At 44.9% G+C, this 71,411-nt stretch overlaps 1 protein-coding gene and 1 pseudogene across 1 annotated transcript; both read right to left on the reverse strand.

Moving 5' to 3' along the window:
* Window positions 1-301: 301 nt before the first annotated feature.
* On the reverse strand, window positions 302-46,637 carry TTC9 (tetratricopeptide repeat domain 9). The gene is made up of 3 exons (XM_060175543.1): window positions 45,804-46,637; window positions 5,088-5,270; window positions 302-1,791 (listed from the first exon to the last, which is right to left on the reverse strand). Exons 1-3 carry the CDS (start codon window positions 46,240-46,242, stop codon window positions 1,709-1,711), a joined length of 705 nt encoding a protein of 234 aa, XP_060031526.1. The 5' UTR covers window positions 46,243-46,637; the 3' UTR covers window positions 302-1,708.
* Window positions 46,638-67,604: 20,967 nt separating this feature from the next.
* LOC132533607 (U6 spliceosomal RNA) lies at window positions 67,605-67,704 on the reverse strand (annotated as a pseudogene).
* Between the last annotated feature and the right edge of the window lie 3,707 nt (window positions 67,705-71,411).

Here is a 71,411-nt window from a genome sequence, read left to right on the forward strand (position 1 = left end):
TGTTTATGGGGGAGAGGAACAGAACTCCGGTGTGTGCAATGTGGAACTATATTCCAGTGGTCTTATAATCTTGTAAACCATTAGTAAATCACCAAGCAAATTTAAAAACCCATTTCCCCCCTAAAGCAACAACTAACCATAGCATAGCTAATAGTTAGGACTCTGAAGTCAGACAGAACTGCTTCAGATGCCAGCAATGCCCCTTCTAGTCATGCATCCTTGGAGAGTTCATTTTTCTCCATTTGTAGCTTTAGTTTTCCTAGGGAACTTTGAGAAAGAAATGAGATCATACATGTGAAGCTCGGAGGATAGTGCATTTAATAAATGCTAACTATTCACATTATTGCATTGGTATATATTTTAATTTGTACAGTAGTATCACTCACTAATCACACAAAACATACATGAAAGTGCTTTGAAAATTGTAAAGCATCTTATAAATAAAAGGTGTCCTTGGTGATAATCTCCTATAGGCATTTCTCAGCTCTTCCATCTCTTGAAGACCTAGACTCTATCTCCGTCCACAGCATATAGCACAATGGCAGGTGGACAATAAGCCCTCAGTGAGTGTTTCTTAGTTGACTTAAGCAACACGGCGTAGCGTAAAGAGCATAGCTATCAGGAGGCTAGGCTGGGATGAAATTATGTTAAGGCAGGAAAGCCAGTCTGCAGTCATAATTTATTCACCCAACAAGTATCTGTTGAACACACTCTTATGTGCTAGATATTGAGTCCAGATAATTTCATCCAAAAAGAGACTTTACCATTTCCCACAAAGCTGAGTCCCTGGGCAGCCTCCACAGCCCCAGCTTCCTCTGAATGCACAAAGGCCGCAGTCAGCATTGTCCACCACTGGACAAATGGCCCGTTCCTTTGGGGGAAGCCCCATCCTCCCAGCTAGTTCGTAGCTGAGTGAGTGAAAGTGAGGGCAGTGAGCGTGGGCTGCTTCCAACAGCAACAATAGGATATGTTGTCTGTGTGTCGGTTTTTATTTACACTTAGTGAATCCACAGTCCCACCCCTCAGCCTACACTGCGCTCTGGTCCCTACGCGCCATAACCTTCCTCCCTGCCCCCGTGGTCTATGTGGCCACCCTCTGCCTTTCTACTGCCACAGCTGTCTGCCGGGTGGGAGTAAGAATGAATATGAGTGCGGTCACCCAGAGGGCACTGAGAGTGGGCTTCCATAGCATGTGAATCCTGGCAGAGACTCAGATTCCTGTGTGGGGCTGTGTGGGGAGGGCGTGGGTGAGAAGAGAAGAAAGCGTGAGCCAACATGACGAGGGAGGGAAGGAGAGAAGGATGGAGGGAATCCAGTGTGCAAATTCACGCTAAACCAACCCGTCTGGTATTCGTCTTGTCGCTGGACTTGTCACAGTTGCCTTGAGTTGCCCTGGAGGAGCCCGGCTGAGGCCACCTCAGTGGTGGCACGTTGCTGGGCACTTGCTCTGCTTGAAGGCCTGACCAGTCAGAGCTGTGTTGGCTCTCCAGGCCAGTGAGAGTTCCTTCCAGCTGACCCTGCAGAAATCAAGTCCCCCTTGATGGTTGACTCTTTGGTGAGGGCCACCCACCCACTGTGCCTCTCTCCATCTTTTCACGCTGGGAGCAAAGAGTTGGGGTGGAGGGAGGGGAACAGGAGAAGAAGGGAGGAAGAGTGGGCTTCTCCACCGGGGTGGGGGGTGGGGGGGTGCAGTGCCGGAGTGACGGTCTCATTGTACGGCTTCCTTCTCTCTCTGTGAGCATCTGCTGAGCTTCATCTCTGTCAGCTGGATGTAGCGAATCACATTGGTGTCTGTGAGGAGAGAAACATACCTTAGGCAGCAGCCCGCCAGGGGAACTACTGGATCTACAGTCAGAACCACAGGCAGGCTAGACTCCCTCAGCCCAGGGTCCTCCCGCCGACTCCCAGAGCTTGAGAAGCAGCCAGGACACCAGCCCTCTGCTGTCCTTCCTCCCCCAGGCAAATGGCGCCAGGCCTCTGTGATGCAGGGGACAGAGGAGAAGGAAAGGGAAGTTCTTCCTTGACTTTATATTCCAAGACCTGCCTCCCTCCCTTCCCCCCCCCCCCCAAGTCAGCACACGGAGTTGAGCCTCAGGGAAGTTACCCAGGGCCTCATATCTTACTTGACTCTCATGTCAGCCCTGCAGTGTGCAATCATCTTCCTCACTGTGACAAAGGGGGGGGGGGATGGAGCCTTGGGGAGATTAAGATGCCCCAGGAGACACTCTGGTGTGTCTGGCTCCAAAGCCTGCCTCTCCTGGAGATAATATGTAAAAATGTCTTTGAGAGCTAAGTCAGAAATCAACAAGAGCTTAATCTATTGGTCAATAAATATTGGTTGAATGTCATATTTTAAAACTGAGTTTAAGGGCTGGGTGGTGGTGCACTTGGTTGAGCCTGGGCACATGTTACCAAGCCCAAGCACCTTGGTTCAAGCCCCTGGTCCCCTACCGAATGGGGGAAGCTTCATGAGCTACAGGTATCACTCTTTTTTTCTCTCCCTCTCTGCCTCTCCCTTCCACCTCAGTCTCTCTTTGTCTCTATCCAATAAACTAATAAACAGGTAATTTTAAAAACTGAGTTTAAAATGAATTTGCTTCACTGTCTTGCTTTTTGTTTTGTAGGTAGACTCAGGTGCACTTTACCACTAACTGGGGAGTTCCCACCCAGTTCCAGCCCTTGATCAAGTGAGTAAGGCACGGCATGGGAACAAATGCTTGGCTTTGCACAGGCCAGCATCTAAGAGTTACAGGGATGCCTGGGATGTTAACTTCCAGAAGGAGAAAGGAGTGCCATAAAATATTACGAATGCCGGACATAGCATTCAGAGCAGTGCTGGCATATGACTGGCACGCCGGCAATTTCTGTGGGTGAGTCCCAGTTCTTAGTCATCAAACTGCACACAGTATGTTTGGAGGAACATGATTCATATACCAAACACACACATCAATATTACACAAAAATGAAGATATTTGTGTTCTTAAAAGAAAAAGGCTGCATCCAGTAAAAGTGTACATATCACTATGCACAAGGACCCCGATACAAACCCCACTCCTCCCTCACCTGCAGAGGGGAAGCTTCACAAGCGGTAAAGCAGTGCGGCAGGTGTCTCTTACTCTCCCCCTCTCTATCTTCCCCTTCTTTCTTAACTTTTGTCTCTATCCAAAATAAATGAATGAATAAAATAAAAAGAGAGAGAGAGGAGGAAAGTGCCAGAGAGAAAGTACACAGTAGCACCCACCATGTGGGAGGAATTGTAGCACAGATTAAGGTTGGTGCTGTGGTGTCTCTCCCCCTTTATTTCTCTCCCTCTCACCTCCAGGGTTATTGCTGGGGCTCAGTTCTTGCACTAGGAATCCACAGCTCCAACCATGACAGCGGTCATTTTTCCTATTTATGTTGTTGGATAGGACAGAGAGAAGCTGAGATGGGAGGGAAAGATAGAGAGGGGGAGAGACAGACTAAGACACCAGCAGACCTGCTCTACCACTTGTGAAGTGACCCTCCCTCAGGTGGGGAATCCTTGAGCCCCGTCCCTGGTCCCTGAGCTTTATACTATGTGTGCTTAACCCCGTCCACCACCGCCCAGCTCCCTCCCCCTCTCTCTATCTCTCTTTACGTAACTAAATGAAAACCCAGCCCAGAAATGGTGAAACTTCACGTGTGTGAAGTCTTGTTCTGGAAAGAAAAAAAAATGGAGTGGTATGTGGTGGGGAGAGAATATATTTGGATATTTGCAAATTGACCTTAAAGTTCTTAAAGATTTTTTAGAAAGAGAAATTCATTAAAAAAATTATCCACATATGGAGCTTGAAGGAATCATGTGAAGTGAGAGATCAGCCAGTCAGAGAAGGAGGAATATGGGATGGTGTCACTCATAGACAGAAGTTGAAAAATAAGATCAGAAGGGAAAATACAAAGCAGAACTTGAACTGGATTTGGTGTATTGCATCAAAGTAAAGGACTCTGGGGTGGAGGGGTCCTGGAGCAAGATAACGGAGAAGGACCTGGGGGGGGGGAGGGTTATACTGTTATGTGGAAAACTGAGACACATGATACATGTACCAATCATTATAGTTTACCGTCGACTCTAAACCATTAATCCCCCCAATAAAAAAAAAACAGCATCCATGTGAAAATGGCAACATGAAGTCAAAGTCATTAAGTATCTCCTCAGAGAGCTTATTCCTGACGCTCTGGCCTCAAACTGTGGCCCCTGCAGCCTGGGCCAATGACTTCGGACACAGCACAGGACTTGCAAGCTGGAGGTCCCACGGTTGATCCTGATACCACCACATATGTCAGGGTAGTGCCCTGGCCTCTCTCTGATGAAGTAAGTAAAAAAAAAAAATTTTTTTTCCTTCTAACTCTACCCTAAGCCCTATAACACCTACCTCACCCTAGCAAATAAAAATACTTTCAAAAGTAAATATACCCCTTTACTCTTCTTCATCTCTTTTAAAAAATTTTTAAAAATATTTATTTATTCCCTTTTGTTACCCTTGCTGTTTTACTGTTGTAGTTATTATTGTTGTTATTGATGTCATCGTTGTTGGATAGGACAGAGAGAAATGGAGAGAGGAGGGGAAGACAGAGAGATGGGGGAGAGAAAGATAGACACCTGCAGACCTGCTTGGTGGCCAAAATCAAAATTCAGTCATAAGTCCCAGCCTGAAAGGGTTTTAGAGATATGAGTTTCTCCTCTTTTCAGAGAGTTAACATCTGAAAATAAACTTGTCCTCTCACCAAAATTTCTCTCTTAAAGACAGGATTTCAAGCAATGAGCACTGACCCACAGTATTTGCCAACTTTGGCTTATAGAAAGAACACTAATTATTAATAGGTAGAGTGCTGGGTTGAAAAAGAGGTAGAATTTTCCATATTCTAGCTCCCCAGAACCCAGGCCTCAGACAAGTACTCTCCTCAGCCTCGGTTTTAGCACATCCCTGGTGACTTCTTCCCCATTTCTCCCTCCACCTGGTCTGGTCAGCTGTGAAGCCTGCCCACTGCAATGAGAAAGTCCCAGGCAGCTGCTGGGGGCTGGGGAGGGGGAGGTCATGACAGGGAAACAGAAATTTCTGCATTACCTGTTGGCTGTCGGGCCCTTGCTTCTTTCAGGTAGTAGAGTGCTTTGTCATAGTCTCCAAGGTGGTAGAAGGCCACCCCAGACCTGTAGAGGGCCTTGAAGTTCTCCCGTTCCTTCTTCAGGACTTTGAGGCAATATTCCTTGACTCGTTCATAGTTGACCAGCTCTGCTTGGAGCAGGCAGGCTTTGGAAGAAGAGAGAAAAAAGAGAAAACACCATCAACACTATAGTATCGGGCTGCGAAGGGCTCTCGTTGGTTCTTCCTGTCCAGAGACAGCGTAGTGGTTTGTGCTGATTCCACTGAGATTAAGTCTCAGTTTCATCCCTGCAGATTATGTGGCTGAGAGCAGATCCTTTCTTGTTTGCTAGACTGAGTTACAACCCTGCCCACCAAAGCTGTGCTGGAGTTTTAACTAGCAAGGCTTCAGGATCGACTTGGAAACACGTTCTTTACAAGAGTAATCAAGTTATAAGTGAAAGACTTATGTGATCTGAAGTGAAACCAGAGTATGTGGTAAATCAAAAGGGATCACCAGAGTGGATTCTTTTTTTTTTGAAAGGTTTTAAAAATATATTTATTTATTCCCTTTTGTTGTCCTTGTTTTATTGTTGTAGTTACTATTGTTGTTGTTATTGATGGCATCGTTGTTGGATAGGACAGAGAGAAATGGAGAGAGGAGGGGAAGACAGAGAGGGAGAGAAAGACAGACACCTACAGACCTGCTTCACCACCTGTGAAGTGACTCTCAACAGGTGGGGAGCCAGGGGCTCAAACCAGAATCCTTCAGCCGGTCCTCACGCTTTGTGCCACCTGCGCTTAACCCGCTGCACTACTGCCCAACTCCCCACCAGAGTGGATTCTAATCCAATAGCGCTATTGTTCTTCCCAAAGAAAAAAGGTATTACAGATTGAATGTTTGGGTCTCTCTTCCTGAATTCACAAGTTGAAACTTAATCCTCAAGATCATAGTGTTTGGAGAGGGAACACGCTTTTGAGGTTAGAGCCCCATGACTAGAACTAGTAGTGCTATTTATTATTATTGGAGAAAGACACAGAGAAATTGAGAGCACATGGAGGAGGTAGAAAGAGAAAGAAACAGAGAGAGACACCTGCAGCCCTGAGGGCTTAAACTTGGGTCCTTGCACACGGTAATGTGTGCACTTATCCAGGTGCACCACTGCCTGGCCCCCAGAATTAGTGCAAACAACAACAAACACCTCTAGGCAGAGTGGCGGCCCACCTGGTTGAGTCCACAAATTACCATGTGTGAGGACTGGGATTCAAGCCCGAATCCCACCTGCAGGTGTCACTCTTTCTCCCTCTTTGTCTCCCCACCCCCCTTTCAGTTTCTCTCTGCACTATCAAAACGGAAGGCAGGCAGGCAGGCAGGCAGGCAGGCAGGCACTTGGCCACCAGGAGTGGTGAATTCATCGTGGAGGCACTGAGCCCTAGCCATATCCCTGATGGTAAATAAATAAATAAATAAATTTAAAAAATAGACAAACCAGGGAGTCGGGTGGTAGCGCAGTGGGTTAAGTGCACATGGTGCACAGCAGGAGAACCAGCGGAAGGATCCTGGTTCGTGCCCCCAGCTCCCCACCTGCAGGGAGGTCGCTTCACAAGCAGTGAAGCAGGTCTGCAGGTGTCTATCTTTCTCTCCCCATCTCTGTCTTTCCCTCTTCTCTCCATTTCTCTCTGTCCTACCCAACAACAATGACATCAATAACAACAATAATAACTACAACAACAGTAACAACAAGGGCAACAAAAGGGAAAAATAAATAAATATATTTTAAAAAAATAAGACAAACAAACAAACAAGAAATTCCTCTCCAGATTCCTCCTTAATCCTATACATCAAGAACATGGACCAAACAGCTGTTTATGAACCAGGAAAATGGCTCACAGCAGACATTAGATCTGCTGATGCTGTTAGACCTCCTATCTCCCAGAACTGTGGAAACCAGGTGTCACTGTTCGCTCTACATCATCTATGACTTTTGTTATCACAGATTAAACAGACTAAGACAAAGGACGAAGTGTGAACATAGAAGAGACATAAAGAAATATATACAAAAGAAAGATGATGTGAGGTCCAGGAAGAAGATGGCCATCTCTAGGCCAAGCAGCCAGAAGCTACATGAGAATCAGGAAACACTCCCCCTTGTACCTCTCAGAAGGAACCAACCCTTCCAACAGTTACTTGACCTTGGAGTCCTACCTTCCAGAACTGTGAGGCAATGTGTATTTCATTGTTTAGGTCACCAGTTCACGCAATTTTGGAATCATGGCCCCAAAATAAACTCCAAAGAGATGATTAGAATATGAGCCTCGGCGAACAGTCAACAAAAGCTCACCTTGTGCCAAAGTGCTTGTCTTATGAAAAAAATTTTTTAAAAATATTTATTTATTCCCTTTTATTGTTGTAGTTATTGTAGTTTTATTTATTTTATTGTTGTAGTTATTGTTGTAGTTATTGTTGTTGTTTTATTGTTATTTTGTTGTTAGATAGGACAGAGAGAAATGGAGACAGGAGGGAGGATCGAGAGGGGTAGAGAAAGACAGACACCTGCAGACTTGCTTCACTGCCTGTGAAGCGACTCCCCTGCAGGTGGGGAGCCAGGGGCTCGAACTGGGAACCTTACACAGGTCCTTGGACTTTACACCACATGCGCTTAACCCGCTGCACTACCGCCTGACTCCCTTTATTGTAGTTATTGATGTCACTGTTGGATAGGACAGAGAGAAATGGAGAGAGGAGGGAAAGACAGAGAGGGGGGAGAGAAAGATAGACACCTGCAGACCTGCTTCACCACCAGTGAAGCGACTCCCCTGCAGGTGGGGAGCCAGGGGCTCGAACTGGGAACCTTATGCCGGTCCTTGGACTTTGCGCCATGTATGCTTAACCCGCTGTGCTACCGCCTGACTCCCCCTTTGTCTTACTGTTTTACATGCATTACGGCTACCATCCTTGGGGTGCTATGGTACAGGTTCTATTACTGCCATCTCACAGACGAGGACACCCAAACCCAGAGACTGAATAGTGACCCAAAGTCACACAGTGTGGGTAAGTCAAGGATGAGACTTAAATCAAAGTTGCTTGGCTCCAGAGACTAGGTTTCTTTCCTTCCTTTCTCTTTTAACTTTATTAGGATTTAATCTTGATTTACAAAATTACAAGATAACAGAGGGACAACTCCGCAGCATTCCCACCACCAGAGTTCTGAATCCCCAACCCCTCCATTGGAAGCTACCACCGTTCTCCCAAGGTTGCAGATGTGTGTTGACTATTATTTCTACAACTATTTGCCTATATTTTTATAGATGTGTCCATTTATTTATTTCCCCTGCTATGGTCCCACCTTCTTTTCCTCTCTAAGAGAGAGAGAGTCTCTCTCTCTCTCTCTCTCTCTCTCTCTCACACACACACACACACACACACACACACCTATTACATCCAAATGTCCCTCCCTTTTTCCTCTTCTTTCTTCTTGTCCTGATGGAGTTGGTGTTCAGAGCCCACTGGTCATCTTCCCTCTGTCATTTCTCCCCCACTGGGAGGATGGACCAAAATTCTTTTTGGGGGGCAGAAGGTGGGAGTTCTGGCTTCTGTAACTGCATCTCCACTGGACATGGGCGTTGGCAGGTGGAGGCACACCCCCAGCCTGTCTCTAGACTTTCACTAGTGGGGCAGGGGCAGGGGTCTGGAGAGGTGAGGTTCCAGGACACATTGTGGAGGCTGTCTGCCCAGAAAAAGACTAGGTTTTCTTTATTGAGCTGTGGGCAGGATTATATAAAATCAAGACCACAAAGTGTATAACACAGGCTTATAGTTAAGTGCCTGATGTGTTATTTCATATTCTTCTGGTTCTTTTAAGCACCTGTTTCCTGTGCCTCTTTATGATCTCTCTCATATATATTGATCTCTGCGTTCCAAGTAGTAGAATCTTTCCAATGGGCTAGTGACCAGCTTCAGAGAGGTCACAACTCTAGACATGAGAGACCTGAGTGTTCCCAGCAAGAAGAAGCTAAGACCAGTCAATGACAGCGACAGGAACCTCTTTTTTAATATTTATTTATTTATTCCCTTCTGTTGCCCTTGTTTTTTATTATTATTGCTGTTATTGCTGTCGTTGTTGGATAGAACAGAGATAAATGGTGAGAGGAAGGGAAGACAGAGAAGAGAGAAAGATAGACATCTGCAGACCTGCTTCACCACCTGTGAAGCGACTCCCCTGCAGGTGGGGAGCCGGGGGCTCAAACCGGGATCCTTACACCGGTCCTTGAACTTTGCGCCATGTGAGCTTAACCCGCTGCGCTATCGCCCGACTCCCAGGAACCTCTTTCTATTCCAGTCAGAGTAAATGGTCTCCCCTGGAAGTTTCTCTCATTTCTCAGCCTGAGGGCTAGAATCAGAGTAAAGAAGGAAATTCAGGGGCCAGGGGTGGTGTACCTGGTTAAGTACACATAGCACAAGGACCTGCACAAAGATCCGGGTTCGAGCCCTCAGCTCCCCACCTGCCAGGGGGAAGCTTCATAAGCAGCAAAGCAAGTCTGCAGGTGTCTTATTTCTCTCCCTCTCTTTCTCTCCCTCCCCTCTCAATTTCTCTTTGTCCTATCCATAAAATGGATAAAAAATGGCCACCAGGAGCCATGGATTCACAGTGCAGGCACTGAGCCCCAGTGATAACCCTGGGGTGGGGGGTAGAAGTATGTGCAACCCTGGAGAGTGAGTGTTTCTTGCAGTAACATACCACAGAGGCCTCAAGTATTACCCTCAGCCACCTCCACCTCCATTCTACCCCTCAAAAACTAAGTGGGCACAGACTAAGATGTGTTATACACAGTGGAAGGATGAAAGGGGGAAAGGATATAAGCACTTGTCTGTTTCATCAAAGTGAATGAAAACAGACTTAGGAGGCAAACTTCCTACCAAGACCTGGCTGGGGGGTAGAAATTGCTAATAGACTGCCCTGTCAAGGTCAGAGTTTTCCCACATGGGAAGTAGAAGCAAGTCACTGATTTTAATCACTAAGCTGCTTTGATCTCTTAAAAAAGAAGAAAAAATTCCCAGGTATCAGAATCATTGGATTTCTTCTTCTTTTAATGTTTAAAATACATTTCTTGTTTTTCAAAAAGCAAAGAAGGGCTCTACTGGCAAGAAGACAACTCGCAAGCCAGGAAGCCAGTCTAAGCAGCGTAAGTGGTCTGATTACATTTTTATTGAAGTCACACTGGTCTTTTATAAAATCATATAGGTTTCAGGTACAGAGCATTTATATTTGGCCTCTAGTTCCCTTCTAGACAATCTAATCAACCCCTCTGCTTGTTTCCTTATTCTAGGCTCTCCCACCTCTGATAACCAGCCATCCGTTCTTTGCATCTAAGAGGTTGTTCTGTATTGTTTGCTCATGTGCTTGTTTCTTTACATTCCACAGGACTGAAGTCAGATACTTGCTTTTCTCCTTCTGGCCTCTTTCTATATACTCAACATCCACCATTCACATTGTCACCAATGGCTGAGATTTCATATTATGAGTAGCCAGACAGTATTCTACTGTGGTGTGTGTGTTTGTGTGAGAGAGAGAGACAGAGACAGAGACAGACAGAGAGAGAGAGAGGCAGAGAGAGAGACAGAGAGAGAGAGACAGAGAGAGAGAGGCAGAGAGAGAGAGAGAGAGATAGGGAGGCAGAGAGAGATAGGGAGGCAGAGAGAGAGAGGCAGAGAAAGAGAGAGAGAGAGGGAGGCAGAGAAAGAGAGAGAGAGAGAGAGGGAACCAACATCCTTTTGCAGACTGAAGGGAAGGTGAGCTATTCAGCTTCTCAAGCTGAAATTCAAGTTGGAGCCTCTCAAGTTCTCTAGCGAGATCCAGGAAATGGAAGAGAATTGGCCCAGATCTAGAAACTGGCCTTTCAGGTTTCGGAGGGGGCAGGGCAGAAAGCAAAAAGAATCAACAGAAGCAGCAGCCTGCAAACCCCATGGGTGTGGGCATCTGGGGCTCACGGAGTGCCTTGCTCTGCTGGCACACCAGAGGTCCATCCTGCTGAGCTATGAAGTCTTCTCCCCCCACCCGCTCCCCACCTCTCACTGGAGTGGGCGGGCCCTGGTGTGATGGCTGCAGAAGAGCTTCTGGTGTGTCACCCTCTCTTGACGGCACCTGGTGTGGGACTTGGCTCCAGCTTCTGTTCACAGAGCTGAAGGATTTTCTGCTTGTGATTTCCATGTGCCCTTCTGAATATGTGTCCTGCCCAGGCTGAGTGGCTCCCTTCCCATGCGCGCTCTCCTTCATCTTCAAACACACACTTGCCTTTGCTGACCTGAGCAGTCTAGGATGGGAATGAACAAATGAACAAAAAGCTTCTGATTGTTGTGTGTATGTGCGTGTGTATCTATGGGGGTGGTAGAACACTAAATCCTAGATACCCCTTGTCCCAGGACAAAAGGACCCACAGCCATCCGTCTCAGTGATGCATTTGGCAAGAAGTCTTTCAGTTCCCTTGCAGATCTTGGGGGAGCTAGGATGCCTAGCTATGGACCAGGACTCTGACCTGGTGACCTGGTGGGAGATGGGAGTCAGACAAGTTACTTATTGGGTGTGGAGCCTGAAGGTGTTCAGAACAGGCCTCCCCAGGATGTGTCACTTTGGCAGAAAGACCATTTCAAGCTGAAATCAACCGAGGCCTTGGAGGTTCAAGAGCAACTTGGACTACTCCCGAAATGACTCAGCAGAATGGAAGTCAAAGGTCTTATCCAGAACTAGTCACTACCGGAAATAATCTTTTAATCCTAATAACCTACCTTGTGGCAGGGCAAACCTCTAGTTTTGGGCATCTGCTCTTGGTTCTATTCGTCATCCACTCTACTTCCTGGGGCCTACCTTGAAGCCCCAGAGTCCCTCCCCCACTGCTTAATTAAGTATATGTGTAACTTCACGCCACCTTTCCTCCGTTGGCCCCTTTGGTCTGTGTGGGCTCTCTGTATGTATGAAATCACATTTGTTTGGGCTTGGGAGACAGCATAATGGTTAAGCAAAAGATTTTCATGTCTGAAGCTCTGAGGTTCCAGGTTCAATCCCCAGCATCACCGTATGTCACAGCTGAGCAGTGCTCTGGTCTCTTTCATTATAATAAACCATATATATATTTACATAGACTCTCTCCTCTACTGTTAGTTTGGTTATGTGACTAATCTGAAAAGAACACAGAAGGGTAGGGAGAAATCTCCCTCTCCTCTCACAAGCTTCTCCTGGTATCTGAGGCAGAGCTAAAAGACATGGAGAAACCTAGAGTTTGTTCAGGTGCAAGTGGGCTGTCATCCCAAAAGGCCAGGCCAGGCCAAGGGTGGGGTCAGATAAGCAGGTGGAGCTGCCGGGCCAAAGCTCTTCTGAGGGTGGAAGTAGGAAGGTGGTTAAGAGACAGGAAAGAGAATGGTGATGGCGATGGAGAAGTGACTCAACAGCAAAGCCTGAGACTTTCACATCTGAGGTTCTGGTTCAAGCCCTGGCACCACATACACCAGAGTGGGCTTCTGGCTCCTCTCTCTCTCTCTCTCTCTCTCTCCTCTGTCTCATGTGAATCCTTCTCTCATACGTAAGAAATAAACCAAATCCAGGGTGCCAGGCAGGGGCGCACCCGGCTAAGCTCACCTATCACCATGTGCAAGGACTAGGTTCCAGCCCCTGCTCCCCACCTGCGGGGGGGGGGGGGGGGAAGCTTCGTGAGTGGTGAAGCAGGTTTGCAGGTATTTCTCTTTCCTTCTCTATCTCTTCCCCTTCTCAATTTCTCTCTCCTGTCAAATGAAAAGAAAACAAGCAAACAAGCAAGACAAATCCTGGTAACCATGTCTAGAATCTGGTTTGAGAGCAACGTGACTGAGTTTGGGAAACGGCTCATCTGACACAGCACAGGCCCTGCTGTGGAGAATGCAGACCAGGTGCGACTCCAGCTTAGGAAGACCCACTAGAAGAGAAACAGCCTCTCCTCAGCGGAATCCAGAGACAGCTGTGGGGACCAGTGCAACCCACAAGGGGAAGGTAAAACTGGGAGACAAAAACTGGAACAAGAGTTCCTTAACCACCCATATCATATAGAGACTTCCTGCAGCCATCTTGTGTGGCTGGGGCATGGTTTTATGAAAAGAGCTTCTCGGGCCGGGCGGTAGCACAGCGGGTTAAGCTCACATGGCCCGAAGCACAAGGATTTGAGCCCCCGGCTCCCCACCTGCAGGGGAGTCGCTTCCCAGGCGGTGCAGCAGGTCTGCGGGTGTCTGTCTTTCTCTCTCCCTCTCTGTCTTCCCCATCTCTCTCCATTTCTCTCTGTCCTATCCAACAATGACATAAATAACAACAATGATAACTACAACAATAAAAAAAAAAGGGCAACAAAAAGGAAAAAAAAATGGCCTCTAGGAGCAGTGGATTCGTAGTGCAGACACTGAGCCCCAGCAATAACCCTGGAGGAAAATAAATAAAATAAAATAAGAAAAAAAGAAAAGATCTTCTCTTTCTTAGTTCCATGAAGGGAGTCGCTGTAGCAATGAATCAAAGAGGATCAATTCCTGGCTGTTGCAGAGGACACCGTAGGTCTGGTGTGCCCTCAGCACACAAGGCAAGCCTGCCAGTCTTGCGATTTCCCCAAAGCATCCACACTAAGGCTTCAGGCTAAAACATGCCCGGTTCTCCTGGCTCTGGCACCTGTCGTGTTTTTCCTGGTGCACACAGGGCATAGCGACTGTGTGGGCAAAATGCCACTCGCTGGCCTGAGATGCAGGACAACTGGCTGAGAGGAAGAACAAGTCAAAATAGCCACCGGTTTTCTTCTTAGGGCAGGTTTACTGTAGTTTGCCCTGACCTGATGGACAGAGGGGGAAGCAAAGGCTGAGAGGGCGGAAGAGGAGACCTGCCTGGGGCTGCGTGTTAAGTCTGCGTGACTGTTATGGGTTGTACAACCCCCGCTCCCCAACAAACAAACAGAACCCGTGTGTCAGAGTCCTAATTTTCAGCGCATCTGAATAGGGTTCTGTTTGGAGGTAAGGGTCTTCACTCTGGTGATTGTGTCACATAAAGCCATTAGGATGTACTCTTGATTCAAAATTCATGACCAGTTTCTCTCTTTTATTTGTCATCACAAAGTCTTCCCCACTCTGGGCTGACATTTTTAGACATAAAGAGATTTAGACCAGAGATGCCAAGCTTGTGATGCCAACCTGCCAACTCCTTTTGCCCAGTAAGATCTTTCCTCACAGAGGAGACCACCCAATCCCATTTCAGCTTGTGTGTTTTCTGACAAAATTATAGGTCCTAGCTACTGGCCATATGGTACTGTGTCCATGTGTCCAAGTCTCCATAAATTAAGGGCAATTCGATCACTACTAAATAATAATAATAATAATAATAATAATAATAATAATAATAATAAAATTAGAGGCAATTCTATAATTTACAGTGCTTAATAGTCCTGTGTGGTTAGACTTAGACCTAATAAGCCTGACAGTCAAGGAAAATGGCCTAAAGAAGGCACCACAAATTCTCGAGTCAAATATTTATTACTTGGGCCTAGCTGTCTTTCTCTCCTACCCCCCCCTACTTGATTTCCCTCATTCACTCTAACTATACAAAAGGAAGTGAGATTTACACCTCCAGCTTTTAATCTCTTCTGTCAGGGCATCGGCATTACTGTCACTCCTTGCTAATCTTTATTTGAATCCTCAAACAAGTAAATGAAAAAAAAAAAGAAAGAAAGAAAGAAAGAAGCCTCGAGGTTAACTTAAATCCCACTCAAATCCCAGGTTTATTTCCTTCCTAACCCAAGGCCAGACTTGGTGAACATACCAGCTTGGATACAACAAATGGCATTCAAGGCCTTATCAACTGGAAGAGTCCGCAGCAACCTTAGGAAACCACTCTGTGGGCAGTTCTCTCGGCATGTGGATCCAGCAAGTTCCTGAGGAACATTTTTCTCAAAGTTCATCCATATATATGATGGGTCTTCAAACTGATGTCAGGGAACAAGGGCAGAGTAGTTGAGAAAGGAGTTTGGATCTGGACACTTAGCATAATTTAGTGACTGGTATAGGTCTTAACCAAACCGAATCGACACTTCGTACCGTGCCAGTTCTGGGGTGTCCTAGATAAGCATCGATGCTTAGTCTCGAGATAAAATGCTGGGCTGGAATCCAAGCTCTGTCACTTGCTAGCCAGGCCCTTGAGCATGTTATTTAATCTTCCTGGGTCTCCTCATGTGAAGATAATACCTACTTTGTGAAAGTCCTTGTGGCAGTACAATGGGAGAATTAATGCAGGGTGTAAGCTTCCTCTAGGAAGCCATCTGTGAACTGCGATTTGCCCATAAACATGTACCTTAGGGGAGGTTGGGCAGTAGCGCAGCAGGTTCAGCGCACATGGCGCGAAACTCAAGGACCGGCATAAGGATCCTGGTTCGAGCCCCCGGCTCCCCACCTACAGGGGAGTCGCTTAACAAGCGGTGAAGCAGGTCTGCAGGTGTCTAGCTTTCTCTCTCCCTCTCTGCCTTTCCCTCCTCTCTCCATTTCTCTCTGTCCTATCCAACAACATTAATAACAACAACAATAATAACCACAACAATGATAAGAACAAGGTCAACAAAAAAGGAAAATAAAATATTTTTTAAAAAGCTTAAAAAAAAAAAAAAGAACATATACCTTATCCAGAAAAGATGCATGTTGTGAGTGATGTACAGTGTCTGATCTGCTCAGGAAGGTAAAGCATTTTTTAAAATATCTACTTATTTATCTATTGGGTAGAGACAGCAATTGAGAGTGAAGGGGATAGAGAGGGAGAGAGACCCCTGCAGCTCATCTTCACTGTTTGTAAAGCTTTTTCCCTTGCTGGTTGGGACTGGGGTCTTGAACCTGGGTTGTTGCACACTGTAACATGTGCACTTAACTGGACGTGCTGCTGTCTGGTAACCCTGGAGGGTCTGTTTGTTTGTTTTTAAAGTTTTTAAAAATATTTATTTTCCCTTTTGTTGCCCTTGTTGTTTCTTCTTATTGTTGTTGTTATTAATGTCGTCGTTGTTGGATAGGACAGAGAGAAATGGAGAGAGGAGGGGAAGACAGAGAGGGGGAGAGAAAGACAGACACCTGCAGACCTGCTTCACCGCCTATGAGGCGACTCCCCGGTAGGTGGGGGAGCCGGGGGCTCGAACTGGGATCCTTCAGCCAGTCCTTGAGTTTGTTTTTGTTTTACCAGAGCACAAATCAGCTCTGACTTCTGGTGGTGATGGTGGGGGGGGGTGTGTGAACCTGGGGCTTTGGAGCCTCAGGCTTGAGAATCTCTTTGCATAACCATTATGCTATCTACCCCAGCCTGAGGGTCTCTCTTTAGTGGAGCAGTGGGAATGTATGGTGTATGTAGTGAAATGATAGGACCCACCCAATTTCCATGAGCGCTGCTTTTCTCTTATGATTACACAAACACCTGCATTCAGAATTCTGGAAACAACCATTCTGATTTCTCACTTTTGTTTCATATTACTTTTTGATAAATATTTTATTTTATTTATTGCAGTGAGAGAGAGCTGGCTTATGATGGTGCTGGGGATTGAACGCAGGGCCTTGGAGCCTCCCCAAAATGGTTGTTTGCATAACCATTATACTATTTCCCCTGGCTTTCCACCCCCCACTTTTGCTTCATAATCTAGGTGCCAGTAAACTTATTCTTGCTCCCCAAACCTAGGCTTGACACTTGGTTTTACACACCTTCAACGGAATGTGACAAAAGCAGCCAGAAAAGGAGTCTTAAGGGGAAAAACGGGGTGGAGTTCTGGGCCTGTTTTCTTTTTTTCTTTTATTTTTTACTAGTGATTTAATCTTGATTTACAAAATTACAACTCCTCACCATCCTCACCACCCCAGTCCCTTCATTAGAAGCTACAGCAGTTCTCCCAAGATATGAGTTGACTATTATTTCTGCAACCATCTGCTTATATTTATTTGGCCATTTTTTTTGGGGGGGGGGAGGTCCCATCTTCTCTTCTATTCCAATTCACTATTACTACATCCAAATGTTCCTCCCTTTTTCCTCTTCTCTCTCCTGGTCCTGATGGAGTTGGAGTTCAGAGCCCTCTGGTCATCTCCCCCACTGGAAGGATGGACCAAAATTGTTTTTGGGGTGCAGAAGGTGGGAGTTCTGGCTTCTGTCATAGTTTCTCTGCTGGACATGGGCGTTGGCAGGTGGATCCACACCCCCAGCCTGTGTCTGTCTTTCCCTGTGGGGCAGGGCTCTGGGGAGGGGAGGCTCCAGGACACAAGGTGAGGCCCTCTTGGCTGGGTCTGTTTTCTGCTCACACATTAGGCGATAGTCAAGCCAGGGCTGAGCTCTTCTTCACACACACACACACACACACACACACACACACACACACACACACACACACACCCCGAGCTGCAAGCATAGCTTTGGATGCCGCCAGCTCCCAGTCCCTCTCTGTACCACAAATGGATGCACAAACTCCTAAGTTAGCATCGGTCAGATGGCGAGGGATGAGCCAAAGATTCCTGAGCTCCACTGGAGTCCTACGACTCAGAAGTGCCAGGTGCTCCAGTGGTTGTGGTGGAAAAATCAATGTGTGGGGTAGCTGGTGCTCTAGGATATGAGAGAGCCAAAGATAATAAAAAAGGGGGGATTACTTTTAGCAGAAAAGTTGCTGGTCATTTTCAGTGCCTCTGCGATACCTGACTCGAGAACGTCTCTCCTGCCTTTGTCGCCAGTACTCATGTATCTTTGAGTTTAAAGACTTCATCTCTTATTTTTTAATTAAAAAAAAACATTAAAAAAATTTTTTTTATTATTGAATAGACAGAGAGAAATTGAGAGAGATGGGGAAGAAAGAGAAAGAGACACACCTGCTGCCCTGTTTCACCACTTGTGAAGCTTTTCCCCTGCAGGTGGGGACCAAGGGCTTGAACCTGGGTCCCTATGGACTGTAGTGCATGTGCTTAACCAGGTTCGCCACTGCCTGGCCCCCAAAACCTCATCTTTTTATTTTATTTTATTTTATTTTATTTTATTTGTCTCCAGGGTTATTGCTGGGGCTCGGTGCCTGCACTACAAATCCAGTGCTCCTAGAGGCCATTTTTTTCCCTTTTGTTGCCTTTTTGGTTTATTGTTGTTATTGTTATTATTGCTGTCATTATTGTTGGATAGGATGGAGAGAAATAGAAAGAGGAAGGGAAGACAGAGAGGGGGAGAGAAAGATAGACACCTGCTGACCTGCTTCACTGCCTGTGAAGCGACTCCCCTGCAGGTGGGGAGCCGGGGGCTCGAACCGGGATCCTTGCGCCTGTCGTTGCGCTTTGTGCCATATGCACTTAACCTGCTGAGCTACCACCTGACTCACAAAACCTCATCTCTTAAGGTCTCAGTGGTAAAGGGGGTAAGGTCAAAGGTAATTATGGTTGCTAGCTGCCTTTTCCTTGAAGAATTGAGGGCAGGATGAAAAAAGTCATCTCCCAATAATTAGAAGGGACATATCCACCCCTCTGTTCATAGCTGCAGTGTTCACAATAGCCAAAGGCTAGAAACAGCCTAAATGCCCGTCAACAGATGACTGGCTATAGAAACTATGGATATATATTCCATGGAATACTACTCCGTAATAAAAAAAAAAAAAAAAAGATAACGTTGTGTCCTTTGGGACAAAATGGATGGACTTGGAGGAGATTATGCTTAGTGAAATAAGTTGGGATGAAAGACACTACCAGATGGTTTCACTCAGATGTGGAATTTAGAGATCTAATACACATGAACTTACAACAAAACAAAACAAAAAACCAGAAGCAAGCAAACTTTTCTGATCACTTTGTGAGAACTATGGTGGTTATCCTTAGGAGGCGGGACACAGAATTCTGTGGTGGTGGGGAGTGGTGGTTTAGAACTATATTCTGTAATCTTATAATTTTGTACCCCATGATTCATCCTGAATACACGATGAAAACTAAGTCAGTTTCCTAAGTGTCAGAACCTGACAAGAACCCCATGGGCAAGTGTTAATCAGAAAAGTCACCAGTGAAACTAAGGGGAGCTTTCTGACGGGGTGCAGCAGTGTGGTAATGAGTTCCTCTCTGCCTCTCTGTCCTTTTTTATTTGAAATTGAAAGAAGGAGAAAACATAAGTCCAGCAGGAGCAGTAGAGTTGAGGCATCGGTGACAATAGAAAAGTACCATCAGAGTCGGGCAGTACCACAGTAGGTTAAGCGCAGCTGGTGCAAAGTGCAAGGACCGGCCTAAGGATCCCGGTTTGAGCCCCTGGCTCCCCACCTGCAGGGGAAGGTGGGTTCATTATACTTAATAGCTGCATAGTATTCCATTGTGTATATAGACCACAGCTTTCTCAGCCACTCATCTGTTGTTGGGCACCTGGGTTGCTTCCAGGTTTTAGCTATTACGAATTGTACTGCTATGAACATAGGAGTACACAAATCTTTTTGGTTGGGTGTTATGGAGTCCTTAGAGTATATCCCCAGGAGAGGAATTACTGGGTCATATGCAAGGTCCATGTCTAGCCTTGTGAAAGTTCTCCAGACTGCTCTCCAGAAAGGTGGGACCAATTTACATTCCCACCAGCAGTGCAGAAGGCTTCCTCTGTCCCCTCAGCCTCTCCAGCATTTGTTGCTGCTATCCTTTTTGATGTATGCCATTCTCACAGGGGTGAGGTGGTATCTCAATGTTGTCTTTATTTGCATTTCTCTGACAATCAGCGACATGGAGCAATTTTTCATCTGTTTGTTTGCCTTTTGGATCTCTTCAGTAGTGAATGTTCTGTTCATATTCTCTGCCCATTTTTGGATGGGGTCATTTGCTTTTTTGGTGCTAAGCTTTTTTTTTTTTTTTTTTTTGCTGAGCTCTTTGAATATTTTGGTGATTAGCCTCTTGTCTGCTGTCTGGCATGTGAAGATCTTCTCCCATTCTGGGAGGGGTCTCCTTGTTTGTGTGATAGTTTCTTTGGCTGTGCAGAAGCTTTTCAATTTGATGTAGTTCCTTTGATTTGTTTCTGCTTTAGTCTTCCTTGCAATTGGGTTTGTATCATCAAAGATGTCCTTGAGGTTTAGGTGGGAAAGTGTTCCACCAATGTTTTCCTCTAAGTATTTGATAGTTTATGGTCTAGCATCCAGGTCCTTGGTCCATTTGGAGTTGATTTTTGTTTCTGGTGAGATAAAGTGGTTCAATTTCATTCTTCTGCATGTTTCAACCAGTTTTCTCAGCACCATTTATTGAAGAGAGCTTCTTTTCTCCATTTAATACTTTGGGCCCCCTTATCAAAGATTAGATGTCCAAAGGCGTGGGGGTTTAGTTCTGGGCTTTCGATTCTGTTCCACTGGTCTGTGTGCCTGTTTTTGTTCCAGGCTGTTTTAATGATGATGGCCTTACAATATAGTTTGAGATCTGGGAATGTGATGCCTCCATTTCTGTTTCTTTTCCTCAAGATTGTTTTGTCAATTCTAGGTGTTTTCTGGTTCCAGATAAATGATTGTAGTTTTTGTTCTATTCTCTTACAGAAACTTGGCCCCATTTGCAGGGGAGTCACTTCACAGGTGGTGAAGCAGGTCTGCAGGTGTCTGTCTTTCTCTCCTCATCTCTGTCTTCTCCTCCTCTCTCTATTTCTCTCTGTCCTATCTAACAACGACGACATCAATTACAACAACAATAATGACAACAATTGTAAAAAAAATAAAAGGGCAACAAAAAATAAATGAAAATAAATAAAAATAAAAACTAAGTAAAAAAAAATACCATCAGTGAGTACTTACTTAATATGGAAAACCCAGACCCTACACAGAGAGCATATGTGTACATTTTCTAAAGGGTGAGCGTGGACTCAGTAATAATTTTTTTTTCCCTACCAGAGCACTGCTCAGCTGTGGTTCGTGGTGGTGCGGGGGATTGAACCTGGAACTTCAGAGCCTTAGGCATGAGAGTCTCTTTGAATAACCTTTGAATTTTGCTATCCACCCCTGCCCTGCAACATACATAATTTATTAAATTTTTAGAGGGGTACCAGTCGGCAGGCCTCCTCACTTCCTGAGTGGTACTTCACATTCTGGCATTTCTAAGATTCACTTATTAATGTATTTATTGTCACCAGGGGTATTGCTGAGGCTCGATCTGGTGCCTGCAAGACACATCCACTGCTCTTGGTGGTGGCCATTTGCCCTTTTTAACATTTATTTGTTTATTTACTTGATAGGGCAGAGAAAGACATTGAGAAGAGGAGACACCTGCAGACCTGCTTCACCAGTCAAGAAACTTCCCCTCTGCAGGTGGGAAGCTGGGGTTTGAACCTGGGTCCTTGCACATGGTAAAATGTGTGCTCAACCTGGTATGCCATGGCCCAGTCCGATTCATTTTTATGAGAGAAAAAGAGAGACCGGAGCACAGTACTGGCATACACAGACCCCGAGTTCAAGCAAGGGCTTGATGTGCATAAATCCTGTGTTCTAATCACCAAGCACCTCCCTGGTAACATTAGGGTAGGTTTCTCTCTTTCTTTCTCTTCCTTCCTTCCTTCCTTCCTTCCTTCCTTCCTTCCTTCCTTCCTCTCTCTCTCTCTCCCTCTCCCTCTCTCTCTCTCTTTCTCTCTTTCTGTCTGTCTGTCTCTCTCTCTCTAAGGTTCTTTTTTTACGATCTTATTTATTTTATTTTGGATAGAAATTTAGAGGGAAGAGAGTGATAGAGAAGGAGAGGGAAAGAAAGACATTTGTAGCACTGCTTCACCATCCATGAAGTTACCCACCTGCAGGTGGGGATGGGGGCTTGAACCTGGGTCCTTGCACATTGTAACATGTGTACTCAAGCGGGTGCTTCACCACCCAACTCCTCCTGGACTATCCAGGACTATCCAGCTGATTACAACTTGAGAGCCCAGGACTGCCACGGGGAGCTCCAGTATGGCCAACATGGCGTAATGGGTGCCAGATGGGTAAATCCTCAAACTAGCAAGTCTGCACATATGGGCAAACCGTTGTTCATAGAAAGTTGTTCATCATCCAGGAACTTGTGATGTCCGGGGCTGTTCTCTTCTTAGTGACTGGAGACTTCTCGCTCAAGAGGAAGGGGCAAACCAGGGAAACAGGAAGACACACAGGACAAGGCTGAGATACTCCATGAGGAAGCTCAGGAGAATCCAAACCCAGCCCTGCATCCATGCATCCTCCCAGAAGGGGAGTAAGAACAAGAGCAGGTCACTTGTATTCAGCTTGAGTAGGGCAGGTGCTGTTCTAAGCATGAAGCCATCCCATTCTTGACAGCATCTTATGAGGCAGCTTCTAGTGTTTTGTTCCTTTTTCCAGATAGTGACACTGAGATTCAAGGAGATCAGTCACTCACCCAAGGTCACAAAGGTAATAAATTTCAGGGTAGGGGTGTGGATCTAAGTCACCTGGCTCCTGAGATGACACTCTTAACCACAACACACCCCAGACTCCCAGGACGTTAAGGCATGAGTTCTGCTTCGTGTGAGGCTTTATGTGTAAGACTTGCAATGGCGCCAGACTGGGCTGACTCCACATGAATACTGTGTATGTGTACGTTTGACCTGGAAGCTTCCTATATTAACTCTCCAGGACCTTCTCCACTAATTGTTTCTCTGCAAACAAAAAAAGAAAACCCAACTAAACCAAGAGCAAAGTTTCCGTCACGATTACTCTTCCACCAGCATCTCCAGTTTTCTTGAGAGTCTACTGTTATCCTACTGCAGCTGATAGGACACATCTCTGGTTTCTTTGTGAAACAACCCCTACCTTAGCTGGTGTCTGCAAAACTATCTCCCACAGTGGTAGTTTTTTACACTGAGACCTTTAGAAACTATTTATTCATTATGCGGGGGGGGGGGGCAGGGAGAGAGAGAACAGAAGCTCACTGAGTATTACTCTGATACATGAACCGTGGGGGGTTGAGCCTCATGCTTGAGAATTCAGTGCTTTCTCCACTGAGCCACCCCCCGGGCTGCCACATTGGAGTGTTTCCTGAGATAATTGTAGATTCACATACAGTTGTAAGAAATAATGCAAAACTGTGGTCTAAAGGTGGTCGAGTGGATAAAAGTGCTGGGTTCTCAAGCATAAGATGCCAAGTTCAGGGAATCCGGCAGTAGTGCAGCAGGTTAAGCGCACATGGCGTGAAGCGCAAGCACCAGCTTAAGGGTCCTGGTTTGAACCCCTGGCTCCCCACCTGCAGGGAGGTCGCTTCACAAGCAGTGAAGATAGACATCTTTCTCTCCCCCTCTCTGTCTTCCTCTCTTTTCTCCATTTCTCTATGTCCTATCTAACAATAATAATAACTACACCAATAGTAGTTATTGGTGTATAACAAGGGCATCAAAAGGGAATAAATAAATAAATAAATATTTTTAAAAAAAGATCCCAAATTCAATCCCTGGAGGAACATGTATCAGAGTGTTGTCTAGTTCTCTCCCCCTCTCTCTCTCTTAGTTATTTAATATTGATTTACAAAATTACATCTCAACAGGGGTATAAATACACTCCATCACCACCACCAGGTTCTGAATCTTCAGTTGCCCCACTGCAAGCCACCACATGGGCCAGCCATCATCTCTACAACTGCCCACATTTATACATAATTGCCCCCTTTTCCTTCCTGATTCAATCCTCTCTTCCCTTCCAAGCCACTCATGACAACATCACTGCCTCCATATGTCCCTCTCCTTTCCCTCCTCTCTCTCTGGGTGCTGATGGAGTTGGAGTGCAGAGTCCTCTTATCTTCATCCTATCACTTCTCCCCCACCGGGAGTATGGAGCAAGGTTGTTTTTGCGGTGCAGAAGGTGGGAGTTCCGGCTTCTGTAATTGCTTCTCACTGGATGTAAATGTTGGCAGGTCAATCCATACCTCTAGCCTGTTTCTACCCTTCCCCAGTGGGCCAGAGCTCTGGAGAGGCGAGGTTCCAGGTCTCTCTCTCTCTCTCTCTCTCTCTCTCTCTCTCTCCTTGCCTCTCATTAGTAAATAAAATAAAATAATACAGAATGACACTTTGTAACTTCTACCCAGTTTCCCACACCCCACCTCCACGGTAACGTTTTGTAAAACTATAGTGCAATATATTGAGTAGAATATTGGCAATGAGTAGGCTGGGAGAGACCTGGATTCAAGTCCTGGTTCCACATGGGAGCACCATGCATGAAAGGAAGAGCCGTGGATGGTGGAGTGGTTTCTCTGCTTTTTCCTATTGAGTTTAGTAAGGAGTTTAATCTATGTCTTTAAACCTTTCAAAGAACCAGCCCTTGGCTCTTTGATTGATCTTGTGTATGGTGTTCTTTTTTTCTATTTCATTTATTTCTACTCTGATTTTTATTACTTTTCTCTCTCAGATGGCTTTTGGGTCTGCTTGGTGTTATTTTTCTAATTTCCTCAGATAGAATGTTAGATTTCTTATTTGAACTTTTTTTTCATGAGTGTGGGCACACACTTCTTCTCTCTTTTTTTAAATCTTTTTTTTCCCTTTTGTTGCCCTTGTTGTTTTATTGTTGTAGTTATTATTGATGTCGTCATTGTTAGGACAGAGAGAAATGGAGAGAGGAGGGGAAGACAGAGAGGGGGAGAGAAAGATAGACACCTGCAGACCTGCTTCACCGCCTGTGAAGTGACTCCCCTGCAGGTGGGGAGCCGGGGGCTCGAACTGGGATCCTTACGCCGGTCCTCGCACTTTGTGCCACGTGTACTTAACCCACTGCGCTACCACCAGACTCCCTCTTTTTTAAAATTTTTTTTAAAAGTTATTATGTTATTTATTGGATAGAAATAGCCAGAAGTTAAGAGGAATGGGGAGACAGAGAGAGACAGAAAGAGACCTGCAGCCCTGCTTCAGGTGAAGCTCCCTCCTTGCAGGTGGGGACCAGGGGCTTGAACCCAGGTCCTTGTGCACTGTAATGTGTGTGCTTAACCAGGTGTGCTTAACCAGGTGCCTGGCCCCTGGGCATACACTTCTATGAAATTTCCCTCCTCAGACAGTTTTATTTATTTTTTTGCATTCCCTGGATCTGATATTCATTCCTTTATTCACTGGATCTGATATTATTCTCTTCATTTTTGTTATACTCCACTTCTTTCTCTTCTTCTGATCTTCTTCTTCTTTTTGTTCTTCTGATCGTGTTATTCAGAAGCATGTTGTTTAGTCTCCATGTGTTTGAGATTTTCTTTTTATGATTTCTCGCTCTAGTGTGACTATGGAAGTTGCTTTCTATGATCTCAATATTTACATATGTATTAAGACTGTTTTTGTATCTCAATATATTGTCGATCTTTGTGAATGTTCTGTGTGCAGAAGAATGTTTTTTTGTTTCTTTTGGGATGGCTGTCTGTTTCATCTATTGTGTGATTTATTGTCATAGTTTATTTATTTTTTTTGGAAGGCCACTGTTTATGATTTTTTGGCAAGGACATACTCTCTCTTGCAGTGCAAGCCTTGTTAAAATCATTTACTATAATTGTGTTGCTATTAATGTTAGTACTTGTATACTCAGGCGCACCCAAATTGGAGCATATATATCGATGATAGTTACATCTTGTTGCATTGATACACTGACGCTGTATAGTGTCCATCTTTTCCCCTTACGACATTTTTGACTGAAAGTCTATTAATCTGATATGAGAATAGTAGTTACTGTACTTTGCCCCCAAATTATTAGACTAGAAACACCTGGAGCCAGAGGTTTTTTTTTTACACTTGCCTCAAGGTTTGTCCCTGGGGTTTGCTACCAACACTATGAATCCACTGCTCCCGGCTGCCATTTCTTCCTTCTTCTCCTTCTCTTTCTCCTTTTTCTATTTTTTTCCCCTTCCTCTTTTTATTAGATAGGATAGAGAAAATTTGAGAGGGGAAGGGGAAGTCAGATAGACACCCGCAGACCTGCTTCGCTGCTCGTGAAGAGTACCCCCTGCAGGTGGGGAGAGACCCCCTTTGTAGTGCAGGTCTGCGCTTGTGTCTACACTAGGTGTGAGTTTCTTGTATGCATAGTATAAATAATCCCCTTTGCTTTTTTATCCCTCTAACCACACTGTGTCTTTTAACCGGTGAGCTCATTCCATTCACATTTAGGGCATTTATTGATATGTGTGGGCTTCCTACTGTTATTCTACTCTTTGGCTTCTGGTTGTTTTGCATTTTTGTTTTTTCTCTGGAGATCTCATCTTTTCATAATTACCTACTTACTCTGTTTATCCACCCTCTGAATTCATCCAGCATCCAGGGCCACTCTATTCTTCTCACCAAATAATCTTGAACAGGTACTCTTAGCAAGCTTATTCGGTAAAGATGCACTCAGTGCATCTTGTGCCTTGGGCTTATAAGGAAATGAAGTCTTCAAAAATTTTTGCTGTCTTCAGTTTGGTAGGATAGCTCACTTGGATAGTGAGCTGTTTTGCAATGCGCATGACCTAGGTTTGAGCCTTCACTGAAGGAAGCTTTGGTCCTGTGATTTATTTCCTTCTCCACCCTTGCTTCTCTGTTTCTGTCTCTATCTGAAAAAAAAAAAAAGTCAACCTGGACTGGTGAAGCCCCATGATGATAAAAAAAAAAAAAAAAAGCAATCTTTACGGATTTTATATTTGAACTCGCCCTTTATTGGCAAGCACTTTGCAGCAAAATGAGAAAGCTAATGTGTTAAATCAGTCTACAAATCTTATAAACCGGAAGCTGTGTTGATAGTCTTTTAAGAGGTATTAGAATCTGTTCAATGGAGTTGCTATGCCAAAGTTTATGGTCAGCTAAGGCAATAGTGCCTGAAATGTCCCATTGTTGGGATAGAAAGCACAGAACTGGGAGTCGGGCGGGGGCGCAGCGGGTCAAGTGCATGTGGCATAAAGCACAAGGACCGGCATCAGGATCCGGGTTCGAGCCCCCGGCTCCCCACCTGCAGGGGAGTCACTTCACAGGCGTTGAAGCAGGTCTGCAGGTGTCTGTCTTTCTCTCCCCTCTCTGTCTTCCCCTCCTCTCTCCATTTCTCTCTGTCCTATGCAACAAGGACAACAACAATAAAAAAAAGAGCAACCAAAGGGAATAAATAAATAAAGAAGAAGAAGAAGAAGGAGAAGGAGAAGAAGAAGGAGAAGAGGAAGAAAGCACAGAACTGGGTACAGTGGTATCATACTCACAAAACAGCTGACTCACGGCCCCAGCTCCGCCTCCCTGTGGTTTACATACAGAGAGAAGGGAGTAGAGGAAAAAGCCAGGACAGGATTGTTATTTGAATAGTGTGCTGCTTTGCATGTATGACACCCACATTGCAGGAAGCTTCAGTGCTCTGGCCATTCAGGTTCTCTGTCTCTATCTAAAAGAGAGAGAGAGAGAGAGGGAGAGAGAGAGGGGGAGAAAAGAAGGAAGGAAGGAAGGAAGGAAGGAAGGAAGGAAGGAAGGAAGGAAGGATGGAAGGAAGGATGGAAGGAAGGAAGGAAGGAAGGATGGAAGGCTGGAAGGAAGGATGGAAGGAAGGATGGAAGGAAGGAAGGAAGGAAGGATGGAAGGAAGGAAGGAAGGATGGAAGGAAGGAAGGAAGGATGGAAGGATGGAAGGAAGGAAGGAAGGATGGAAGGATGGAAGGAAGGAAGGAAGGATGGAAGGATGGAAGGAAGGATGGAAGGAAGGAAGGAAGGATGGAAGGAAGGAAGGAAGGATGGAAGGATGGAAGGAAGGAAGGATGGAAGGATGGAAGGAAGGATGGAAGGAAGGAAGGATGGAAGGAAGGAAGGAAGGATGGAAGGAAGGAAGGAAGGATGGAAGGATGGAAGGAAGGAAGGAAGGAAGGAAGGATGGAAGGAAGGAAGGAAGGATGGAAGGAAGGAAGGAAGGATGGAAGGATGGAAGGAAGGAAGGAAGGAAGGATGGAAGAATGGAAGGAAGGATGGAAGGAAGGAAGGAAGGAAGGATGGAAGGATGGAAGGAAGGATGGAAGGATGGAAGGAAGGAAGGAAGGATGGAAGGATGGAAGGAAGGATGGAAGGAAGGAAGGAAGGATGGAAGGAAGGAAGGAAGGATGGAAGGATGGAAGGAAGGAAGGAAGGAAGGATGGAAGAATGGAAGGAAGGATGGAAGGAAGGAAGGAAGGATGGAAGGATGGAAGGAAGGATGGAAGGATGGAAGGAAGGAAGGAAGGATGGAAGGATGGAAGGAAGGATGGAAGGAAGGAAGGAAGGATGGAAGGAAGGAAGGAAGGATGGAAGGAAGGAAGGAAGGATGGAAGGAAGGAAGGAAGGATGGAAGGAAGGAAGGAAGGAAGGATGGAAGGATGGAAGGAAGGATGGAAGGAAGGAAGGAAGGAAGGATGGAAGGAAGGAAGGAAGGATGGAAGGAAGGAAGGAAGGATGGAAGGCTGGAAGGAAGGATGGAAGGAAGGAAGGAAGGAAGGATGGAAGGAAGGAAGGAAGGATGGAAGGAAGGAAGGAAGGATGGAAGGATGGAAGGAAGGAAGGAAGGATGGAAGGATGGAAGGAAGGATGGAAGGAAGGATGGAAGGAAGGAAGGAAGGATGGAAGGAAGGAAAGAAGGAAGGAAGGATGGAAGGAAGGAAGGAAGGATGGAAGGATGGAAGGAAGGAAGGAAGGATGGAAGGATGGAAGGAAGGATGGAAGGAAGGATGGAAGGAAGGAAGGAAGGATGGAAGGAAGGAAAGAAGGATGGAAGGATGGAAGGAAGGAAGGAAGGATGGAAGGAAGGAAGGAAGGAAGGAAGGATGGAAGGATGGAAGGAAGGATGGAAGGAAGGATGGAAGGAAGGAAGGAAGGATGGAAGGAAGGAAAGAAGGATGGAAGGATGGAAGGAAGGAAGGAAGGATGGAAGGAAGGAAGGAAGGATGGAAGGATGGAAGGAAGGAAGGAAGGATGGAAGGAAGGATGGAAGGAAGGAAGGAAGGAAGGATGGAAGGAAGGAAGGAAGGATGGAAGGAAGGAAGGAAGGATGGAAGGAAGGAAGGAAGGATGGAAGGATGGAAGGAAGGAAGGAAGGATGGAAGGATGGAAGGAAGGATGGAAGGAAGGAAGGAAGGAAGGATGGAAGGAAGGAAGGAAGGATGGAAGGAAGGAAGGAAGGATGGAAGGATGGAAGGAAGGAAGGAAGGATGGAAGGATGGAAGGAAGGAAGGAAGGAAGGAAGGAAGGTCAGCAGCATAATCATTATGTAAAGACTCTCATGCCTGAGGCTCCAAAGTCCTAGGTTCAATACTCCCACACCACCATAAACCAGAGCTGAGCAGTGCTATGATAATAAAAATTAATAATAAAAAAGTAATAATAATAATAAAGAAGAAAGGGATAGGGAGAAGGAAAGAGGGAAAAAATATTGGTAAAGAAAATGAAGGCTATACAAGTTTGTGCATTAAAATCTGAATCTTGAGAAAAAAAAAAAAGCCCTGTTTTACCCTTTATTACATACTGGAGAGGAGTCAGCCTGCTATGCAGCTGCTGTTTAAAGCGCCTGTTATGTGCTAGGTGTTGTCTGCGGCATGTGCACGTGTGTCACTGAATTTTCATCACATTATTAACTCCCATTCTGTATTTCCCATAATGGAAACAGAAGCTCATAAAGGTTGGAGACAGTTTGCTGCTTAGGCCTTCTGGGGTCTGGGTCTGGCCAAGACTCTATTCCTCTGTTGTTTCTCTCTTCCTACCCATCCTCACAGACACTCACAGGATATACCCTTCTTCCAGTGCAGGTAGTAGGGAAGAGTTCACACACATTCTCAAAGGCCATAGAGCCTGGGGTGGGGGTGGGGGTGTAGGTCTTTTTGAAAAGGGAGCTCAATTTTGACTCCATGTGGGCACTAGGCCCAGAGTTGAGTCCAAAAAAAAAAAAGGTTTAGACCTGGCCCAGACTCCTCAAGGCACTCAGCTTGGGGCAAGGGTGGCAACTCTGTTTTACTTCTCTAGTTCTTTCAGGAAATTCCTGGTGCATTAAGATGCCATAACTAAGCCAGAAAATGTTCCCTGAAACTCTAAGCTCTGCCAGCAAGTTTCTTAAGAGCTTTCTTCTTTCCCTATCTCCCTCCTTTTCTCCTTTCCTGCCTTCTTCTCTTCCACCAGGACTTAACTGCTTAATGTAGCCAAGATATTGCACCAATAGATAATATCTGGTATCACTGACTTAGATTGTCAGATAGCGTTTTCTATAGGTTCCCAGTCTTGACCTTAATTTCTCTTACAGGTCCTCTGATTTGACCCTCCTGGGAGGTTGCAAAGTTCCCCCTTATTTTGATTTTCTCCTCAAAAGTTGGCAGAGTTGCCTTGGAAATTCTAGTTGAGATACTTTAATGATGACTTGCCAGTTTACATACCAGTAAACTGAAATGAAAGAGAGGCTGTTTCCAGTCTCTATCCCCAGATGGAGCTGCCCCCAGGGACAGAGGCCAAAAACCCTAGACAGCTCAGCACCTCTAAAGGGAGACTTGGGGGCTTTGCTAAGCCACCCTGGGTGCCCCCCTGTTTAGCATGGGGAAGCTGAAGCTTGAATGATAGGACTTGTCCAAAGTCACAAAGCAAGTCAGGCAGAATCTGGCCTAGAACCGCCCCTTTGAACGGTTTGAAAACGGACAGGGTTTAGATGTTGTGCTGTGAAGAGTCTCAGCAAGCATCTAGCACAAGATGATGCATGAACAGGTCTCCTTTCAGTCTTCTCTGGTGTGGGCGGGATTTCCAAGACTTGGACATTGACACCTGTGCCATTTTTTTCTCGACACTCGAGGCCATCTCGGCCAGTTTATATCTGGCCCAGCTCTCTTTCCTTCCTCCTGGGCAGATTCAGACTGTCACTGCTGTGCTACTGAGCTCATAAGAGAGTCGTCTCCCCCCCCCCCCCACACACACACACACTATAGGGGATCACCCTGCCAGGATCAAGGTCTTTGTTTGAACTAGAGTGGTGGGCAGTACAGTGGGGGTGGGTGGGTGGAGGGAGTGGTGAATTCTATTGTTCAGGTTTAAAGACCAAGTTCAGGGGTTGGAATCATTCTGCTGGACATAGTCAGTGATACCATCTGACAAAGACAGACAAGATACAGACAATATCTAGGATGGCGTTAAAGTTTTGTTTAAGGGACCAGGCAGTGGCGTACCCAGTTGAGTGCATATGTTAACATAAACAAGGACTGGGGTTCAAGCCCCCACTCCCTACCTGCAGGAGGGAAGCTCCATGAGCAGTGAAGTAGCACTGTAGACAGCTCTTCCCTCCCTCTTTCCCTCTCCCTCCCCTTTGAATTTCTGTCCTATCAAATAAAAAGGAAGAAAGAAAGAGCAAAGTTATATTTATAGGGTGGATTTTTCTCAGGAAAATAAAATCACCCACATTTTCTTTGCGCAGATAAACTATCATCAATTTTCCTAAAGAATAATAATAATAATAATAATAATGCTTATAGTTAGACAAATCAAACACTACAGATTAAAAATAAGCTAGTGAGCTGGTCGGTAGTGCAGTGGGTTAAGTGCACATGGTGCAAAGTGTGAGGACTGGTATAAGGATCTGGGTTCGAGCCCCTTACTCCCCTTCTGCAGGAGGGGGGGTCACTTCACAGGCAATGACGCAGGTCTGTAGGTGTCTTATCTTTCTCTTCCCCTCTCTGTCTTCCCTTCCTCTCTCCATTTCTCTCTGTCCTATACAACAACAGCAATAACAACAACAATAAAACAACAAGGGCAACAAAAGGGAAAAAATGGCCTCCAGGAGCAGTGGATTCGTAGTGCAGGCACTGAGCCCAGCAATAATAACCCTGGAAGCAAACAAACAAACAAATATAAGCTAAAGTTACATGGATTAAATGTAAATCACTTGACTAATGAAAGACACTAATCTGAAAAGCTACATAGTGTATGACCCCAAATAGAAGACATTCTGGAGAAGACTAACTGTAGAGAAAATAGATCAGGGTCTGGGGGTGGAGAGTAAGAGAGAAACAGGCAGAGTATTGAGAAATTTTAGGAACGTGAGCACACTCTGTATGGCTCCCTGGTGATGAAGACATGCACTGTGATATTACCCACGCCTACAGAACGCACAATGTAAGAGGGAGCCCCAGGGTGACTATGAGATTCAGTGTAGGTTCATCAGGTGTAGGGGAGATAGCATAATGGTTATGCAGGAAGGCCTTCATGCCTGTGTTCCAGGTTCAAACCCAGGTACCATCAGAAGCCAGAGGGAAGCAGAGCTCTTGTGAAAGCAAGCAAACAAAACCCCTTTAGATCGGGTCTAAGAAGTTTGCTACTCTGGTGGGGAACACTGAAGAGGAGGGAGTTGAAGGGTGTGTCAGAGTCAAGGGACATGAAAATTTCCTTTTCCAATTTTTCTACAAAATGTATCTAACAATAAGAAAATCTTCATAGTATTGTTAAAATTCAAAGTCTCTTTCCCCAACTGATCTACCCTGTTCCTTTCTTCAAGTGACGTTAACCAGCTTCATAGTATGACTTCAGATAATCTTAAATGTTAACACTGCAATAGTAGATATGTTTTTGTAATCCAGAGGGAAACATAAAGTGGTCTTCCTTCCTTTCTTAAGGCCCTGGTCCCCACCTGTAGGGGAAAAGCTTCATGGGTGGTGATGCAGGTCTGCAGGGGTCTCTCTCCCTCTCCACTCCCTCTTCCCTCTAAATTCCTCTCTGTCCTATCAAATAAATAAATAAAGAGAGAGAGAGGTTAAAAAAGCATACAAAATTAAAAGGGGGAGGGACAGCTAGAAAGAGCAAACAGCCCATTTGGGGATCACTTAAAACCTGCAGCTTTGAGCACACTCTTGTCTGCTCCACATCCTGGTCTTCCTTTCACACTGGAGAGCCGTCCTTTAGCCTTGAGTGGCACACTGTCATGATTGATACTTTGGCTATTGAAAGTCTGGCTTCAACATGTTTTAAAGCATTTCTGCTTAAGAGCCACTCAACTTGTTTTCCTGGAAGATACAACATGAAACATCATCTTCTATTTTGGGAAACTCAGTCCATGGGGCCAGGAGGTGGCTGAGCGGGTAGGATGCCTACCTAGCATTCTTGAGACCTTGAGTTAAACCCAAGAATGTTGCACGCTGCACTCTCTCTGTCTCTTTCTAACTCACTCTCATGAAAGAAATTTAAAAATTGGGAGTCAAGTGGTAATGCAGCGGGTTAAGCGCAGGTGGTACAAAGCGCAAGGACCAGCACAAGGATCCTGGTTCCAGTCCCCGGCTCCCCACCTGCAGGGGAGTCACTTCACAGGTGATGATGCAGGTCTGTAGGTGTCTATCTTTCTCTCCCCCTCTGTCTTCCCCTCCTCTCTCCATTTCTCGTTGTCCTATCCAACAATAACGGCATCAATAACAACAATAACTATAATAATAACAAAAAAACAAGGGCAACAAAAGGGAATAAATAAATATTTTAAAAATAAATTTAAAAATTGAGCCAAGGAAGTGGCTCAGTAGTAGAGTTTGTGCATGGAATCCTGCTTGGGTCTCTGACATCATCTAAGAAGCAAAAGAAACTGACCCCAATGTCTTCCAGAATGTTCTTTCCTTGGAAGCATTCCATAAATTTCAATTCTCACATTCTTTCTCAGAAGACTGTCTTCAAAGCCATATTTATAGCTTAAGATCTGATCTAGTTCCAGATTTATCAACCAAGGTTTTGCCCAAGGAGTAGCTTCACATGAGCAATGGCGTAAAAATCTTCTGGCAAGGTATCTTCTGGTTGACTGAGCATCCTTTTTAAAATTAAAGTTTCATTGACCTAGATTATTATGTAAGTTGTAAGTATACAACATTAAAACTCCACATCTATCTACACAACATCATATCTTTACATTTTTACTTTCCTCACATATATTTTATTTGATGTTTCACTTGACAAATTATTGTCATTTTAATTTTTATTACTTTTGTCTTTTGATCTTCATGATTGCTTTATAAATGATTCATCCAGTAACTTTAACATACACAGACGTACATCCACACACACAGTCTTTTCCAAATGAGTCTTTAATATGCTTTCTTGTTCTAATTCTTTTAAGGAAGTCTCCTTAACATTTCTAATTCCCTCTAGGCCAGCTGATTTAGTGGAGATGAACTCCTCTAAGCTTTTGTTTATCTGAGAAACTGAATCTCTCTTTCAATTCTGAATGATAACCTTGCAGGAATAAAATTATTGGTTAGAAGTCTTTTTTTTTTTTTTTCCTTTCAGCACTTTGAGTATGTCATGCCATACAGGAGCTCTTGTGGAAGACAGTGCTGGTTGCCATCTGAGTGTCCCTCACAGATAATCAGTTGTTTTCTCTTGGTGCTTCAGTGATCTTGCTCTGATTTCATTTATTCTGTCTCTTACTGGGGCTCTCTTTGGCTTCCTGTACACCTAGATGGCTGCTTCCTTCTGCAGACTTGGGATGTCTTCACCCTTATCTCAAATAATTTTCTCTTCTCCTTCTGGGAATTTGATAAAGCAAATATTGTTTCTTTGGTGTACTTCCAGGGATCTCTTAATGGATCACTACTTTCTTTTTTTAAAATTTTTTATTATCTTTATTTATTTATTAGATAGAGACAGCCAGAAATCAAGAGGGAAGACAGAGAGGGAGAAAAAGAGAGACACCTACAACACTGCTTCACAACTCGCAAAGCTTTCCCCCATAGGTGGGAACCCAGGGCTCAAACCTGGGTTGGATCACTTCTTTCCTCCTTCCTTCCTTCCTTCCTTCCTTCCTTCCTTCCTTCCTTCCTTCCTTCCTCCCTCCCTCCCTCCCTCCCTCCCTCCCTCCCTTCCTTCCTTTCTTTATTATTGGACAGAGAGAGAAATTGAGAGGGAAGGGGAAGATAGAGAGGGAGAGAGACAGAGAGACACCTAAAGCCCTGCTTCACCACTAGTGAAGTGATCCCCCTGCAGATGGGGGTGAGGGGCTTGAACCTGGGTCCTTGTGCACTAATATGAGTAGTGCTTAACCAGGTGTGCCACTGCCTGGCCCCCTGAGCCACTACTTTCTAAAATTCTCTTTTTCAAGGCAGGACAGTGTGGTGCATCTGGCTGAGCACACACACCACTACCGTGTGCAAGGACACAAGTTCTTTCTTTTTTTTTTTTAAGGCTTTCTTTTTTAAATCTTTTTTTTTTTACTATTTATTTATTTATTCCCTTTTGTTGCCCTTGTTGTTTTATTGTTTTATTGTTGTTGTTGGATAGGACAGAGAGAAATGGAGAGAGGAGGGGAAGACAGAGAGGGGGAGAGAAAGATAGACACCTGCAGACCTGCTTCACTGCCTGTGAAGAGACTCCCCTGCAGGTGGGGAACCAGGGGCTCAAACCGGGATCCTTCCGCCGGTCCTTGCACTTTACACCGCCTGCGCTTAACCCGCTGTGCTACTGCCCGACTCCCAAGGACACAAGTTCTAGCCCTCAGCCCCCCATGGGCAGGGGAGAAGCTTCATGGGCTATAATGCAGTGTTTCAAGTGTCTCTCTTTCTCTTTCGCTCTCTGTCTCTTCTTTCCCTCTCAATTTCTTTCTGTCCTATCAAATAAGAAGGAAAGAAAGGAAGAAAAGGAAGGAAGGGAGGGAGGAAGGAAGGGAGGGAGGGAGGGAGGGAGGAGGAAGGAAACAGTGTTCAGTGAGACCTGTGGATTCATTGTGCAGGCACCAAGCCTCAGCAACAACTATGGTGATAATTACAAATAAATAAATAAGTAAATCCTTTTTCCATGTTGCTTCTTTGTCTGGGTTCGATGACTTTATTTCCAGCTTGCTTATTCACTCCTCTGCTTCTGTCAGTACTGCTGCTGAATGCCTCTGTTGTCCATTTTCAGTTTTACTATTATATCCCTCATCCTTGCAAGTTTGGTTTGAATCTTTAAATTTTTCTATTTCTTTGTTAACATTCTCATTGTATTCATCCATTCTTTGGAGTTCAGAGGGTATTTTTAAAAATTTATTTATAGGGAGTCGGGCGGTAGCACAGTGGGTAACGCACACGTGGCGCAAAGCGCAGGGACCGGCATAAGGATCCCGGTTTGAGCCTCCAGCTCCCCACCTGCAGGGGAGTCGCTTCACAGGTGGTGAAGCAGGTCTGCAGGTGTCTGTCTTTCTCTCCCCCTTTCTGTCTTCCCCTCCTCTCGCCATTTCTCTCTGTTCCTATCTAACAACCATGACATCAATAACAACAACATAAAATAAAAATAAATAAAAATAAAATTAAAAATAGAACATAGGATAAGAGGGGTACAATTCCAAACATTTCCCACCACCAGAGTTCCATATCCCAATCCCTTCCACTGGAAGCTTTCCTAGTCTTTATCCCTCCGGGAGCATAGACCCAGGATCATTATGGGGAGCAGAAGGTGGAAGGTCTGGTTTCTGTAATTGCATCTCTGCTAGACATGGGTGTTGGCAGGTGGATCCACACCCCCAGCCTGTTTCTATCTTTCCCTAGTGGGGCAGGGCTCTGGGGAGGCAGGTTCCAGGACACATTGGTGAGGCTGTCTGCCTGGGAAAGTCCGGTTGGAGTCATGGTAGCATCTGCAACTTGGTGTCAGTCCTGGAACTCAAGGGCTGACATCACAGGCCTGTCGTCTGTGGACGCAGTCCAAAGTGAAGCATGTAGAGGTGGCACTGTCTGCATTGATCAGGCTGAGATCAGCAGATGCTGTATCAACTGGTGTGGGTCAAGAGAAGCCCGCTTAAAAATGAACCGTGTCCCAGAGGTCCCAGGACCGGGAGAAATAGGATTTTGTAGAGAATGTGGAGAATTCCTGCTGTCTTAGGGTTTAAGAAGGCAATAAATAGTTATTATTATAACAAAGTTATTTGGAAATTTGGCTGACTTTGAAAATCCTATTGTGAGGATTTTCTGTATCATACAAGACCTCACCATGATTTATGTCGTTTAATGCTATTCACATAGAGCCCTCCCTAATGTAGTGACACAGCTAGTTGCTTCTGGTCCAGACAGCATGTTTATAATGATTATTTTGACCTTATCATCAGGTGTTTTTGCTTGGCCCTGATTCTTCAGGGTCTTTTCTTATCTTACACTTTCACCTGAACCATGTTTTTCTGCTTCCCTGCTTTTGCCTGACTCTTTATACTCATTCTGTGTGCTAGGCAATATTTATCCCAGTCTTAAAAAACTGCCTTGTCCCACTGGACATATTCTACCTGGGGACAGTCACACTTTGCCACTGTGTCACAGTTGTGAGCACAACCTGAGGGATGAGGCTGTCAGTCTGGCCAGTCTGTAGTCCATGAGTGCCAAACAAGTGTGTGGGCATGTGGGTGCAGGAGTGGGATTGTCAACCTAGTCTGACAGCTCCCTGGTGTGTGGGTGGGGCTGTCAGCCCAGTCCTGCTGATGGATACATGAATGGAGCTGCTGGTTCACTCTGCTGTGAGGCTGAGCTATGTTGCTGGAGTTAGTGGGTATCGGAGGGATTTGCCCACTGGCTGAAGGAAGCTTCCAAAATAGTGTCCACTGTGCCTGTAATAGCAAGGTTGTGGGAGGTTTTCTAAAGAGTGTTCACTAGTGTCTCCAACCCTCAAATTGTCCTCCAAAATCCCATGTCTCCCAGGTAAGTGGCATCCTTTCACCTACTAAGCATTTTTTTTTTTTTTTTGCCTCCAGAGTTATTATTGCTGTGGCTCGGTGCCTGCACTATGAACCCACTGCTCCTGGAGGCCATTTTTCCCATTTTGTTGCCCTTGTTGTTGTTGTTGCAATTATTGTTGTTGCATAGGACAGAGAGAAATTGAGAAAGGGGGGGGAAGACAGAGAGGGGGAGAGAAAGATAAACACCTGCAAACTTGCTTCACCGCTTGTGAAGCAACCCCCCTGCAGCTGGGGAGCTGGGGGCTTGAACCTGGATCCTTGCAGGTCCTTGAGCTTTGTGTCCTGTGCGCTTAACTGGCTGAGCTACCACTCCCATCCACCCAAGCATTTTTCACACTAGTGTTTCTGTGTTTGCTCTTGGGGTGAAAGAGTTTGCATGTGGACCATTGAAGAGTAGATTTCCATTCCCTACAGTTGTTTAGTTTTCCTGGACGGATTTCCCATTGGCCGTCAATGCAAGACATTCCAAGGGCTTGTTTCCACTGTATAGGTTCTAAGGGCACAATACCCAGCCCCACAAAGCTCTGCACCTTGAAGCTCTCTTCCAACTGTGCATTGCTGCAATCAAGTGTCCATGAATTGTTTCATGGCCAAGAGTGCACCTGTCTTTCCTACCCATCTTGGGACTTCCTTTGTGTCCTTTTTTTTGGTGGGAGTTCTATTCACCCAGTTTTCAAGTCTTCTGAAGAAATTATTCCATACGTAGCTGTAGATTTGTTGTGTCCATGGGAGGCGATGAGAGTTCAGAGTTCAGGTTCTTTTCTGTGTCACAGGTTCAGCTGGAATCTCATGACTGAGCATCTTCAGGTCCTCTCCCCCCGCACCTCTCTCTGTCTCTCTCTCTCTCTCCCTCCAGGGTTATCACTGGGGCTCAGTGCCTGCACCACAAACCCACTGCTCCTAGAGGCCATTTTTCTACATTTTATTACATAAGACAGAAATTGAGAGAGGATGAAGAGATGGAGGAGAGTGAACGATAGACACCTGCATACCTGCTTCACTGCTTATGAAGCTAACCCCTGCAGGTGGGGAGCCGGGGACTGGAACTGGGGTCCCTGCGAAGGTCCTTGAGCTTTGTACAGTGTGCACTTAACCCAGTGTGCCACCACCTGGCCTCCAGGTCCTCTTCTTTCTCCTTCCTTTAATCAATTACATCCCCCTGCCCCCATCACCCAGAGTACTACTTAGCTCTGGCTAATGGTGGTGCAGAGGGCTGAACCAGGGACTTTGGAGCCCAGGCATGAGAGTGTCTTTGCTTAACCGCTCGCTATGCTGTCTACCCCCCACCTGAACCCACCCCCTTTAATCACTTCTTACCCCAACTATTCATCTTCTGGTTAGCAAGTCACTGCTTGTCTCTAGCTTTTGACATCCTTTCATTCCCTACTTCTCACATGTCAAATGTACCCACCTACAGCTTTATTCTCTGGCTCCACACCAACTTATGCTGAGCGCCCTCTGTTGTAGACTCTACCTCAGAATCTCTGCCTAATTTTGTCCACATTAACTGTATTCTCTTAGTGACCTTCTGCTGTCCCATGCAGGGCTGGCTTGACGTGTGGGTGATCTGTACAAGTGTGCTGCAGTCTGTGGGCAAAGGCTCTGCTGCTGCCATGAGATTTGTATCTTTTTTATAGATAGAGGCAGAGAGAGTGTGTGAAAGAGACCACAGCATCGAAGCTTCCTCCACTGTGGTGGAGATCAGACTTGAACCTGGGTCATGGTAAACCAGCACGTTATTAAGTGAGCTATTTCTCCTGGAATTTGTAGTAGTTGTTTTTTGTTTGTTTGTTTGTTTTGTTTTTGCCTCCAGGGTTATTGCTGGGGCTTGGTGCCTACATGACAAATTCACTGCTCCTGGATGCCATTTTTTTCCCATTTTGTTGCCCTTGTTGTTGTTATTGTTATTGTTGCTATTGATGCTGCTGTTGTTGGATAGGACAAAGAGAAATGGAGAGGAGGAGAAGACAGAGAGGGGGAGAGAAAGACAGACACCTGCACACCTGCTTCACTGCCTGTGAAGTGACCCTCCTCACAGGTGGGGAGCCAGGGCCTTGAACCGGGATCCTTACACTGGTCCTTGCACTTCGGGCCATGTGCGCTTAACCCACTGCGCTACCACCTGACCCCCTTTTAGTAGTTTTATCTGTGGCTTTTTTTTGGCAAGCGAAGCCCTATAGGGCAACAGAGCATGAACACTAGCAGAGGCTACAGCACACTGACTCTTTGAAGCCCTGCTTGCATATGGTATTCACAGCGTCCTGTAAACAAAGAATTCCAGTGTCTCTACAATGCACGAGAGGGTCAACAAGACCCAAGCTGAGTATAAGGTAAGAGCATTAGGTCCATAATTCACGCAGCAGATATGCTGACAGCCCTCAAAGGCATTGCTTGCTTGCTTGCTTTTTTTTTTTTTTTTTGCTCCAGGGTTATCGCTGCCACTATGAATACAAATCCACTGCTCCTGGTGGCCATTTTTTCCATTTTATTGGATAGGACAGAGAGAAATTGAGAGAGGAGGAGGAGAGAGAAAGATAGACACCTGCAGACCTGCTTCCTCACCTGTGAAGCATCCCCCCTACAGGTGGGGATTAGAGGCTCGAACCTGGGTCCTTGCTCATAGTACTATGTGACCATAACTGGGTGTGCCAGCACCTGGCCCCCCCTAAAGGCACTGCTTCCCATTCAACCCCAAAAATGTTCCAAATGCAGGGGATTTTAACAGCAGCAGTGTTCTAAGAAATGCAGATCACCTGAAGCCTTGTTCATTCCTTTCTCACTTGCATCACTTCCCTGCACTGACCATCAACCTGCTCTGGCACGTGATGACAAAGCAGAACAGTAAAGCAGCCGGCTGTTCCCTTCCCTCCCCGTACTCTTCAGAAAGCCAAAGCTGGTTGAGAATGTGCAAACAAACCAGTGAAATAAAAGCACTGAGTTCATTTTGTCAGCATGTCCACACTGGTGATAGGAGTGAACTCCACGTGCTCACTCCAGAGTGGGAGCTGTTGGATGGGCATGATTTCACACACAAGGGAAGGCTCTTCTACTTGCCTGTGACAGGCATCACGATATGTCACACACTACAGTCTGAAGAACAGTCAAAGTCACACCAGACTTTACCACATTCTTGTAATGACACCAAAGAGCAAACAATGCCACGTCAAGTTAGGAGAGATCATGAAAGAAAGGGGGTAAACAAAAACAAAAACACCTTTTTAAGACCTTTAATAACATTTTCCCCTGCTTTTGAAGAAGGAGTCCACATTTCCATTTTGCACTGGGCTCCAAAAATCATACAGCTGACCCTGAGTCCCTAAGACTTCAATTCATGTCCACAAGCTGGTTTCCAACCTAGACCTTTTCCAGACCTGTCACAAATCTATCCTGAAGTTTCATCTGGGATCAAGGGATGTTATGTCTCCCAGAGATGGAGAAACAAAGGTAAAATGCAGAACGTGGTCCAGGCTTATCCAGTGTCATAGGATGCGTCAGGCCTAGAGGTGTGAGTACACTCTCTTGCAGCCTTTAGATCCAGCACCATGCATGGTCTGTCATCTCCACTGCTAACATTTGAATCTTGAACATCATTTGAAAATACCAAAGTCGTTATGTATTACAACCTTCTGATCAGGCCTCAGCCCCAAAGAGTTAGAGCAAAAGGTTCTGCCCTCAAAGTGGTTCTGCATAGAATGTTACAAGGCCCCAGAAGAATTCTTATCTTGTTCAGGGTTAACAAGCTGAACAGACTGGGACAACTTTTCTTTGAAGCCTTAGTGAGATTCAGATTTTGACATTTCCCCAAGTAGGTTAGAATATCTTTCCTAATCATTTTATCAAAGTCATTCAAAAATCTGAAGGGACAAGAAGCTTCTCGTGTCTTTAACATTATTTTTAGAGAACAAGACATACAAAATCAAGTCCAGGTAGCTTGTATCACTAACTAGATCACTTCCAGTTAACCAGAATGTCTACAATAGTTAGAATAGATTACAACCATGGGCAAAACTGAGGACACATTTTCCCGTGACTTCCCTTCAGTCATGGAATACATACACTAACATCAGTTTGGGCACTCCAGCTGCCCCTTCCTATTCCTTCTCATTTTTCCCCCACCAGGGTTATCACTGGGACTTAGTGCCTGCACAACAAACCCCCAAGGGTGATTTTCCTCTCTTCTTTCCTTCTTTCCTTCCTTTGTTCCTTCCTTCCTGCCCTAGAGTGAAATTTAGAGAGCAGGGGAAGATAGAGAAGGAGAGATAAAGAGAGACATCTGCAGACTGGTGTCACTACCCACGAAACTTCCCCCTTGCAGGTGGAGAGCAGACACTTGAACCCGGGTCCTTGAGCATGGTAACATGTGCGCTCAACTGAGTATGCTGCTGGCCGGCAGGCACTGTCTCCTCCTTCTCCTTGAGAGTACAGAGACCCACTGAACCTTCACATCAGTCTTTCGTTTAGTGCTGAGAGGCCCTTAGTAACACAGATGGATCCTCTAGGGACTTCAAGACTAGTCCAAGTTTATCTTCCAAGCACAGCTGTGAAGAAGGAGAACAGGTGCCTACTGCTCCTGGCTGAAGCTCGCAGGGCAGCTCAGTCAGCGCAGCAAGCTGGATAGAAGGGCTGTTGCCTATTGGCAAGAAAAGGCCTGCAGTTGCTGTCTCCTTTCTAGTGGGTACGAGGGGGAAAGATGGCTTGTAGGTCACACGACACCACTCTGCCTCTGAGGACAGTAACAGTGAGCATTTTTCCTTCCCAGTCCACCAAATAGTCATTGTAAACACACAGTGACAATTTTTAGGTTGTCATTTAAAAGAATTTTCATGAAAGCATTTCAGTGAAATGTAGAAATGCTCCAATATCTCGGTGGAACTAAAAACAGATACAGGAGCTTCTTGCAAACGGCTTACATTTATTTATAGAAAAAAAAAATACAGGAAGGGAATATAACACACTGAGTTTTTTTAGGTGGCGGAACTAAAGGTAGTTTTGTATTTTTTATTTTTATATTATTTATTGGATAGAGGCAGAGGGAAATTGAGAGGGAAAGAGGAGACAGAGAGGGTGAGTGACAGAGAGACACCCGCAGCTCTGCTCCAGCACTTGTGAAGCTGCCCCCTGCAAGTGGGGACTGGGAGCTTGAACCTGGGTCCCTGTGCACCGTGATGTGTGTGCTTAACTGGGTGTGCTACTGCCCATCCCTGCATTTTCTTTTTTAAGAAGAAAAAGAATTAAAATTTCGGTTATTTTCTAAAACAAATGCATCTCTTCTAGGTATGTATTACTTTTGTAACCCATCAAGAAATAAGGATTACTTATTAGCTAGAACTTCTGAGCTAGCTGTGACTGACTTTATAGTTTGTCCCTAAGGAAACCAACAATGGTATTTATTTCTCTCCCACACCCCTCCCAGATGACTTCTACATAGGCCCCTTTTCCCAGCTGAATTCTCTACACAAGATCCATGGATCCTAGCTTTGACAAGACTGCCTAGCTTGTAATTACTTTCTTTCTGTTTTAAGAGAAACAATATTAGGAAACAGCCCTGCAGGAGCTTGAATGGAGATAGATACTACTCTCTCTTTCTCCTGATTACTAGGGCTGAAGGCTTCCACTCAGAAATTCGCTCCTAAGCAAAGCTCAGGGGAGACAAGAGCCTAGAGGACACTAACTGCTTCAAGATGTGTCGACAGGAACATTGACTTTGGACTTGAGTGGCTCTGCTCTTTTTTTTTTTTCCACTGCAAAAACAATGATCATATTTCTTTTGTCAAGCTTTCTTTTTGTTTTACAGATTAAAAGACAATATATGCAAAGTGCCTACCTAGCACAGTGCACATAAGAAAGCATTTGTGTGTGGTGAGTTCAGAAGGGGGTGGCATAGGGGGACAATCTTCAGTAAAAACCTTCCATCCTGGGGGTGGGTGGTAGCACAATGGCTTAGGCACAAGTGGTGTGAAGTGCAAGGACCTGCTTAAGGATCCTGGTTCCAGCCCCCGACCCCCATCTGCAGGGGAGTCGCTTCATAGACGGTGAAGCGGGTCTGCAGGTGTCTTTCTCTCCCCGTCTCTGTCTCCCCTCCTCTCTCCATTTCTCTCTGCCCTATCCAACAACAACAACATCAGTAACAATAATGATAAAACAACAAGGCCAACAAAAGGGAAAAAATAGCCTCCAGGAGCAGTGGATTCGTGGTGCAGGCACCGAGCTCCAGCAATAACCCTGGAGGCAAGAAAAAAATTAAAAAACAAACCAACCAACAAACAAAACCTTCCATCCTCTCACCGCTGAAGTTTTCCAAGATGCGGGGAGGGGAGGAATGGAGGTACTGTCCAGACCTTAGCCCTGCCCTGCCCAGGCTTAACAAGAACATATCTTGGTTTCACTATGGAAATGTAACCACTTCTGGGGGCAGCCAGGAGGGGAGGATCCAGGCAGGGCTAGCCACAAAAGCAGCCAAAAGCATAGGGTGAGGGGCAACCCCAGACTGTCCGCAGATCTGACTAAATATAAGACTCCATTACCACCCTGAAATCACTGCATTAGTGATCCAAAGTGCTTCTCCTCCACCCAGGGCCACTCTTCCCTTTAACTATTCATCAGGCTATGATGGGTACGGCCAGGGACTTACAGGAATCAAGCCATATCTGGCCATGGATCAAAACATGCCATCCTCGAGGTCTTGCTACTAACTTTTTATCTGCTGCTGTTGTAGCTAGCTTGGCTACCAGCACCCCCATATTTCCACAACTGCTACTACTTCACTTACGATTCATCCCTTCAGCTTGCAGTGCTTCCTTCCTGGTCTGAGTCTTGCCTGATTGAAGAGGATACTGGCCACAGCACTACATAGCAAGGGGACAGTAAATTCTGCACTTCAAACCTGGGCAGAATTCGTTTTGTTTGTTTGTTTGAATCCCCAATGGCCTGGACCAAGACATATCACCATCCCTGGCCATTGTACACAACCCTACTCTGCCACTTTAGGCCACTTCAATGGGGGTGAGGGTTATAACTGTCTAACTTGGTCAGAGGGGCTGAACCAAGCCAAAGTCTCACCAAATGAGGTGAGAAATGAGGAGAGAATGTTTTCCAAACATTAGGCCAATACCTCTGCTAATACAGTTCTGCAGTTTCTCACAGCCAGGCCCTTTCAGGAAAGACTCAGACTCTTTGTTTTTTAAGAGACTTCAATCTCCCTGTGGCAAAGTTGAACTCTGAAATATGCCTGACTTTGATTTTCATCCCCGAAGCATATCTCACCTTCCGATGCCACTAAGTCACCCTCCCAGCCCTACCCCCCAAACCTCAGTTTAGCTGTGGGCCCAACCGTGCACAGAGCGAGAACGTGGAAGGGGTGGAGGAGAGAGCACAGCTCAGATCAAGCCCATCCATGAACTAGCCTCCTGTTCAAGTGCCCACTTCTCGTGGCAGCCTGGACCAGGCAGAGCTCCGAGAGAATAAAGTGACATTTTGGAATCCATTTTGCTCCAGGTGTTGAAGCCCAGGTGGCGAACTGCCCTTTGCTACTAGGGAACAGATCTTACCCTCTGGGAGGCGGTCATCTGGGGATGGTTGGTGGGGAGTGTGTGTGTGTGTGTATGTGTGTATGTGTGTGTGTGTGTGTGTGTGTGTGTGTGTCTGGGTGGTGGTGGCAGTGATAACTAAGGACAGCACCCAGCTGGGGTTCTGCGGTGGGTGGGGGTGGTTCCCCCTGGGGGCTGCTGCTCGGAGCCTTTGGATCCAGGTCACCGGTGAGCAGCAGACAGTATTATCGTATTATCGTAGCAGGTGCCGCGAGGCCAGCGGTCAGGCCAGTTCTTTGGAAGGGGGGGGGGGCGAACAGAGATTTACTACGGATGAGGGCGATGTAGGGACGAGAGATGACAATGAGGTTTTTTTTAAGGTATCACCCTAAAAGTCTCACTTTTCCCCCAACGCCCCTGCCCCCCATGTCTCACCCCCCTCCCCCGAGCAGCGCCATCCCAGTGTCGCCTGCGCGCCGCAGTGGACGCCACTGACCCGACCCGGAGCCCTGGGGTGGGGCGGGGGGCAGGGGGACCCGCGCCAGGGTGTGGGTGCCGCGGGGCGGGCGCGGGGAGGGCGCGGGGAGGGGCCGGGGGCCGGCGGAGCTCACCTGCCAGGCTGTTGTAGCAGTCGATCTCGATGGCTTCCACCGTCTGGCTCTGCTCCTCCGACAGGCGGGCGGGACTGGGGGCCCCCGCGGGAGCCGCGGCGTGCCCGGGGCTCAGCCCCTTGAGCTCCAGCAACGCCCGGTGGTATTTGCCGATGGCCTCGCGGAATTTCTTGTCCTTGTAGCACTGCGCCCCTTGGCTCTTGAAGTCGTGCGCGCGCCGGAGGGACTCGGCGGGCTCGGTCGCCGCCCCGGAGTGGCCGCGCGTGGGGGCCGCTCCGCCCGCACCGGCTCCGGCTCCGGCTCCGGCTCCCGCTCCGCCCGGGGCGCACAGCGGAGGCGGCGGGCGCTGCGCCTGGCCGGCCGCGGGGGGACCCGCGCTGCCCGGGACGCCGGCCGCCGAGCCCTTCCCGGAGCCCTTCCCGGAGCCCTTCCTCTCCATGCGGCCCTGCGCGCCCGCCCTCCCGGGTTCAAAAGCCGCGGGCGCCGGCCGCCCACCTGGAGAGCCTCTCCGCGCCTCCCCGCCGCGCCCGCTGGCCTCGCGCTCCCATTATCCCCGCCGGCCCTGGGAGACTGTTTCCTCCTCCTCCTCCTCCTCCTCCTCCTCCTGCTTCTTCCCGTCCTCCTCCACCTCCTCCGATCGCCCTCCCCTTCCCTGCCTCCCTGCCTCCCTCCCCCACCCCCGCACCCTCCTCCCCTCCTCCCGCAACCTGCAGGCTGGAGCCACCCGGCCCGGCGCGCCCCGGGGCTGGCGGAGAGCGCGGGGACCCCCCGCACAGGTTGGGGTGGCGGTGATGGTTGCTGACCCGGAAGGAGCTTGGCTCTGGCCTGGGTGGGAGGAGGATTTAAGACAAAGACAGCCCGTTCTTTTCCCACTCAACCCTCGGAGAAGCGCCCAGTGGGAGAGACAACGGGGCGGGGGGTGTGTGTAGGGAGGGGGCACCCAGCGAGGAAACTGACGCCGCACTCTTCAGACAGGAAAAAGAAAGGCGATGGGAGGTCAGGGGGTGGCCGACTGCATGAGCGCACATGTCACAATGCGCAAGCACCCAGTTCAAGCCCCAGGTCCCCACCTGCAGGGGGAAAGCCTTGCGAGTGATGAAGCAGGGCTGCAGGTGTCTATCTCTCATCCTATTTTGCTCCCTTCCTCTCGATTTCAGACTGTCTGTATACAATAAATAGAGATAATAAAAATAAATAAATAAATAATGTGTGGCGGGAGGAAGGGACGTAGGCACCAGCCTTGTGGTTCCTCACAGTCAGACATCAGTATTTGTGCGGTGCCAGGGCCTCTGTTTTGTGCGTGAATGCAGGTGGTTGCTGAGTGGTGTCTTGGCTGGGGCGCCCAGAAGACCTTCTGTGCTTGGGTGTGAAGGGCGTGGTATTCCAGGGGTGGCCTTGCGTGGGCACCTCCATGTGTGGGCTGCTGTGCCGAATGAGTCACGGACATGAGAGGTGGAAAGCACCGCTTACCGTAGGTCATCCAGCTTGGTGCCAGGCACATTCGTTTGCATTTCCAAGGTAGTGGGATGCCCTTCCTCGGGAAGTTCCATCCTTACTTCAGTCGGTCTGCCTCTCCTGAGTACCAGCTATCTTCTGGGACTCTGCCAAAGCCAAGAGGCAGATAAAGATGGGCGAGCAGTGCTCCCAAACTTTGTTACTCAAAGTGTAGGTCGTGAGCCAGTAATATGAGTATTACCCGGGAACTGATAAGGGCAAAAGCAGGGACTGGGTGGTGGTTCACCCAGTAGAGCGTTACCATGAGTAAGGACTCAGGTTCAAGCCCCCAACCCCCACCTGTGGGGTGGGGCAGGGAGCGACACAAACAATGGAGCAGTGTTCTAGTTCTCTCTCTCTCTCTCTTTCTCACTCTCGCCCTTCCTCCTTCTATCTTTCACATTCTATCAAAAAGAGAAAAAAGAAGAAGAAAATAGCTGTCAGGAATGATGGTGTCATGCTGGTGTGGAGCCCTAGTGGTAACCCTGGTGGAGAAAAGGAAGGTAAATTTGCAAAACTCCAGCCCTACAGCCCAGCACGTGCCTTTCAACAAGATTACTAGGTGACTCCCCTGCCCAATGGAGTGTGAGAAACACTCCTCTAGAGGATATAAAAGTACAAAAAATTATAAAGAAACCCCAACTCTACATAGTCACCTAGATATACCTTAGTTCATATTTTTATAGAATTAATATTCAGTATTGTCTTTGCATCTATGTTTGTGTGAAGTGTTCTCTTAACAAACATGAGTGATATGGGTTGATATATTTACTTTATTTCTTGCTGTATTTACATAGATGCAAAGTGGTGTATAAATAATTCTTTTTAAAATTTTTTTTATCTTTATTTATTTTAAATAGAGACAGAGAGAAATTGTGAGGGGAGGGGGAAATAGTGCAGGAGAGAGACAGGGAGACACCTGCAGACCTGCTTCACCACTCATGAAGCTTTCCCCCTGCAGGTGCTTGAACCAGGGGCTTGAACCTGGATCCTTGCTCACTGTAATGTGTGTGCTTACCCAGGTGTGCCACCGCCTGGCCCCATAAATAATTCTTTAAGGCCTTATGTCAATGGCTTCATAATTGCACCCTATACCATATTGTATGTAACCATTTTTTCTATAGTCAGATTTGAGTTCAATCATTTGATATTATAAACAAAACTGAGATAATAAGAATAATAGATGTCACTTAAATAAAAAGTGCTTGCTTTGTAGCAGTCTGGGGTGAGGTCCTTAGCACATAATCCTCATAACAGTTCTGTGACATAAACTCTAGTACTGTCCCCATTTTGGACACCAGGTTACACTGCTAGTAAGTAGTGGCCTTTTTGGTTACTACCAGGACACTCCATCATCTGGGGGCCCTAGTTAGGGAATCACTGGATACCCACACAGATAAGGTGGGCCTAGACCTCCAATAGATCCCTCTCTCCACCATCACTGGTCACTTGCATCAGGAACGTCATCATAAGCCCTCTCGTGAGCATATGCAGGCCTTGCCCTCAGTGTAGAGCAGCACTGGTAGGGAGGCCCCACTCTCTGCAGGGAGGCTGGTCAGCCTGCTCTGCCCTTCAAGGAAGACGGGTCCTGAAATGAGTGTAGCCTAGAATGTTCCCAGCTGTGAACATGGACTGTGAGCTCAGACTGACAGGGACTCTGAAGTACACAGGCTCCTGTGCTAAATATGAATTCCTATGGATCCTAGATCATATCATGTGGATAAACTGTTAATTATATGTTTTCTTTAAGTTTGGGAGCTATTCTATTCTCTGCCCTAATCCAGCTTTCTAGCCCTACTCTTACCTCTGACACCTTCTTCCCAGACAATATTTTTAGTCTGCCTGCATGTTAGCTATCAAGCTCAAGCAGAAATTACTAAAGTCATGGGCTCCTAACTGCTGGGCACTTAACCTGTGAACTCAGGAGCAACAGGACATTGAGCTGCCCACAAGGACTCACCTGTGTTTGAGAGAAACACCTGGCCAGGAACTAAAGCCCTGTGGTCAGCTCAGGCTCCCACAGCTCGGGTAGGAAATAAATCCTGCGTGATTTTCGGAGGCATAGGAAGGGATTAGCAGCTGAAGCACTTTACTTCCCTGACCTACTAGTTAAAGCAACATAAAAATTACCTGAAAACTCACCAATTTACAATTGTGATTTTTTTGTTTTTTATTAGTGATTTAATATTGATTTGCAAAATTATGAGATAACAGGGGTGTAATTCCACACCATTCCCCACCACCAGAGTTCTGTGTCCCCATTCCCTCTACTGGAAACTACAGTAGTGCTCTCAAGGGCACAGGTACAGGTCAACTATTATTTCTATAGCTATCTGTTTTTATTTTTATATATTTGCCCATTTTTTTCTGTGGTCTTACCCACTCATCTTTTGAGGTCACACCTACACCTATTACTACTTCCAAATGTCCTTCATTTTTTCTTCTTTTCTCTTCTGATGGAAGTGGGGTTTTGAGCCCTCTGGTCATCTTTCCCTATTATTTCTCCCCCCTCTAGGACTATGGACCAAAATTCTTTATGGGGAAGCAGAAGGTGGGAGTTCTGGCTTCTGTAATTGCTTCTCTGCTGGATATAGACATTGGCAGGTCAACCCATACCCCAACTGAACCAACTAGAACAGGAACAGCAAAGAGACTCAGAATCAGCAGGAGCAAGGAAATCATCAAAATCAGAGCAGAAATCAATTAAATAGAAACCAGAGAGATAATTCAAAGGATTAATGAAAACAAGAGCTATTTCTTCAAAATGATAATAAAATAGATAAACCAATGGCTAGACTCACAAAAAGAAAAAGAGAAAAGGCTATGCTAAAAACAATCAGGAATGAGAAAGATGAAAAGAGTCATAGGAAAGGGAAATAAAAGACTCAATCCCATTTATAATCAAACCCTAGAAGATAAAATGCTTTGGGATGAATCTCACAAAGGAAGAAAGGAAGTGAAAGATCTTTACTGAGAAAACTATTGCACATTGTTAAAAGAAATAGAGACTGACGTACAGAAATGAAAGACTATTCCTTGTTCTTGGATTGAAAGAATAAACATTATTAAAATAGTCATTTGACCAAAAACAATCTACAATTAAAATGCAATATCTATCAAGATCCCAATGACATTTTTCAAGGAGACCGAACAGCTTGTTAAAAACAAAAACAAACAAACAAAAACACGAATAACCAAAGTATTTGTGAGAAAAGAGGGGAAAAAAAGGAGGTATCACACATCCCAACTACAGTTTAATTAACCGTAGTAATTAAAGCAGCATGGTACTGGAATAAAAATGAACACTTGAGTCAGTGGAACAGAATCAAGAACCCAGAAATAAGCTTACACATCTACAGCCACCTAATATGTGATAAAAGGGTCAAAAAATTCAATGAGGTAAAGAAGGGCTCTTCAACAAATGGTGCTCAGAAAACTGGACAGCCACATATAGAAAGGTGAAATTAGACTCACCTAACACCATACACAAAAATCAAATAAAAATGGATCAAAGAGTTGGCTGTTAGACCAGAAACTCTAAAATTTATTTTAAAAAAGCTTTGATGAAATTTTGTAAGATTTTCATGTCAAAGATACATTTAGAGGGAGTCGGGCTGTAGCACAGTGGGTTAAGCGCAGGTGACGCAAAGCACAAGGACCGGCATAAGGATCCGGGTTCGAGCCCCGGCTCCCCACCTGCAGGGGAGTCGCTTCACAGGCGGTGAAGCAGGTCTGCAGGTGTCTGTCTTTCTCTCCTCCTCTGTCTTCCCCTCCTCTCTCCATTTCTCTCTGTCCTATCCAACAATGACAACAACAATAATAACTACAACAAAAAAAAAAAACAAGGGCAACAAAGGGAATAAAAAAAATAAATATTTTTTTTTAAAAAACAAAGATATATTTAGAGACTCAACCCCTTGGGCATGGGAAATGAAAACAAGAGTAAATAAACAAGACTGCAGGAAACTAAAGAGCTTCTACACACTGAATGGAGGAGACACAGGATAACCAGGCAATATAGTAAATGGGAGAAGATATTTGCACATCACACATCCAATAAGTGACTGATGCCAAGCATCTATACAGAATTGGTACAGATCTACAAAAGAAGTAGAAATATCCCAATAAAAAGTGGACCAAAGTATGTGTGTGTGTGTGTGGGGGGGGGGTTAGCATAATGGTTATGCAAAGAAACTGTCAAGCCTGAGGATACTGAGTCCCAGGTTCGATCCCCTGCACCACCATAATACGGAGCTGAGCAGTGCTGTGGGAAAAAAAAATGGACCAAAGAATTAAAGTTTTCTAAAAAGAGAGACACATGGCTCACAGACACATAAGCAAATGCTCCATTCCACTTGTCATTAGAGAAATGCAAATTAAAACTACAGTGACATTCCATCTCACTTTTTAAAATTTTAATTTCTTTATTGGGGAATTAGTGTTTCACATTCGACAGTAAATACAATAGTTTGTACATGCATAACATTTCCCAGTTTTCCATATAACAATACAACCCCCACTAGGTCTCTGTCATCCTTCTTGGACCTGTACTCTCCCCCATCCCCACCCCAGAGTCTTTACTTTGGTGCAATACGCCAATTCCAGTTCAGGTTTCCATCTCACTTTTGTTGAGAGTGGCCAACATCAACAAACCAGGAAATGACAGATGTTGGAGAGGTTGTGGGGGAAATGGAACTCTGCTCCACTGCTGGTGGGAATGCAGACTGGTGCAGCCCATTATTCACAATAGTCAAATACTAGAAGTAGCCTAAATGCCCAACAACAGGGGCCTTGGCTATAGCAATTATGGATATATCTACTCCATGGAATACTACTATGCCATAAAAAGATGATATTGTGCCCTTTGGGACAAAATGGATGGAAAAAAGATATTGTGTACTTTGGGGGAAAAATGGATGGAACTGGAAGTGATTAAGCTTAGCAAAATAAGTAAGAAATGAAAGACCACTACCAGGTGGTTTCACTCATGTATGGAATCTAGAGATCTGATACACATGAAGTCGCAAAGTTTGTAAGGCTTTGTGAGAACTCTGTTGGCTATCTTTGGTGTGTGTCGGGGGGTGGGGGAGGTGGCATAGGGACACAAAACATTGAAGGTTGTATTGTGTAGAACTATACTCTGTAATCCTACAATTTGCATCCCACTATTAATTACAGGAAAAAATTTCAAGAAATCTAAACAATTTAGTTCCGGAATTTATACTCTATATGTATACTTAAACTATATATATATACATATACATATATATACATATACATACACACAATTTCTCAAGGTATTATATTACTTTAAAAATGTTTTGAGTACCTCAGGAGTTGTTCCCATCAATGTTATACATGCAGGTTCCACGGTATCCTGATCAACACTAAAGGTTAGTCTTTAAAAATTAAAAAAAAAATGTTTAAGATTTTTTTTTTAATTTCTTTATTGGGGGATTAATGTTTTATATTCAACAGTAAATACAATAGTTTGTACATGAATAACATTTCTCAGTTTTCCATATAACAATACAACCCCCACTAGGTCCTCTGTCATCCTTCTTGGATCTGTATTCTCCCCCCCACCACCCCTAAGTCTTTTACTTTGGTGCAATATGCCAATTCCAGTTCTGGTTCTACTTGTGTTTTCTTTTCTGATCTTGTTTTTTAACTTCTGCCTGAGAGTGAGATCATCCCATATTCATCTTTCTGTTTCTGACTTATTTCACTTAACATGATGGGCTGAGTAGTATTCCATTGTATATATAGACCACAACTTACTCAGTCACTCACCTGTTGTTGGACATCTGGGTTGCTTCCAGGTTTTGGCTATTACAAATTGTGCTGCTAAAAACATATGTGAACACAGATCTTTTTGGATGGGTGTGCTGGGTTCCGTAGGATGTATCCCCGGGAGAGGAATTGCAGGGTCATAGGGTAGGTCCATTTCTAGCCTTCTGAGAGTTCTCCAGACTGTTCTCCACAGAGGTTGGGCCCATTGACATTCCCACGAGGAGTGTAGGAGGGTTCCTTTGACCCCACAATCTCTCCAGCATTTGCTGCTGTTACCTTTTCTTTTTTTTTTTAATTTTTTAATCTTTATTTATTTGCTGGATAGAGACAGTCAGAAATTGAGAGGGAAGGGGGTGATAGAGAAGGAGAGAGACAGAGAGACACCTGCAGCACTGCTTAACCACTGTGAAGCTTTCCCCTTGCAGGTGGGGGCCAGGGGCTTGAACCTGGGTCCTTGCACACTGTGACATGTGCGCTCAACCAGGTGTGCCATCACCTGGCCCCGCTGTTACCTTTTCTGATGTATGACATTCTCACAGGAATGAAATGGTATCTCCTTGTTGTCTTTATTTGCATTTCTCTGACAATCAGAGACTTGGAGCATTTTTTCATGTGTTTCTCAGCCTTTTGGATCTCTTCTGTGGTGACTATTCTGTCCATGTCCTCCCCCCATTTTTGGATGGGGTTATTTGTTTTCTTGTTGTTGAGTTTGGCAAGCTCTTTAAAAATATCAGTTTCCTAAGTTGATAAATGGAACCTGTCTATTTAACAAACTGGAATAAGTTTAATCACACAGGTGAATATCTTCACATGTGTATTTGCCACTACAACTCTGCAGGTTTTTATTTGGATGCAATCTCAATATACTAAGATATCTCTTGTGTATTAATTCCATCACGTTATTTTTCAAATGCTTTGACGTCTTTGATCTTACTTAATCCTCAGACTAGCCTCAAGAAGGAAGATCATTCTCTACTCACACATTGAGCTTGCATTAGTGTCTGACAAGTGAGACAACATATTCATTTAGTGGTTAAATGGCTTTGGAACTTGGCAGATGTAGACTGGAATTCTATATTTTAAAAAATATTTATTTACTCCCTTTTGTTGCCCTTGTTTTATTGTTGTAGTTATTGTTGTTGTTGATGTCCTCATTGTTGGATAGGACAGAGAGAAATGGATAGAAGAGGGGAAGACAGAGAGGGGGAGAGAAAGACAGACACCTGCAGACCTGCTTCACCGCCTGTGAACTGCAGGTGGGGAGCCAGGGGGTCGATCCTTACACTGGTCCTTGCGCTTTGCACCACGTGCACTTAACCCACTGTGCTACCGCCAGACTCCCTGGAATTTTATCTTTTATGCTTCTTGCGTAAGTCATTCAGCTTCTAAAATGATTACTACTTACTTCATAAGGGTTGTTGAGAAGCACACTGTTTTGTTTTGTTTTTGCCTCCAAGGTCATCGCTGGGGCTTGGTGCCTGCATTACAAATCCATTGCTCCTGGAGGCCATTTTTTCCCCATTTTTGTTGCCCTTGTTATTGTTATTATCATTATTGTTATTGTTGTTATTGCTGTTGTTGTTGTTGGATAGGACAGAGAGAAATCGATAAAGGAGGGAAAGTCAGGGTAGAGGAAAGATAGACACTTGCAGACCTGCTTCGCTGCTTGTGAAACAGCCCCCCCTCCCGCAGGTGGGGAGCCGGGGGCTAAAACAGGGATCTTTGAGCTTAATACTATGTGTGCTTAACCGAGGGCACCACTGCCCGGCCCCTTCCAGATCCCTTTTCTTTTTTTTAGCCTCCAGGATTATTACTGCAGCTCGGTGTCTGCACTATGAATCCACTGCTCCTGGAGGCTATTTTTCCCCCTTCTGTTGCCCTTGTTGTTTTATCATTGTTGTGGTTATTATTATTATTGCTGTTGTCATTGTTGAATAGGACAGAGAGAAATGGAGAGAGGAGGGGAAGACAGAGAGGGGGAGAGAAAGACAGACACCTGCAGACCTGCTTCACCACCTGTGAAGCGACTCCCCTGCAGGTGGGGAGCTGGGGTTTAAGCCAGGATCCTTACAATGGTCTTTGCTCTTCCTGCCTAGTGTGCTTAGCCCGCTGCGCTCCCGCCCGACCTCCCAGATCCCTTTTCTATTTTCAGAATGTAATAATGATGTGAGCTCCCAAGTGGCATTGCCTGGGAATAAGGTTCACCATATCCTTACAAGCCATATTCAAGTGTGATTGTGAGTCTCTCCAATCCCTGTCAACTGTACAGCAGGGTGTTTTAAAAGTGGATTCAATTTAGAAGTTAATGCTCTAAGGGTCCAGCAGTAATTATTGTATTTTCCAGCAAAGACTTTCCAGAGGTGTCCCATTAAGTATCACTTTTGTGCTGCTGTGTGAAGACAGTAGGCCACTCACTGTCGTTCTGCTCTCCTCCATTGTGAGTAGCCCTTTTTGTGTTAGGATATAACACAACATAACATGTCATAACATGTGTAGTAACTGTTTGCTCCTCTCTAGTTTAATCTTGTTTCCCCACCTCTAGTTTTCCTCATGAAGAAGTGTTCCTTTAAGGTATTCTATTTGTGACAAAAGTCTTTTCATGACAGTGTCTTTCCACATTAGCAAGGACTTCCCTTTCCTTTGAGATCAGGGTTATTGCTGTGCATCATTCATGCTGTTGTCTTATTACACTAATTGACTTAGTGCAGTTGCCTGAAATTGTTAGGTATACTGAACCCACATCGAGGTGGGTAGATGACACTCCCAGATGTGCTGTTGTCTGGTGGTCCATAATGCTGTCCACCGTTTGCCTGACTGAACAGAATGACAGCTTGCTCAGCAATAGGTGGTCATCAAGTGATTCCAATCTGAGAATTTCCCTCAGTTTTGTCCAGTGATAAAAGTCAGGGTTAAAATCCTGAAGACAACACGTGGCACAAAGCGCAGGGACCGGCGTAAGGATCCCGGTTCGAGCCCCCGGCTCCCCACCTGCAGGGGAGTCGCTTCACAGGCGGTGAGGCAGGTCTGCAGGTGTCTCTCTTTCTCTCCCCCTCTCTGTCTTCCCCTCCTCTCTCCATGTCTCTCTGTCCTATGCAACAACGACATCAATAACAACAACAGTAACTATAACAAGAAAACAACGAAAGCAACAAAAGGGAATAAAAAAAAAAATCAGGTTGTACTACTGCATGATACACAAGGAGCCTACCATAGAGAGCATTTGTGGTGACACAGACGACTTTGACTTAGTGTTCTCTACTGCAGCAGCTACACAGATTTCATCCTGTCTAGAGTTAATGATTTTCTACTCCATGACACTGGGAAGGAGCACTTCATGAAAATTTGACCCCGGGAGTTGGGCTGTAGCACAGCGGGTTAAGCACACGTGGCGCAAAGAGCAAAGACCAGTGTAAGGATCCCGATTCAAGCCCCAGCTCCCCACCTGCAGGGGAGTCACTTCACAGGCGGTGAAGCAGGTCTGCAGGTGTCTATCTTTCTCTCCCCCTCTCTGTCTTCCCCTCCTCTCTCCATTTCTCTCTGTCCTATCCAACAATAATAATAACAGCAATAATAACTACAACAACAATGAAAAACAACAAGGGCAACAAAAGGGAAAAAAAAATATATATATATAAAATCTGACCCCAAGATAAATTCCTTACCTTATAGATAACTGATAAAAACAGAACCAGAAAAGATACTTGGGGGATGTTATCATAACAGAAAGGTTGACACAGCATTAAAATTATTGCACAAGACAATTCATGTGCATTTTCTGAATACAGGTTGGTTACAGGTATGAGCTTTTATGTCAAGTGCATGGAGGTTTGGTGTGCATAGCTCTTGGGTGAGTGAAATGAAGGTAAGCAGAAGAGAGAAGTCTATGACACTCAATATAGCTTTCATTTCTCTGTCCAGCCCCTGTATTCATTGTCTGCTTCTTGTCCTTTTTTCCCCTAGTCTGGGAAAAAGTGTAAGGATGGAGCCTTAGCTTTACGTTGGCTACCTTCTTAAAAGTTCAGATAGGGACACTGCCCTGAACTCCCTTTTTTAAAATTATTATTAATTGATTTATAAAATAAAAAATATCGACAAGACCATAGGATAAGAGGCCTTGTTCCACCACCAGAATCCATATCTCATCCTCTCCCTTGAAAGCTTTCCTATTCTTTATCCTTCTGGGAGCATGGACCCAGGATCATTATGGGGATCAGAAAGTGGAAGGTCTGGCTTCTGTAACTGCATCTCCGCTGGATATAGGCATTGGCAGGTCGATCCATACTCCTAGGATGTCCTTCTCTTTCCCTTCTGGGGCAGGGCTCTAGAGAGGTGACGGTCCAGGGAATATTGGTGCAGTTCTCTGTCTGGGGAAATCAGGTTGGTGTCATGGTAGCATCTACAACTTGGTGGCTGAAAAAGCACTAAGATACAAAGCAAAACAAATGGTTTAATAATCAGGAACCTAAAGGCAAGAATATAGCCAATGAGATTTGGGGGGTCTCCCTTTTGGAATTATAGGTCTATTCCAAGGGACCCATGACTTTACTAACAACTTTTTCTCCCTTTTTAAGAGGAGATAGGAACTGATTAGGAGTCCCTCCCATGATTCTTTCCAGTGTGGCTAGAGGGAATCCTTGAGCTGGTAGTGTTATTAAAAGACATAATTGTCAGTTGGGAGGTCATAATATTTAATGTTTTGGTCTTCTGGAAGCACACTGTGAAAGGACTTTCATACCAATATAATATTATTAGTAAGAGTGCTGGTTCTGGACAGGAGCAAAGGATATTAGCTTTGAGGGGGCTGGGTTATAGACACCCTCCTTTTATTTTCAATGCATAGATCTTTCATTAATTATTTTTTAAAGGAGACAGTTGTACTCGTTAATATATAAAGATCTAGCTCTCCCATTTCTTCAGTATTTCTTTAACAGGAACTATATCAAAATAATTATTATAAACTTGTATAATTTAAAGAGTAAACAGTTCAATAAGAGCAAAATTCACATTACAGTTAATTTTGAATCTACATCAGTAGGTGGTCCCAGACATGTTATTTTAAAAGAGAATCTCATTTCCTCATTCATAAGTTTGACTAATTTTTTGTCCATAAATTAAAATGTTCTTGTACAAAGTATGTATGCATATTTATTCATACATACTTAAATTTCTGAAAAGGATTTAAATGTTCTCTCAGATCTAAAGGTCATTTCCTACTTCATGGGTTCATTTAACATTATTATGACTTTCTTTTGTTACACTTTTTTTTTTTTTTTTTTTTTAATATTTATTTTTATTTATTCCCTTTTGTTGCCCTTGTTGTTTTATTGTTGTAATTATTATTGTTGTTGTTGTTGTTGGATAGGACAGAGAGAAATGGAGAGAGGAAGGGAAGACAGAGAGGGGGAGAGAAAGATAGACACCTGCAGACCCGCTTCACCGCCTGTGAAGCGACTCCCGGGCAGGTGGGGAGCCGGGGTTCGAACCGGGATCCTTATGCCGGTCCTTGTGCTTTGCGCCACCTGTGCTTAACCTGCTGCGCTACAGCCCGACTCCCTTGTTACACTTTTGTAAAGACTCGGTTTCCTTTGGGTAAATGAACTGATTGCATTTTAGCAATGTTTAAAATAAGAAGTTACTAAAAACTATATTTCAAGAAATTTGTATTTTGGGGAAGATTGCATAGTTCCCGTACAATTACAATACCAAAAGACTTAGTATTGCCTCTTAGACCATATTTTCTAGTTAATTCAGTATACCAGGTAGATTTAATTCACTTATACTAATACTTCTCTTTCCTGAAGGAAAGAGGAAAAAAAAAAATCAGACTGTTCTACGGGGTCCTTCTATAAAAATCCCCATGTTACTTCTAAGTAAAAAGGCTTTTTTAGAATTTGATTTCAGGTAGCTAGTTAAAAATATTAAGTCCCAGGAACCGTCAAATGTCTCACCCAGTAGGATGCACGTGTTACCACAGGAGAGGACCTAGGCTGAAGTCCCGGGCCACTGCATAGGCGCACCTACAGTGCAGGGAAGCTCCCTGAATTGCGCAGCAGTGCTGTGTTGTCTCGCACTATTTCTCTGGTTCTCTCTCCCTGCTAATTTTCCCCTGTCTCTCACCCTCTATCTAGAGGGAAGAAAAACGGCTCCCAGATGTCATAGAGGAGGTGTATGTGGAGCTATTCTGTTGGCAGGAACTTGGCATGATTTGTGGTAGAAGGCACGGTGCTTCTGCTCCTCTGGCTCTGGTAAGATTTGCACTGTACTTGGTGAGCTCCAAGGAGCCCAGGATTTCAGGCTTTCTGTCTGCCCAGGATCTTGACCTTGTTCCTGCTTCTCCCGGTCTCTGTCATTTCTGTACCTACTAGTCTTACAAGACCAGCTCCTTCTTCTTCTCCATCTCATGCTGGACTTGGGTTATCTTCTAACAGATGTTTTTTTCTTTTTAATTTTTTTTTGGAAATGGAAATATTGACAAGACTACAGGATAAGAGAGGTACATTTCAATACAATGCCCACCCCCAGAGCTCCATATCCAATCCCCTCCTCTGATAGCTCCCCTATTCTTTATCCTTCTGGGAGTATGGACCCAGGGTCATTGTGGGATGCAGAAGGTGAAGGTCTGGCTTCTGTCATTGCTTCCCCGCTGAACATGGGCACTGATGGGTTGACCCATACTCCCAGCCTATCTCTCTTTCCCTAGTGGGGAAGGGATCTGGGGGAGCAGGGATCCAAGATATATGGTGGGGTCATCTGCCCAAGGAAGTCGGGTTGGCACCATGGTAGCATCTGGAACCTGGTGGCAGAGTAATGAAGCTGAAGAGTTGGCATTCCACGCCTGATGTCTCTGGACACAGTCTGAAGTGAAGCATGCCGAGGTGGTGCTGGTTGCATTGATTAGGTTGGGATCAACAGATGCAGTTTCTTTCTCTCTTCCTTTCTTTGCCACTTTTTCTCTTTCTTGAGCTCAGTCTTTCTTTCTTTTTTTAAATGAGTGATTTAATATGGATTTACATAACCATAAAACCATAAGATAACAGGAGGTAGAATTCCACACCATTCCCATCACCAGAGTGCTGTTCCCCCATTCCCTCCATCAGAAACTGCAGTAGCTCTCCCAAGGCCCCAGATATGGGTTTGACTAATACATGTCCCTTTTTTTCCCCCTGAAGGTCCTGCCTTCTCTTTCTTTCTAAGCCACACCTATACCTATTACTACTTCCAAGTGTCCTTCCTTCTCTCTCAGGGTCCTGATGGAGTTAGAGTTCAGACCCCTCTGGTCATCTTCCCCTAATATTTCTCCCCTTCTGAAGTATGGACCCCAATTCTTTACGGGGTGCAAAAGGTGGGAGTTCTGGCTTCTGTAATTGTATTCTGACTTCTGCAGGAGACGCTTCTCACGGATGAGCTGGAAGTTCTAATCATCTTGAACATTTTTCTGACCCGTTGCTTCCCCCTTGTGTCCATCTGTGGTTCTGCAGCATTGCCTCCTTTCAGGGTCCCTTCCAGACTCTGGAGTTAGTTCCCTCAGTGGTTAGAGCTGAGTAAGATAGAAGCTAGTCTCTCACCACCTATTCCCCAAATTAATTAGAATATTAACTACAGGCTCTGTTATTTTGTCTATGGGTGCGGGGATGGGGGGGGGCAGGACTGGTGATGGATCTCTCTCCAGTTGATTCGTATTCTGCTGCACAAGGGAAACTCAGGCATGAGAGTGCCAGATGCTACCCCTTTGGGTTGGAAGCTCCCCTCTTGCTTTTATATTAGTCTGAGAGCTGTAGCCTCTTGCTGGTCTCTAGAGTTCTCACAGAGGTACTGTAGTCTGGATGTTGTGAAGTTGAAGAAGAGGCTGTGACTTCTTGGTCCACCATTTTGATGATGTCACCCTACCCTCACTGTCTTTTTTTTTTAATTTTTTATTCATAAAAAGGAAACACTGTCAAAACCATAGGATAAGAGGTGTACAGCTCCACACAATTCCCACCACCAGAACTCTGTATCCCATCCCCTCCCCTGATAGCTTTCCCATTCTCTATCCCTCTAGGAGTATGGACCCAGGGTCATTGTGGGTTGCAGAAGGTGGAAGGTCTGGCTTCTGTAATTGCTTCCCCGCTTGGCAGGTGGATCCATACTCCCAGCCTGCCTCTCTCTTTTCCTAGTGGGGAAGGGCTCTGGGGAAGCGGAGCTCCAGCACACATTGGTGGGGTTGTCTGTCCAGGGAAGTCTGGTCGGCATCATGCTGGCATCTGGAACCTGGTGGTTGACAAGAGAGTTAACATACAAAGCCAAACAAATTGTTGACCAATCATGGACCTAAGGGCTGGAATGCAGATGAAGAGTTGGGGGACCCTCCATTTTGTAGATAGCTAGTAGGCATATTTTAGTTATATTCCAGTGGGCCTGTGGCTATACTAGTTTGGTTTTTTTTCCCCCCCTTTTTCTTTTTGTTCCTGATCTGAAATCTGATATGCCAGTGGATCTAAGTTATTGTCTGGGGAAATGATGTCATGGCTGGAAAAAGGACCAGAAAGCTAGATCAGGGAAGAGAGTATCTCCCTAATATGGGAAAGGGCTATAAATATTGTTGACTGTAAACCCCATTGATTTGATGTGATCTGGAGCCCATAATTAACTTAGGAGCCTGTGTGACCTCTGCATCCCTCTAGATCTGAGCTCACATTGTGTGGTCATGAGTAGGAACATTCCATGCTGCCCCAGTATCAACCCATCTTCCTCAGGTGTAGCATAGAGTATGTTGTCCATCCTCCCTTTGGAGGATGGAACATTTTCTACCGTTGTTGATCCAAGTTGAGGGGACCACAAAGGGGTCTATTTTGTTGTTCCTGATAGACATTACTGGTAACAATAGAGAGAGGGATTTATTTGAGTTCTAGGCCCATCAAGTCTGTTTGGGAATCTCAAGACTCCCTGATAAGGGCCCCAGCTGATGGAATGGCCTGATAGTGACTAAAGAGTCATCATTAAAGTATGCCAGTCTCTTGCCCTTATTCAGCTTTTGCAGTCCTTACTTTGATAAGGTTAGCTTTGGAGTGAGAGAACTGTAATAGGAAGTAGGTGAGGAGGGTATCTAAGACTAAGTAGACACTATTTCATTATGAACCTGATACTGACTCACTACAGACTATTGTGTATTTTTGCTTTCTGGTATATATTTTGCCCCTAATTTATGGATACATGTAAACATATGCTCTATCTTACAGGACCTGGTCTATATCTAGGTTTTGGGACTTTGTTAGAAAGTGAACCTCCTGGAATGGAATTAGAGAATACCATGAAAGGAAAGGTCTCATCTGAGTAATGAAGCTGAAGGGTTGTCATCCCATACCTGAAGTCTGAACACAATCTGAAGTGAAGCATGCTGAGGTGGTACTCGTTGCATTGATTAGGTTGGGATCGGTGGATGCAGTATCATTTGGTATGAATTGAGAGAAGTATTCAGGAAAGTGAGCCCCATCCTAGAGGTTCCAGGACTGGGGAAAATACAGGCTCTATAGAGGAAGTGGGAGGTTTCTGCTGTCTTAGGGTTTAAGAAGACAATAGATAGTTATTGCTATAATCACATTGTTTGGCAACTGGGTTAACTTTGAAATATCCCTTTGTTAGGATTTGCTGAATCATACACACCATCACCATATTTTATGTCCTTTGACATTATTTGTATATAGCTGTGCCACTGGTTGCTTCTATTCTCCCTGGACTAGGCTTTTAAGAGAGTCAACATATCAAAAACTCAGCCTATATATCAAAAAGACTCAGTCTGTGCTTTGAAAAGTTTGAGACATTCAATCAGTTTTTCCCCTGTCATATTACTCAGTGATTTATATGACTGCAAATTAATAGGAGTATACATAAACACCACTCCCACCACCAAAAGACTGTCCCATCCCCTCCCCATCTCCCTCAGCCCCCCCCCCCCCATGAAGCTCAACATCCACCCTCACCCTCAACCCAAGGTCTTTACTTTGGTGCCCTACTCCACCTCACTGTCTTTTGATGAATCCCATTTCCACCTCAATCAGTTGGATTTGAGTGTCTGACTCAATATGATCCCCTCATAATGTCTGAACTGGGAAACCATTAAACTTTGATGAGTGAATGGAGCACTTCAGGTTCAGCAAATAGACAGCACTTTGTCTGAGCAGGTGACACTTCTCATGCATATCAAATAACCCTCTTGAGCACCACAAATATTTGGATTGTGTGACGCCACTCCTCTTGCCTGATGATGATTGTGAAGTGGGGGCTCATGATCACGGGATGCTTAATGTGGAACATATTCATGTTGATATTTATTGATATCAGAGCACTGCTCAGCTCTGACTTATGATGGTGCTGGGCATTGAATCTGGGGAACTTCGGTGGCTCACGCATGAAACTTTTTGCATAAACATTATGCTATCTCCCCAGCCCTTATTTAAATATGTATTTATTTATTGCCAGCTCAACTCTGGTCATTGCTGGGCCAGGGATCTAAACTGGGATGTCAGACATGCATGACCAGTGCACAATTTCCCCGGCAATGTTGATTTTTAATGATGCCCAACTGAAACTTACACAATCTTGTACTGCAATATTACTTCAGTTAAAAAAAAAAAAGTGGAGGTCGGGTGGTAGCACAGAGGGTTAAGTGCAGGTGGCGCCAAGCACAAGAACCTGCAAAAGGATCCCGGTTCGAGCCCCCAGCTCCCCACCTGCAGGGGAGTCGCTTCACAGGTGGTGAAGCAGGTCTGTAGGTATCTATCTTTCTCTCCCCCTCTGTTTTCCCTTCCTCTCTCCATTTCTCTCTGTCCTACCTAACGACGACAACAATAATAACTACAACAACAATGGCAACAAAAGGTAAAATAAGTTAATAATAAAAAAAAGAGTGACTGTGGATGGAGGAGTAGCATAATGGCTATGTGAAAAAAAAAAGAAAAGGAAAAAGAAAAAGAAAAGAAAACACCTTTCATGACTGAGGCTCCAAAGTCCTAGCTTCAATCCTCAGCACCACCATAAACCAGAGTTGAGTAGTGTTCTGGTAAAATTAATTAATTAATTAATTAATTAGTGAATTAAAACAAAAGGACTGACTGTGAATAAAAGCTCCCCTGCCTAACTCCCCTCCTTCCCTAAGAGAACCACAAAGCTGCTGAAGATGGTCAGGCTTTCTCTCCCTGCTTTGTCCTCAAGAGCTCTCCAGGCCTGCAGAGTCGCAGCTCAAGGCGGCAGAGCCTGCTGATGCAACTGTCTATTTCCGGCCAAGCCTACCATCCATTATTTATCTCCTTGCTTTGCATTCTGCCCCCCCCTGCCACACTTAGACTTTGTCAATACATTTGGGCCTGGGAGGGGTTATTTAGACATAAGAGTGGGCAAGGTAGATAGAAAGATTGAGAATGAACATAAAACTTCATTGACCCTTATTTTTCTTATATATGCCAAATAGTCTCTTTTAAAAAAAAATGTTTTCCTTTTGTTGCCCTTGTTGTTTATCATTGTTGTTGTTGTTAGTATTAGTATTGTTATTGTTGTCATTGTTGTTGAATAGGACAGAGAGAAATGGAGAGAGGAGGGGAAGACAGAGGGGGGAGAGAAAGACAGACACCTGCAGACCGGCTTCACCGCCTGTGAAGCGACTCCCCTGCAGGTGGGGAGCCAGGGCCTAGAACCAGGATCCTTATGCTAGTCCTTGTGCTTTGTGCCATGTGCGCTTAACCCCCTGTGCTACCGCCCAACCCTCACCAAATAATCTTATATAGGAAGTGTAAAATATCTGATCTATCTAGGCCAGAAATCCAGGACTAATCTGGAGTTTTTCAATAAATCAAAATTCAGATTCACTGGTGAGGGTTAGAGAGTCTGGTTAAAGCTAATATAAAGACAAACGTGAAAATACATACAATACTGTTATACTAGAGAAAAGATATTAATAATTTCCCTTTGTCTACCTCTTTTTAATCTCTTTCCCATTTTCCTTTTGTTATATTTTTCAGCAATTAACTTTCTTTGTTGATAGACTTGTTCTACTCATTAAGCAAACGTACTGACTTTTTAATGGTTTTATTAGGGAAATGATGATTTATAATACACTTATTGTCCTATGAGCTTATTAATAATTTTTTTACATTTACCAGAGCATTGCTCAGCTTTGGTTTATGGTGATACAGGGGACTGAACCCGGACTTTGGAGCCTCAGGCATGAGAGTCTCTTTGCATAACCATTATGCTGTCTACCCTTGCCTACTAAGCAACTTTCTGTATGAAAAGGTAAGGTACTATATTGTTTTGCATTGACCATTATTTAATTCACAAAACACTAGTATTATCAGGACCATCTTAGTATGTGGGAGAAGAGGAAAAAGAAGAAAGTCTAAAGAGTGTTCAGAATTGAAATGCATCGGGAGTGGTATCACAAAGGTATTCTGGGAGTGAGGACTGTGAGACAAGCAAGAAACATGCTAAGTCTGCTCCACTAGCTTGAAGACTGGGTCACACCATGCTAAAGACTTATTTAATTTTATTTTAAATTATTGTTGTCTATGTTACTGATCTTCTTAGTTAAAATTAGAGCAAGGTGAAGTTTTGTTTTATTTTATTTTATTTATCTTCCTGGGTCTCAGAGTTTCTCTAATCATTGGGAAGGAACTATAATCAGCCTCGTGTTTCTAGAGGAAAAAAAAAAAAGGAAGATTACTTGGGAAGCAGAGACCCCTGCTGGTGTATGTGGCTTTTGCTGTAATGGAGGTAGGACTCAGTCTGTGGAGTGGGAAGTCAAGACTTTGTCCTTGCCTGAGCATTCAGGACGGCAGGGAAACCACTGTCTCAGCTTGACCCTCAGTGGGTCAACCACTGACTCTGCCTGTTTCTTTTTCCTCAACTATTTCCAATGCTTAGACTAGACAAAGCCTTATTTAAAAGCTGTCATTTTGGCTATGGGATTTGATTTTTTTTTTTCCTCCAGGGTTATTGCTGGGACTCGGTGCCTGCGCCATGAATCCACTGCTCCTGGAGGCTTCCCCCCCCCCTTTTGTTGCCCTTGTTGTGGTTATTATTATTGATGTCGTTCGTTGCTGGATAGGACAGAGAGAAATGGAGAGAGAAAGGGAAGACAGAGGGGGAGAGAAAGACAGACACCTGCAGACCTGCTTCACCGCCTGTGAAGTGACTCCCCTGCAGATGGGGAGCCGGGGCTCGAACAGGGATCCTTATGCCGGTCCTTGTGCTTTGTGCCACCTGCGCTTAACCCGCTGCGCTACCGCGACTCCCTTCCCTTTCCTTTTATATAGAAACCATAACTTCTGATACTAATTCAAATTTCAGCTGTTTCATTCAATATGTTAAAGGCAAATGGAGCAAAATGGGGGGGGGGGATACGAATGCTGAGATTAGGGTGTCGGGCGGTAGCGCAGCGGGTTAAACGCACATGGCGTGAAGCTCAAAGACAGGCCTAAGGATCCTGGTTCGAGCGCCCGGCTCCCCACCTGCAGGGGAGTCGCTTCACAGGCGGTGAAGCAGGTCTGCAGGTGTCTGTCTTTCTCTCCTCCTCTCTGTCTCCTCTATTCTCTCGATTTCTCTGTGTCCTATCCAACAACAACAGCAATGACAACAACAATAATAATAACAACAACAAGGGTAACAACAAGGGCAACAAAATGTGAAAAATGGCCTCCAGGAGCCGTAGATTCGTAGTGCAGGCACCGAGCCTCAGCAGTAACCCTGGAGGCAAAATAAATAAATAAATAAATAAAGCTGAGACTTGTACTCCACCATTGATCACTGATGAAATCTTAAGTAACTTCTTTGTAAGTTTCCTCAACTTTGGTTCCCTCATATGTTAATGTGGGAACATACTTTACTGAAGTATTATTGACAAAAATTGTTTAGGGAAGCCAGAGTGGTGGTGCAGTGGCAAACTCTGGACTTAGAGATACAAGGTCATGACTTTGGTTGCATTCCTGGTACCATATTGCTATGCTTTGTGATTTTTTTAAAAAGATATATAATGTGATGACTTAGTAAAAGTAATACATGGTGACATTATAACCACTATCAATTTATTTATTTACATTTTTTATCTTTTAGATAGGAAGGCAGAGGGAGAGACAGACAGACAGAATATGGAAGCTTCCTTCAGTGCAGCAGCGGCTGGGCTTGAACCTGGGTTGTTCACATGGCAAGGCAGAATACTACCCAAGTGAGCTGTTTTGCCGGCTTCACCATTATAAATTCAAATGAAAACATCCATCACCTCACACAGCTACTATTTTTTTTAAAGTTAAGATCTTTTATTTTTTTTTAATTTTTATTTATTGGATAGAGACCGTCAGAAATTAAGAGATGAGAGGGAGAGAGACAGAGAGAGACCTGCAGCCCTGCTTCACCACTTACGAAGCGTTTCCCCTACAGATGGGGACTGGGAGCTTGAACCTGGATCCTTGCACACACACAGCTACTATTTATTTATTTTTACTTGGTCAAGTGGCTTTATTTTTTTAGGGAAAGTCAAGTATAGAAAAGGATTTGTAACACTTCAAGAATTTGCATGTCATCCTTGCACCGAGGTTGTGGCAACCTCTGTATCATTCCAATTTTAGTACATGTGCTGCCAAAGCAAATGCCTCCTCCCCTTGCCCCTCCTCCTTCTTCTCGAAACTGTATTGTGGCCCAGTGGAGGTGGCACAGTGGATAGGACACTGAACTCTCAGGATTGAGGTTCTGAGATTGACCCCCTATCTCCTAATGTACCCGAGTGATGCTCTGATCTCCTCTTTCTTTCTCTTGCTCACATTTTTTCTCGTTCATTAATAAATAAACAAAAATGCCTACTCTTAGAAGGCCAGCAAAATAGCACACCAGGAGAGTGCACGTGCTTTGCTATGCATGTGACCCAGGTTCAATCCCAGCCCCCACTCCCCTGGAGGGAGCTTCAGTCTTGTGGCATCTTTCCCTGCTCTAGTAAGCCTCAATTATATAGTGTAGTGTCATTGATTACAGCCATCCTGTGCATTAGGTTCTCTTATCTTGCAAGGACCCAAGTTCAAGCCCCTGGTCCCCACCTGCAGGGGGAAAGCTTCACATGTGGTGAAGCAGGGCTGCGTGTATCTCTCTATCTCTTTCTCTCTCTATCTCCCCCTCCCTTCTCAATTTCTCTCTGTCTCTATCCAATAATAAATAAATAAACTATTAAAAAAAGAACTTATCCTGTAACTGGAAAGTTATTATCCTTTGGCCCACATAGCTCCATTCCCCTTACTCCTAGTTGATGTCAGTTGCTGTTTTAGCTTCTAGTTCTGTAAACTGCTGATTTAATAATAATTCCTCCATGAGAGAGGCCACTGCGAAGATTAAATGCAGCAATATTTTTAAAGTGAATAGCACTATGCCTGCACAGTACTTGATATGTAAATGTTAATGATTATTTCTACTTTTGTTAACATGTTCCAACTCAGTTATATTTTAACTTTGTTATGTTTTAGCTTAACTTGCCTTTATGACTAGAATTAAATGAGTTTGAGTAAATTAATGACAAAGGCAATGGTCTTCATCAACTCTAGCTCATTTACCCCTTAACCTCTACCACAGTTGTCTTGCATGGAGTATGGCCCAAGAGCTGATACAGAAGTGCCAAGTGACAGTGACACTTGTTAGTGAAATTCTATTCAAAATCTAATAAGCTGAGATAAATCTTTTGTATTTGGGGAGTTCCTAGACTTCATCTAGGTACTTTATTGCTTTGAGTTCATAATAAGCATCAATAACGTAACTAAATAATTATGAAAAGTTATTCTTCTAAAGTTTACTATATTTATACGGAGAAGTATATGTACATAGCATACACATAGTTATATACATTAAGGGGCTGGGTGGTGGTGCACCTAGTTGCTACAAATTACACACACACACACACACACACACGTGTGTTTTTTTTTTTCCCATCACTGGGACTTCCACCCTCTGAATTGACTTTTTCTGATCGAAGGAGAGATGGGGGAAAGATACCACAACTCCAAAGCTTCCAAACTAGGGAAAGATAGAACTAGGCAGGGGTATGGGTCAATCTGCTAATGTCCATCAGAGAAGCAATTATAGAACTTTCACCTTCTGTACTCCAAAAAAAATGTTGGTGCAGACTCCTAGTGGGGGAGAAATGATAGGGGAAGATGACCAGAGGGCTCTGAACTCCAGTTCCACCAGGACCTAGAAAGAGAAGAGGAAAAAGGAAAGACGTTCAGAAACAGTAAGGGGTACAGGTGTGATTTAGAAAGAAAGAGAAAGCAGGACTGTAGCAAAAATGGAAAAATGTAGACAGCTATAGAAATAACTAGAAGTTTTCTTCCTTGAAGTAAATATTTGGTAAGTTTTCTTATATAAATATAGTCTAGAGTGGCTTGATAGTTCATCTGGATAATGTACCTGCCATGCAATGTATATGACACTGGCTTGAGCCTGACTGCCTCCACACTGGACAAAGCTTTGGTGCTGTGATCTCTCTCTCTCTCTCTCTCCTTAAAAAGTCAGCTCAGAGTAGCGAACACCTGGTGATGACAAAAGCAAAAAAGATACCCATTATGTATGTATACCACAGTTTTCTTAACCGCCCATCGATCATTGCTATCATTGTACAAAACCTACATCGCTTCCAAATGTAGGTTGTTTCATGGAGGCTTAAGAAAATTAACAATCCAGCAGAAAGAATGAAGAGAAGGAAATGATTTGTCTACACAGATGCTACTAATCACTTTTTTGTCTATTTGCCTGATCTTGAAGAAATCATGTTAAGTAAGATAAGCCAGAAAGAGGACAAATACTGGATGGTCTGTCTCACTTACAGGTAAAATTTAAGAGAAAAGGGCAGGAAGGTAACACACAAAGTGAAGCATGGACTGGGTGCGGTGTATCGCACCAAAGCAAAAGACTCTGGGGAGGAGGGGAAGGAAGGGCAAGAGAGGGTGTTGGGGTCTTAGGGCTTGATAGTGGAAAAAAGACCTAATCTGGAGGCGAGAGTGTTCTGTGGAGAGATGGAACATTGTACCCAAGTGTTAACAACTGTGCTATAAACCACCACCTCCCCCCCAAAAAAATAGGTAGATAAATAAGTAAATATTGTCTTTACATGGCCCTAAGAAATATAAAAAATATCTGTTTATGTTCGCATATTTTAAATTTAGAAACCAACAAAATGTGAGCATCAGGGAAACTCAGTAGGAGGTAATTATTGGAGAATACAAAGAACATAATTACTAGCAAAGCAAGTTTGGGATTAGAGTTACCAGGCAACCAATCTCAAGAGAAAGTAACTTGAAAGTGGATCTGAAGATAGAGTCATCTAATTTTCACCTAAATGCCTGGGCAATTAAGCATCTGAAAAGAAATGTAAATGAACATGCTATTTCATGGAGGCTTAAGAAAATTTCTTAACAAGCCCGCAGAGAGAATGAAGAGAAGGAAATTACTTGCTTCTATAGATGTTATTAATCGTTTTTCTGTCTTCTCCCTGCACATCTATTTGCCTTCAAGTAAAATCAAATTAATCACAAATTGTTAGCCTACAGAATGGTATATATTTCTTAAGTCTCCCCAGGGGCCAGGCAGTAGCGCAGTGGGTTAAGCAAACGTGGCACCAAGCGCAAGGACCGGAGTAAGGATCCCAGTTCCAGCCCCGGCTCCCCACCTGCAGGGGAGTCGCTTCACAGGCGGTGAAGCAGGTCTGCAGGTGTCTGTCTTTCTCTCCCCCTCTCTGTCTTCCCCTCCTCTCTCCATTTCTCTCTGTCCTATCCAACAACGACAGTAATAATAACAACGATAAACAACAAAAAGGGAAAAATAGCCTCCAGAAGCAATGGATTTGTAGTGCAGGTACCTAGCCCCAGCGATAACCCTAGAGGCAAAAAAAAAAAAGTCTCCCCAGGATAGGTGGAGGCTTCTATTTAGTGTAATCGCACAAGGACTTTGGTGGTATGTGTGGTTTGTGTTTGTCTATATTCCTAAGATCTTTTGGTTTGTTTGTTTCCCTGGCTGTTTTATCATTGTTGTGGTTATTATTGTTGTTGTTATTGATGTCGTCGTTGTTGGATAGGACAGAGAGAGATGGAGAGAGGAGGGGAAGACAGAGAGGGGGAGAGAAAGACAGACACCTGCAGACCTGCTTCACCGCCTGTGAAGCGATTCCTCTGCAGGTGGGGAGCCGGGGGCTCGAACCGGGATCCTTACGCCGATCCTTGCTCTTTGCGCCACCCGCTTCGTCACTGCAGAGACTTGGACTTGTCACCAGCACTGCCCCGCTCCCCGAGATTCGGGGACACCTTGGTGAGGGTCGTCTGC

The sequence above is a fragment of the Erinaceus europaeus genome, chromosome 16 (genome assembly GCF_950295315.1).
Source record: "Erinaceus europaeus chromosome 16, mEriEur2.1, whole genome shotgun sequence".
In the NCBI taxonomy this organism is placed as follows: domain Eukaryota; kingdom Metazoa; phylum Chordata; class Mammalia; order Eulipotyphla; family Erinaceidae; genus Erinaceus; species Erinaceus europaeus.

What these genes read in the sequence shown, in the direction of transcription:
- TTC9 (XM_060175543.1), bottom strand. Translation starts at nt 46,242, where the DNA reads ATGGAGAGGAAGGGCTCCGGGAAGGGCTCCGGGAAGGGCTCGGCGGCC. An exon ending in CTGCTACAACAGCCTGGCAG is followed by an intron (nt 5,271 to 45,803) that starts GTGAGCTCCGCC and finishes CTTCTTCCAAAG; the next exon opens with CCTGCCTGCTCCAAGCAGAG. An exon ending in AAGGGCCCGACAGCCAACAG is followed by an intron (nt 1,792 to 5,087) that starts GTAATGCAGAAA and finishes CTCTCCTCACAG; the next exon opens with ACACCAATGTGATTCGCTAC.